General features: G+C 47.1%; 2 protein-coding genes across 2 annotated transcripts in view; both read right to left on the bottom strand.

The window, feature by feature from the left end:
- Positions 1-2,478: 2,478 nt before the first annotated feature.
- LOC132389841 (uncharacterized) lies at positions 2,479-32,037 on the bottom strand. The gene is made up of 6 exons (XM_059962405.1): positions 31,954-32,037; positions 30,223-30,342; positions 28,136-28,255; positions 10,618-10,737; positions 4,075-4,191; positions 2,479-2,768 (listed from the first exon to the last, which is right to left on the bottom strand). Exons 1-6 carry the CDS (start codon positions 32,018-32,020, stop codon positions 2,479-2,481), a joined length of 834 nt encoding a protein of 277 aa, XP_059818388.1. The 5' UTR covers positions 32,021-32,037.
- A 36,311-nt stretch (positions 32,038-68,348) lies between these two features.
- The window catches only part of LOC132389842 (C-type lectin domain family 12 member A-like), a 9,275-nt gene continuing 5,534 nt past the window's right edge, over positions 68,349-72,089 (bottom strand). The window contains exons 3-5 of the mRNA XM_059962406.1: positions 70,129-70,271; positions 69,508-69,572; positions 68,349-68,550 (exon numbers count right to left, since the gene is read on the bottom strand). Of these exons, the coding sequence (XP_059818389.1) occupies positions 68,349-68,550; positions 69,508-69,572; positions 70,129-70,271 (410 nt within the window). The remainder of the gene's footprint in view (positions 68,551-69,507; positions 69,573-70,128; positions 70,272-72,089) is intronic.

A 72,089-nucleotide genomic window follows, 5' to 3' on the forward strand; every position in this document is an offset into this window, starting at 1 on the left:
ACACTGTCCCATCTCAAACAACAGGGGTTACACATAGAGTGAAGTTCACTCCACACGGTCCCATCTCACACTCCCGGGGTCAGACACAAGAGTAAATCTCCCTCTACACTTTCACATCAGACACTCCCGGGGTCAAGACACAGAGTGAATCTCCCTCCACTCCGTCCCATCACACACTCCCGGGGTCAGACCAGAGTCAATCCCCCTCCTCACCGTCCAAACACACACTCCCGGGGTTAGACACAGAAAGAATCTCACTTCACACATTCCCATCACACACTCCCGGGGTCAGACAAAGTGTATCGCCCATCTCACCTTCCTATCACACACTCCCGGGATCAGACACAGAGTGAATCCGCCTCCACAATGACCCATCACGCACTCCCGGGGTCAGACACAGAGTCAATCCCCCTCCTCACCGTCCCATCACACATTCCCGGGGTTAGACACAGATTGAATCTCCCGCCATACCTTCCCATCTCACATTCCGCGGGTCAGACACACAGTGAACATCCCACCTCACAGTCCCATCGCACACTCCCGGGGTCAGAAACGGAGTGAATCTCCCACCACACTGTCCCATCACACAACTCCCGGGCTCAGACACGGATTGAATCTCCATCCGCACCGTCCCATCACACACTCCCGGGGTCAGACACAGAGTGAATCTCCCTCCACACCGTCCCATCACACACTCCCGGGGTCAGACACAGAGTGAATCTCCCTCCACACCGTCCCATCTCACAAAGTCTCGTCACGCACTGCCTGTGAATCTCTTCCTCAATGGCCTCATCACGCATTCCAGCATTCAGACGTGTCGTGAAATTTCCTGCACGCCGTCCAGTCACACTCCTCCGGTGGAAGTTTCTCCGTGTTTCTCCATAGAACCATAAAACTATAGAACACAACAGCGTAGTACAGGCACTTCAGCCCTCCATGTTGTGCTGACCCATATAACCCTTAAAAATGTATTAAACCAACACTACCCAATAACCCTCCATTTTTCTTTCATCCATGTGCCTGTCAAAGAGGCTCTTAAATACCCCTAATGTTTTAGCCTCCACCACCATCCCTGGCAGGTCATTGCAGGCAATCACAACTCTCTGTGTAAAAAAGAAAATTACCCCTGGTATCTCCCCTAATCTTTCCTTCCTTAATTTTGTATCAATGCCTCTGGTGTTTCTTCTATTGGTTCCCTGGGAAACAGGTACAGACCACCGATCCTATCTATGCCTCTTATAGTCTTCTAGACGTCTATCAAATCCCCTCTCATTCTTCTACGCTCCAAAGAGAAAAGTCCCAGCTCTGCTAACCTTGTTTCATATGACTTGTTCTCCAATCAGGCAACATCCTGGTGAATCTCCTCTGCACCCTGTCCACAGCTTCCACATCTTTCCTATAATGAGGTGCCCAGAATTGAACACAATACTCTAAGTGCGGTCTCACCGGAGATTTGTAGAGCTGTAACATGACCTCTCTACTCTTGAACTCAATCCCCCTCTTAATGAAGTCTAGCATCCCATAGGTCTTCTTAATTACCCTATCAACCTGTGCAGCGACCTTGATGGATGTATGGAATTGAACCCCAAGTTCCCTTTGTTCACCCACACTGTTAAGTAACTGACCATTAATTCTGTACTCAGTCTTCTGGCTTGTCCTTCCAAAATACATCACCTCGCACTTGTCCGGATTGAACTCCATCTGCCATTTTTATGCCCAACTCTGCAGCCTGTCTATATCTTCTTGCAACCTTCGACAACATACAGCTCCATCCAAAGCTCCTCCAATCTTCGTGTCATCCACGAAGTTACTCAACCATCTTTCCACCTCTACTTTCAGGTCATTTATAAAATTCACGAACAGCAGGGGTCCAAGGACAGATCCCTGCGACACTCCACTAATTACCGACCTCCAGGAAGAATACTTTCCTTTCACAACTACACTCTGCTTTCTTCCTTTAAGTCATTGTTTTTTTATCCAAACACCTTCCACAACGTCTCATCAGACACTCTCGGGATCAGAAACTGTGTGAAACCTCTTCTGCAACGTCCCATAATTCACTCCCAGATTCAGGCACAGAGTGAAGCCCCAGCTGCACCGTCCCGTCACACACTCCTATATTTAGACTGAAACTCTCTCTCTCCACGGTGCTACAACACACTTCAGAAGTTAGACATGAGGTGAATCTCTCTGGGCACTGTCCCAACATACAATCCCTCTGTCAGACACAGAGTGAAGCTGGATCCATACTGTCCTATCAGAGATTCACGGAGTCAGACATAGAATAAAATTGTAATGCTACGTCTCACAATCCCGTGGTCAGACCCAGAGTGAATGCACCTCTACAACATCCCGCCACACTCTCCTGGGTTCAGTGACAGAATACAACTTCTTCCAGACAGACGCGTCATCCACTCCCGATGTCAAGCACAGAGTGACGGTTCCTCTCTCCATGCCTGTCCTGTGATGAGGAGCGGCTTAAAGAGGGGATGATGCCTCAACTTTTCTGCTGGTCAACAATTCACAGATTTGAGCCTTGGTTTCGTTGACAGATCTGTACTTCGTTTCCATCTCAGTGAACTGGTGACGGAGATAGCTGTGCATTCGTTTAAGATCGGATAGATTAGAGTTGAGCGCAGAGAGATTTTTCAGACAGGTTCTCCGGGAGAAATTCAGGTGGGAATTCTCGGATATCTTGGATTGAAGGGTTGAGTTTAACTCCTGGTAATTTCTGTCGGATGTGATCTCAGACTGACGAATCTGTGACACTGCGAGAGATGGTAAAGGATGTTTAGCCTTTACAGTGACACGTGAGTCAGCGTCACGCTACCGAACGGGTCACAGAGAGTGTTGTGTCAGTGTCACGGTGAAGGGTGTCACAGTGAAGGATGTGCTGATGGCACAGTGAGAGGAGTCGGCACCATTTTGAGGGTCGTGTCTGTGGCACGCTGAGGGGTATATCAATGTCCCGGTGAAGATTGTGTTGATTTTCCAATGGGGGTCTGCGTCACTATCATGGGGAACATATCCGAGTTGCTCTGATGAAAGTGTCGGTGACACTGTGATAGGTGTTTAGGGGCACTGTCGAGAGTTGAGGCGGTTCATAATGAAGTGTTTCTCGATGTCACTGCGAGAGAAATCTCAGAGTGACGGGCGTGGGGGTGTCACGGTGGTTATAGTACTTGTGACATGGTTTGGGGTGCGCTGGTCGCACAGAGAGGGGTGTATCTGTTTCACGGTGAGTGGCATGTCATGTCTACGGTAGGTGTGACAGTGTCACGCCAAGGTGTCACTGAGGTTTCGCTGTGAATTTCGGAGCCGGTATCACGCTCAGGTGTCTGCCTGTGTCAGGGTGAGGTGAAGGTAATTGCGTCAGTGAGCGGTGCATCTGTGTTATGTTGAGGGGCGCAATCGTCTCGGTAAGGGGTGTTCCAGTGACGTGTGAGTCTTTGTCACGGTGCGGAGCTGGACGGGTCAGGGGGAGATGCGTGTTGGTGTCACAGTGACTGGTGTCTCAGTGTCACTGTTCAGGGCTTGTCGGTGTCACTGTGGTGCTGTACAATAACAATTTATTTACTTTTGGAGCCATTTCGGCTCACCTTGTGTCGAGAGCCTGTCAACAATCACGATAATGGCGGAAGTAACTAGACAGAGTTGGCAGATCCTGCAGTTCGATCTATTTCCGATGCTCTCTTTCAGTGTATGTATTCAGCCGTGTCCCCCACTGGGACTCCTTTCCACCCACCAGCCGCGGTCTCTCCTTCCACCACGATCACCGACTCCCTCTCTCAATCTCAGTTACATTGAGCCTCATCGCTGAGAGTCCAATCCCTTGACTTCCCCGGACTGACAAGTGTCTCTCTGATTCCAGAGATTTTGACACGTCTCCCGAATGTCATCGATTAACTTGGAACTGTGGGTGTTTATCTGAGCCCTCAGGGGAGGCTTATCCAGAATATGGGAATACATGGGATGCACGGGGAATTGGCTGTCTGGATTCAGAGTTTTACAGTCATGTTTTATTCCACACTGTTAGTTTACGGTCTGACTCCAGCCGGAGTCCGTTTGACTCACCATGGATCGACAGCCCGACCACTGTCACGAAGAGAACGAACGTAACTAGGCAGAGCAGGCAGATCTTACGATCCGGTCTATTTCCGATGTTCTCCTTCGGCTGATGTTTATGCGGACCTGAGGAGATGCCATTCAGGGAAACAGAACGAGAATTCAGGGGATGGTGTGGGGAGCGATGGTCGGGAAAATGTGATCAAATGGGGGACAGAAAACGAGAAGAGAAAGGAACTAGGAAATGGCCGCGTGCGAAGAGGAAGCGATGTTCGGTGTGAATGGGGAGTGGGATGTGTGAGAGAGACAGAGAAAAAGTGGGGAAGAGAGAGGGAATGACGAGAGAAAAAAAGTGGGAGAGAGGGGTTGGAGCGAGACAGAGGGGTGAGAAAGAGTGGGAAGAGAGAGTGTCACAGGTTTCTTATTCTCCGTAGCTGTATCATTGTTCGCCCGCTTTGTTCCTTTTTCAAGATTATGACTGTCTTGAGGGGATGAACATGTTGTGGGGATTTTCGTGGACTCCATTGTGTTTCTTTGTTTTGTGGCTGCTGCCAAGGAGAAGTGGAGTGCGGGCACGTGATGGTTAGCGCAGCGCTTTGCGGTAACAGCGACCCGGGTTCAATTCCCGCCGCGGCCTGCAAGGAGTTTCCAATACTCCTCATGAGCCAGTGGATTTCCTCCGGGCGATCTGGGTTCCTCCCACAGCACAAAGACAGACCGGTTTTTCGGTTAATTGGTTACTGAAAATATATCTGTCATTAAAAAGGAAAAAAAAAATCGGAGTATTGTTGGGCAATGCGGCCTGAATGGCTGGAAGAGCCGGTTCTGAACTGTTTCTCTATAATAAAAAAAAATAGAAAAAAAGATAAAAGATGGTGGGAAATGGTATACATATACAACCGGAACATCCACTGTTTGTGATGGGTATGACTGTCCTGTATGAAAATAGACAGGGAAAGCTGTAAAATCTCAGACGACACAACGATTGGTGATGTTGTGGACAGTGTGGAAGATTACCAATAGATTCGGTGGAGTATGGATCAGTTGTAGATCTGGGTGGAAAATGGCAAACGGAGTTTAGCTCAGTTAATTGTGAGGTTTTTTACTTTGGGGCGATAGATGTGAAGGGACAGGAGACAGTTAGCGACGGAACGCTTAACTGTCGACTAGGAAATGGATCTCGGGTTGATCACGCGATTCAATGGAGAGATAAAGAGTTAACTGCAGACGGGCCTTTGACAAAGTCTCTCTCATGGGAGATCCATTCACAAGGATTTGTTGACTGGGATTCACAATGTATTTTGAATTGAGTTTCCGTACTGGCCTGTCCACAGAACACAGAGGCCGACGGACGTCCCTGACTGGTGGTGTTACCCAGGGTTCCGCACTGGGAACTCTGCTGTCTCCGGCCAAGACCTGTGAGAACCTGAACATTCAACAAGACCTTGTGTGTTTATAACATCCTGCATCGTAGACCAGACAGTACAGCACAGGAACAGGCCCTTCGGCCGGCAATGCTGTCCGGGATGCATTCTCTCAGGTGTTACACATTTCACATTTGGGAATGATACCCTCTGTAACTCTTATGATCTTGTGCCATCGCTGAGCATTTCGCAAACCAAGGTGCAACATTTTAAGTTTGTCCGGGTTAAACACCATCTGCCATTCCTCCATCCCATATCAGAAACTGATCCAAGTCCCGCGGAATTCTTCGCAGGTCCTCTAAACGAACACAACACCCATCAACGTATCATCTACAAGCATACCAAACCACCCATCTACATTCCCATCCAGATCGTTTATATATTACTATCTGATTATCTAATTGACTGCAATTTACATATAATCATATAACAATTCCAGCAGGGAAACAGGCCAACTCGGCCCTTCTAGTCCGTGCCGAACGCTTACTCCCACCAAATCCTACCGGCCTGCACTCAGCCTATATCGCTCCAGTCCTTTCCTGTCCATATACCTGTCCATTTTTATTAAATGACAATATCGAACGTGCCTCCACCACGTATACTGGAAGCTCGTTCCACACGGCTACCAAACTCTATGTGAAGAGGTCCACCCTAAAATTTTTAGACATTAACTCTCAACTCATGCTCTCTTGTGGAAGTCTCCCCTAATCTTAATTTAAAAAAAAATCTATCCACGTCAACTCTGTCTATCCCCCTGATAATTTTAAATACATCTATCAAGTTCATTCTCAACCTTCTACGCTCAATTGAATAAAACCCGAAGTTGTTCAAACTTTCTTTGTAAATTGGGTGCTGAAACCCAGGTATCATTCTCGTGAATCTCATTTGTACTCTCTCTATATTGTTGACATCTTTCCTATAGTTCGTTGACCAGAGCTGTACACAATACTGGAAAAATGGTCTCACCAATGCCTTGTACAATTTTAACATTACATCGCAACTCCTATACTCAGTGGTCTGATTTATAAAGGCCAGCATACAAAAAGCATTCTTCACCAACCTATCCACATGAGATTCCACTTTCAAGGAAATATGCACCATTATTCCGAGATAACTACATTCTACTGCATTCCTCTATGACTTACCACTTATCGTGTATGTCCTATTTTGATTATTCCTACCAAAATGTAGCACCTCACACTCAGCAGCATTAAACTCCATCCGCCACCGTTCAGCCCACTCTTCCGACTGACATAATTCTCTCTGAAAGCTTTGAAAACCTCCTTCGATATCCACAACATCACCTGCCTTAGAATCATCTGCATACTTACTGAACCAAATTACCAACCCACCATCTAGATCATTAATGTATATGACGAACAACATTGGACCCAGTACAGATGCCTGACTCACACTACTGGTCACCGGCCTCCAACCTGACAAACAGTTATCCACCACTACTCTGTGACATCTCCCATTCAGCCACTGTTGAATCCATTTTACGACTTCAATATTAATACCTAACGATTAAACCTTCCCAACTAACTTTCCGTGCGGAACCATGACAGGGCCTTACTGAAGTCCATCTAGACAACTTCCACTGCTTTACCCTTGTCAACTTTCCTAGTAACATTTCCAAAAAAATTCAATATGATTTGTCAAACATGAACTTCCACGCACAAATCCATGTTGACTGTTGGTTTTCAGAGCCTGTCTATCCTGATAATTAGAAGTAATCCACATATACATCACAGACAGGACAGATCCAACCCACAGCCACAGATAAGGTCACTTCATTGTAGAACAAGGTTACTCAGTCACAGAACGCAGAATAAAGTATCAAAATTACAGAGAAATTGCAATGCCGTCAGGCTATAAGGTTTAAAAGCCACGAAGATCTAGATTTGAGGTCAAGAGTACATCTTATCGTATTTGGGGTCCGTTCAGTAGTCTGATTACTGTAGTGTAGAAGCTGTCCTTGAGCGCCATGATACATGATTTCCCATTTTCCCTCCGATGGGAGGGTGCAGAGGACAGAATGTACCGGTGACCTTTGATGACTCTGGGTGCTTAATCGGAGCAGCAGTGTGTGTAGAAAGAGTTCATGGAGGGGTGTCCGGTTTCGGAGCTGGGCTCAGCTCTTTGCACGACGCTCTGCAGTTTCTTGCGGTCATGGGCGGGGCAGTTTTTATATTTTTAGTGAGGAACCAGGACGTTTCATGAGAACAGGGTAGTAGACATGGTGAACAGGGAAGAAAATAAAACTGTATTTTTTTTTTCACTTGGTAGACTACTCTGTGTAATGGTGTGGGGACCCAGAGGGGTTTGAAGGATTGAGATGATCGGATTGATAGACATAATGCACGCTTGACATGTCCCGTATCAAGATCCCAGATGGCAGATCACTCTTGAAAATGAGAGAGAGAGAGGAATGCAGAGAAAGACCGAGAAGGAATGGAGTGGTGAGACTGGGCTGTAGAGTGAAAGATAGGGAGAGTAAAAGAGATTAGGGGGATGTTGGCTTGTGACCCAAATAGATTTCTGGGGCGGATTTGACTGTGAAGGACAGACCAGGAATTGGTAGCAGATGTACCATTCAGAGGCTTGAACAAAGCTGTCAACAAGGTCTCAGATGGTAGATTGGTCTGGACATGGCGTGGAATCCAAGGAGTTCTTGTTTGACTAATTTTATTGCGGAGGACTGATCAGGTAGATGTGCTGGATTTAATGCACATAGATTTTTTAAAAAGCCCCAGATGGTATACCGTTCTAGGAGATTGCGTGCCGGTCCGGGAGGGATGGCTGATTACGTATACGATTGACTCGGCGATAGGAGACAAGGTTTAGGGTAGCAGTTCATTTCTCAGACCAGAGGCCCGTCACTAGCGGTGTTCACGGATGGTCGGTGGTGGGACCAGTGATCTTTGTCAACTATATCAGCCATTAAAAGCAGATTATAAAATACACGGTAGGTAGACTAGCATATGGCATTAACGTTGCTGGCGTTTTAAGCAGTGAAGGTAGTTATCTCTTATAGTGGGATCTCGATTAGCCCGGGATGTGGCCGAACAGCAGCATTTGCAATTTAGTTTGAGCTATGGTATTTCAGGAAGACAAACAACAGCGTAGAACTTGTGTCAAGGAAGGTTTCCTGCCACAATATGTGGCACAAGCCGAGAAGAGGAGAGTCTGTACTTGATTTGGTATTCGGAAATGAACCTGGTCAGGTGTGAGATCTCTCAGTGGGAGAGCAGCTTGGAGATAGTGATCATAATTCTATCTCTTTTACAATATCATTGGAGATAGATAGGAAAAGTCAGGTTGGAAAACCGTTTAATTGGAGTAAGGGGAATTATAAGGCTATCAGGCAGAAAACTGGAAGCTTAAACTGGAAACAGATGTTCTCAGGGAAAAGTATGGAAGAAATGATGTTATTTGTGTGGATTTCTGTATAAGTACGTTCCAATGAGACAATGAAGTTATGGTAGGGTACAGGAACTGTAGTGTACAAAGGCTGTAATAATTCAAGTCAAGAAGAAAAAAAAATTACAAAAAGTTTAGAGAGGTTGGTAATGTTAGAGATCAACCAAGATATGTGTGAAGTGGTTGCGGTTCATTTTGGTAGGTCAGATATAATGGCAGAATATAGTATTAATGGTAACACTCTTAGCAGTGTGGAGGATCAGAAGGATCTGGGGGTCCGAATCCATAGGTCGCTCAAAGCAACGGGGCAGGTTGACTCTTTGGTTATCGTGGAATTCAGTTAAGGAACCGAAAGGTAATGTTGCAGCTAAAAGGACCCTGGTCAGACCCTACTTGGAGTACTGTGTTCAGTTGTGGTCGCCTCACTACAGGAAGGATGTGGAAGCTATAGAAATGATACAGAAGAGATTTACAATGATGTTGCCTGGATTAGGGAGCATGCCTTATAAGAATAAGTTGAGTGAAATGGGCCTTTTCTCCTTGGAGTGACGGAGGATTGGAGGTGACCTGATAGAGGTGTACAAGATGATGAGAGGCATTGTTATTGTGGATAGTCAGATGCTTTTCCCCGGGGCTGAAATGGCTGCCACAAGAGGACACAGGATTAAGCTGCTGGTGATTAGGTACAGAGGAGATGTCAGGGTAAGCTTTTTACTCAAAGAGTGGTAAGTGCGTGAGATGGGCTGCCGGCACCGGTGGTGGATGCGGATACGATAGGGTATTTCAAGAGAGTTTAAGATAGGTACATGGAGCTTAGCAAACTGGAGGGTTATGTGCAAGCCTAGTGATTTCTAAAGTAGGGACATTTTCAGCAGAACTTTGTGTGTGGAAGGGCATATATTTTTTTCTATGTGCTATGTTCTAACCTACACGGTCAACGTGAGGAGCCTTCGGAAATATTACAGAGCAGAGGGACCCAGGGCTAGAGATACTAGGTTCTCTGAAAGTGAAGTCACGGGTAGACGGGGACCCTGGGGGTGTGTTGTAGAGCAGAGCGACCCAGTGGTACAGGGACACGGTTCACTGAATGTGGAGTCACAGGTAGACAGGGAACCAGGGGAATGTTGTAGAACTGGGGGATCTAGGGGTACATATACACGGTTCCTGGAAAGTGCAGTCATAGGTAGACAGGGCGTTGAAGAAAATGTCTGTCGTACCGCCCTTCATCAGATGGTTAGATGAATACATATGTAGGGAGGTCACGCTGGAACTGTACAAAACGTCAGTGAAACCACCCTTGGAGTAAAGTGTTCCCTTGCTGTCGTCCTCCTTTAGATAAGATGCCAGTGAGCTGGAGACAGTGCACAGGAGATTTGCGAAGACATTGCAGGGACTTGAGTGACTGAATTACGGAGACTTTCTACCTCGGAGCACAGAGCTGACCTTACGGAGTTGTGTAAAACCACATGTGGCATAGTCAAGGTGAATAAACATAATCATTTTTCTCTAGGCTTGGATAATCGGGGACCAAACGTGATAGCATTAAGTTGGGGAAGAGTGACAACTTTTGATTTTACCCGGACAGTGGTCCGTCTGTGGAAAGATCTGCCAGAGGAACTGATCGAAGCAGATACATAAAACTTGAACACTTGTGCGCAAAGCTCGTGACCACTTTTACAGTGTCGTCATTATTGTGAACTCTGACCTGCCTGTGCAGTCACTGACATTCCGGCGGGTCCCGAGGCAATGGGAGGATCTTCATACTCTTCCACGAGATATTCGTCTTCCGGAAGTTTCAGAAATGAGTAGGTGGAGTTCAGCCCGTCTAAGAGAGAATGAGAGAGAGAGAGAGAGAGAGAGAGAGAGAGAGAGAGAGAGAGAGAGAGAGAGAGAGAGAGAGATTAAAGGAGGAAATGTACTTTGCTATCGGCGGCGGCAACAGCACTTCCTGAAGCGGAATTTCTCGAAGCTCTGCGAAGGTTATTTAAAAAAGGGGGATTCCAGAGCGGGAGGCAATTGAACGTGGCCTGTAAGTGGCTGTAACTGGAGTACCAATCATGAGTTGGATAGCCGGGAATGTTCAGCCACAAGAGGGAGACACTGCCTCGCGGAGCGGTCAACAAAGGAGCGGTTATCAAAGGAGTGATCTGAGACAAAGCGATAGGGCTTTGGTTAATTCTGGCTTCGGCGATAACGGGTCGAGGATAGGTAAGCTACCTGTGAGGAATAGAACAGACCGTGTGTCTGTGATGCCGGTATTCTATACTGCGTGTCAGATGTGGGAAGTACGGGGGATTCCCAGCCTCCCGGACGGTCACATCCGCGCAACGTGCGTCAAGCTGCTTCTCCTGTAGGGTAGGGTAAGGTACAGAAACCGTGGTGTACAAATGTTGTAATAAATCTATTCAAGAAGGAAAGAAAAGCTTACAAAAGTTTCAGAGACCTAAGTAAATGTTAGAGCTCTAGAAAATTATAAGGTTAACGGGAAGGAAATTAAAATGGAAATGAGGGGAAATGGAATAGGCCATAAGAAGTTATTGGCGGACAGGATTAAGGAAACCCCCAGGCATTACAACAAGTATGTGAAGAGCATGAGGATAAGATGTAAAAGACTAGGATCTATCAAGAGAGACAGTGGGAAAGGTGGTACGGAAACGGAGGAAATAGCAGACGCACTTAATCAGTACTTTTCTTTAGTATTCACTGAGAAAAAAGATCTTTGTGATAGTAGTGATGACTAGCAGCAGACTGAAAAGCTTGAGCATGTCGATATTAAGAAAGAGGATGTGCTGGAGCTTTTGTAAAACATCAAGTTGGATATGGCGCCGGGATCGGAAGAGATATACCCCAGGCTACTGTGGGAGGCGAGGGAGGAGATCGGTGACCCTCTGGCGATGATCTCTAGATCATCAATGTGGACAGGAAAGTTTCCCGATGATTTGAGGGTTGCGGATGCTGTTCCTTTACTTAGGAAAGTGAGTAGAAATAGGCCAGGAAATTGTTGACCAGCGAATATTACCTCAGTGGTGTGTAGGTTGATGGAGAAGATCCTGAGAGACTGGATTTATGAACATTTGGAAGCGGTATAATATGGTTAGGTGTAGTCAACATGGTTTTTGCAAGGGCTGGTCGTTCCTTACGAGCCTGACTGAAATTTTGAGGATATAACTAAACGCATTGTCTTTGGATTCAGCAAGGCATTTAACAAGGTACTCCATGCAAGGCTTACTGAGAAAGTAAGGAGGCGTGTTAAGCAAGGGGAGTTTACTCTGTGAATCTAGAAAAGGCAAAGAGTGGTTGTAGACAGCTCACATTCTGCATTGGTCGGTCACCAGTTGAGTGCCTCAGAGAGCTGTCCTCGGTTTCTTACTCTGCGTGATTTTTATAAATGACCTGGATGAGGAAGGGGAGGAACGGGTTGGTAATTTTTCTAATGCAGGCTATTCTTGAGAACGAGGGCATGAACCCAGATGTATTGGTCCAGGTAGGGACCAACGATGTAGGTAAGGTGAGTGAGGGGGTCCTGCTTAGAGAGTTCAGGGAGTTAGGAGTGAAGCTGAAGGGCAGGACCTCCAGGGTGACAATCTCGGGATTGTTACCTGTGCCACGTGCGAGTGAGGCGAAGAATAGAATGATTATACACATTAATACGAGGCTGACAGCATGGTGCAGGAAGGAAGGGTTCAGGTTTCTGGATAATTGGTCTTTGTTCCAGGGACATTGGGATCGGTTTCGAAGGGACGGTCTACATCTGAACTGGAGGGGTACTAACATTCTTGCAGGAATGTTTGCCAGTGCTGCTCCGTGGGGGGGGGGGGGGGTTAAAATAGATGTGCAGGGGGCAGAGATCCAGATTACGAGAGAAGATGATATGATGAAGGATAAGGGACAGGTGGGGAATACACGTTTCCCAAATATTAATTGTGTAAAGGAGAAAGGTGAGACAGATCATGTGTTGGAAAAGTTACATCCACAGAGGGTTGGTCAGAAGGAGCATGGGGTTAAATGTGTAGAAGGTTTGGGTGATATTGAGAAGGTCATCAAAATTTAAGGTGCAATTAGCCCGATGGAAGTTCAAGGAGCTGGGTTAGGTACAATAGACAGTGTTTTAAGCAAAGAGAGTAGGAATGGGCTAAGAATTCTATACTTGAATGCGCGTAGTGTCAGAAATAAGACAGATGAGCTTGAAGCTCAGATGAAAATGGGGAGCTACGATATTGATGGAATAACGGATACATGGCTGCAAGGCGATCAGGCCTGGGAATTGAGTGTACCAGGGTATAAGTGCTATCGAAGAGACAGAAATATGGGAAGAGGGGGTGGGGTGGCCCTGTTGGTGAGAAATGAGATTCAGTCATTAGCAAGAGGTGACTTGGGAACAGGGGAAGTAGAGTCTGTGTGGATTGAGCTGAGGAACAGTTAGGGTAAAAAAGACCCTCATGGGTGTTGTGTACAGGTCCCCAAACAGTAGCGTGGATATTGGGTACAAGTTGATTAGGGAGTTAACATTGGCATGTGCTAAAGGTACTGCAGTCGTTATGGGAGATTTCAACATGCAGGTGAACTGGGAGAATCAGGTAGATGCTGGACCCCAGGATAGGGAGTTCGTGGAGTGTCTAAGGGATGTATTTTTGGAACAGCCTGTGCTTGAGCCAACCAGGAACGAGGCTATTTTGGAATTGGTGATGTGTAATGAACAGGAATTGATAAGTGATCTTGAAGTAAAGGAACCATTAGGAAGAAGTGATCATAACATGATAAGATTTTATCTACAATTTGAGAGGGATAAGGGCAGATCAGAGGTGTCATTGTTGCAATTAAATAAAGGAGACTTCGGAGCCATGAGGGAAGAGCTGGCCAAAGTTAAATGGGCGGATGCCCTGGCAGGAAAGACAGTGGATCAGCAGTGGCAGATATTCTTGGGGATAATACAAAAGATGCAAAAGAAGTTCATTCCAATGAGAAGGAAGCATTTAAAGAGGGGGAAGGGGCCACAGTGGTTGAAAAAGGAAGTCAGAGATTGTATAGCGTTAAAAAAAATATGACAGGGCTAAGATGAGTGGGAATACAGATGATTGGGAAAGTTTTAAGGAACAGCAGATCTTAACTAAAAAAGCAATACGGAGAGAAAAAATCAGGTATGAGCTCAGTCTAGCCAGGAATATAAAAGCGGATTGCAAAAGCTTTTTTAGCTATGTGAAGAGAAAGAAGATAGTTAAGAACAATGTTGGCCCCTTGAAGAATGAATTGGGAGAAATTGTTATGGGAAACAGGGAAATGGCAACAGAATTTAATGCGTACTTTAGATCTGTCTTCACCAGGGAGGACACAAGCAATCTCCCAGATGTATGGATGGGCCAGGGTCATAATATATCAGAGGCATTGAGACAGATTGACATTAGGAAAGAAACTGTGATGAGTAGACAGGTAGGTCTGAAGGCTAATAAATCCCCGGGTCCAGATGGTCTGCCTCCGAGGGTTCTAAAAGAGGTGGCTCAGGAAATTGCGGATGCATTGGTAATCATTTTCCAATGTTCCTTAAATTCAGGATCAGTTCCTGAAGATTGGAGAGTGGCTAATGTTATCCCACTTTTCAAGAAGGGAGGGAAGGAGAAAACGGAGAACTATCGCCCTGTTAGCCTAACGTCAGTCGTGGGGAAGATGCTTGAGTCCATTATTAAGGACGAAATAGTGGCACATCCTGATGGCAGTAAAAGGATTAGGGCGAGCCAGCATGGATTTACAAAGGGCAAATCATGCTTGACTAATCTGTTGGAGTTTTTTAAGGGTGTAACAAGGATGTTAGACGAGGGTAAGCCAGTGGATGTTGTGTACCTAGATTTTCAGAAGGCATTCGATAAGGTGCCACATAGGAGACTGGTGAGTAAAATCAGAGCTCATGGCATTGGGGACAGGGTTTCAACATGGATAGAAAACTGGTTGTTAGATAGAAAGCAAAGGGTAGCAGTGAATGGGTGTTTCTCGGACAGGCAGGAGGTGACTAGTTGGGTATCACAGGATCTGTATTGGGACCACTGCTCTTTACGATTTATGTCAACGATTTAAATGTGGGCATTGAAAACTCTATCAGCAAGTTTGCTGACGATACTAAACTGGGTGGCAGTGTGACATGCGAAGAGGACGTTAGGAGAATACAGGGAGACTTGGATAGGCTGGGTGATTGGGCAGATACTTGGCAGATGTCATTCAATGTGAATAAATGTGAAATTATCCACTTTGGAAGCAGGAGCAAGAGGGCAGATTATTGTCTGAACGGTGTTGAGTTAGGTAAGGGAGAAACGCTAAGAGACCTTGGAGTCCTAGTTCATCAGTCAATGAAGGTGAATGAGCAAGTGCAACAGGCAGTGAAGAGGGCAAATGGAATGTTGGCCTTTGATACAAGGGGAATTGAGTACAAGAGCAAGGATGTTCTTTTGCATTTGAACAGGGCCCTGGTGAGACCACACCTGGAATATTGTGTACAGTTATGGTCTCCAGGTTTAAGGAAGGACATTCTGGCAATTGATGAAGTGCAGCGTTGATTCCTGGGATGGCAGGGCTGTCTTACGCAGAGAGATTGGAGAGATTGGGCTTGTACACACTGGAATTGAGGAGATTGAGAGGGGATCTGATTGAAACGTTTAAGATAATTAAACGATTTGATAGGATTGAGGCAGGAAATATGTTCCAGATGTTGGGAGAGTCCAGTACCAGAAGGCATGGATTGAGAATAAGAGGTCAGTTATTTAAAACAGAGTTGAGGAAGAACTTCTTCTCCCAGAGAGTTGTGGAGGTGTGGAATGAACTGCCTCGGAAGACGGTGGAGGTCAATTCTCTGGATGCTTTCAAGTAGAGTTAGATATATAAATGATGGATAGGCGAATCAAGGGATATGGGGACAAGGCAGGGACTGGGTATTGATAGTGAATGATCAGCCATGATCTCAGAATGGCGGTGCAGACTCGAGGGGCCGAATGGTCTACTTCTGCACATATTGTCTATTATCTATTGTCTATTGTAATGCCACAACGGTTGGAAATGTTGTGGATAGGGTGGAGGGATGTCAATGGTTACAGCGGGACAATGATAGGATGCATAACTGGGCTGAGGAGTGGCGGATGGAGTTCAACCCACATAAGTGTGAAGTGGTTTATTTTGGTAGGTCAAATATGATGGCAGAATACAGTATTAATGGCAACACTCTTTGCAGTTCGGAAGATCAGAGGGATCTTGGGGTCCGATGCCATAGGACGCTCAAAGCAGCTGCGCAGGTTGACTCTGTGGTTAAGAAGACGATTATAACTCATCAACCGTGAGATAGAGTTTGGAAGCTGAAAGGTAAATTTGCAGTTCCTTCCTATCACCCTTACAATCTTCTAGATCTCTAACATCATCAAGCCCTCTGAAACTTTCGTAAGCTTTCTCTTTCGTGTTCATTAGATTTATTACAGCCTCTGTACACCACGGTTCCTTTACCCTACCATAACCTCCCTGTCTCATTCGAACGTACTTGTACAGAACTGCACACAAATATCCCAGAGACATTTGCCACGTCTTGCGTACTTTTCCCCGAGAACATACGTTTCCAATTTAAACATTTATTTTCCTGCCTGATTGCATCATAATTCTCATTACTCAAATTAAAAGTTTTTCTAACTTGTCTGTTCCTCTCTCTCTCCAATGCTATTGACACGGAGATAGAATTGTGATCATTATCTCCAAAATACTCTCCCACTGAGAGATCTGACATCTGAACTGGTTCATTACTCAGTACCAAATCAATTACAGCCTCTCTTATGTTAGGCTTATATGCATGTTGTTTCAAGAAACCTTCCTGAACACACCTAACAAACTCGGCCCCATCTAATCCCCTTGCTATAGGGAGATGCCAATCGATATTTGCAAAATTATAATCTCCCATCATGAAATCTCTGTTATTATTAAACCTTTCCAGCGTGTGTTTCCCTATCTGTTCTTCGATATTCCTGTTACCATTGAGCACCCTATAAAAACACCCAGTAAAGTTATTGACCCCTTCCTGTTCCAAACCTCCAACCACAGAGACTCCGTGGAAAATCCCTCCATTGTATTCACCTTTTCTTCAACTGCGACACTATCTCTGATCAAGATTGCCACGCCCGTACCTCTTTTGCCGTCCTGCCCTTATTGAAACATCTAAAACCCGGCACCTAAAGAAACCATTCTTGTCCCTGTTCCCTCCAAGTTTCTGTAATGGCCACCGCATCATATCTCCACGTCCTGATCCACGCTCTAAGATCCGCTTTGTTAATATCTTTCCAGGGTCAGCAGGAAGTGTCGACGGAGTTCATGGAGGGGAGGCTGGTTTCAGAGATGTGGTGTGCTGTGTCCACAATGCTGTGCAGTATTTTGGTTGTGGAAGCAGGGCGGTTCATGAGTACAGGATGTTAGATGTGATATGCCGGGAAATCAATGAGGCGTTTAATGCTTCCACTTTACAGGCTATTCTGTGGAATGGTGTGGGTCACAGGGAGATCTGTCTGACTGATTTGTGCAGATTGGTAGGCATAATGAACGTTCAATTAAACAGGTCTCAGATTGTATATCGATCTGGAAGACGGAAGACAGGGGTGTAGGGAGAGACGGAGAAGTAATGGAGCAGATATAAAGGAAGGGAGGGGGACTATAGGGGGCTTGGAAGATAGAAGAGCGCGGGAGATGCCAGATGGTGTGAGACACCGGGAGTGTAATCGGGCCTCTTTAATCTGGAAAGAAAGACCAGGCACCGACAGCAGATGCAGCATACACAGACTAACAGGGCTGTGAACAATGTCCTAGAAGGCACACCACTCTAGAAGATGGTGTGCGACGCAGTGAGGGCTGACCAACTGGATATACAACATGTGCCTGGAGGCGGAGGAGGTTGGGAAAGTCCTTGCTTCAGTATTCGCAAGTGAAAAGGATCTTTATCAGAGTGAGGTCGAAATAGAGCAGCCCTGTGTGCCAGGCAACGTGGAGATTCAGTAAGAAGTGCTGGATCTTCTTAAAAACATCAAGGCTGATAAACCCCCCCCCCCCCCCGGGCCGGATATGTTACACCACAGGTTGTTGTGGAAATTGAAAGAAGAGGTCGCTGGAGAAGTACAGTCTACTCATGGATAGCCAACATGGCTTTGTGACAGGAAGATCGTACCTCACGATCCTGATTGAGTTTTTTGGAGAGGTAACAAAATAAATTGATGAGGTAGGGCAGTGGATGTGGTTTACATGGACTTCAGCAAGGTATTTGACAAGGTCGCTTCGCAAGACTCATCCAGGAAGGCATGAGTCACGGAATAACTGGAACATTTGTTGCTTGGCTTAAAAGGAAGACAGCAGAGTATAGTTGTGGAAGGAAAGTATCCTGACTGGAGGTCAGTGAGTACTGGAGTGCCACAGGGATCTGTTCTGGAATCCCTGCTGTTTGTGATTTTTATAAATGTCCTGGATGGAGAGGCGGAAGGATGGGTGAGTAAGTTTGCGGATAACACGAAGATTGGAGGATCGGTGGATAAAACTGCAGGTTGTCGAAGGTTACAAGAGGATATAGACAGGCTGCAGAGTTGGACAGAAAAGTGGCAGATGGAATTCAATCCGGGCAATTATGAGGTAATGCATTTTGGCTGACAAACCAGAAGACTGAGTACAGGATTAATGTTCAGTTACTTAGGAGTGTGGATGAACAAAGGGTCCTTGAGGTTCAAATCCATACATCCCTCAAGGTCGCTGCGCAGGTAGATGGGGTAGTTAAGAAAGTCGATGGGATGCTCGGCTTCATTAACAGTGGGATTCATTTCAAGAGTAGAGAGGTCAAGTTGCAAATCTATAAATCTCTGGTGTGACCGCACTTAGAGTATAATGTTCAATTCTGATCACCTCATTATAGGAATAGGCTGGAAGCTATGGAGAGGATGCGCAGGAGATTTACCAGGGTGTTGCCTGGTTTGGAGAACAAGTCATATGAAGCAAGGTTAGCAGAGCTGGGGCATTTCTCTTTGGAGCTTAGAAGAATGAGAGGGGACTTGATAGAGGTCTACAAGATTATGAGAGGCATAGATCGGATGGATAGTCACTTTCTGTTTCCCAGGGCACCAATAGCAAACAGCAAAGGGCATATGTACAAAATTAAGGGAGGGAAGATGAGGGGAGACATCAGGTGTAAGTTTTTTTACACAGACGGTTGTGAGAGACTGGAATGACTTGCCAGGAATGGTAGTGGAGTCTAAAACATTAGGGGTATTTAAAAGCCTCTTGGATAGGGGCATGGATGAAAGAAAAATAGTTATGGGGTATTGTGGGTTTAGTGCTTTTTTAAGGATTATATTTATCGGTAGAACATGAAGGGCTGAAGGGCTTGTACTGTGCCGTAATGTTCTATTTGTTGAAGGGACATAACTTTAGGGTTGAAGATCAGACAGACAGACAAACTATATTGATCCCGAGGGAAACAGGCCCTTCAGCCCTTCACTTCCTACCGACCTATATAATCCTTACAAAATGCTAAACCCACACTAACCGATGATTTTGCACGCTGTCATTCCGTCATTAGTGGTGTTAACTAGCATTTCAGGGGTGGGACCAGAGATCTTTGTCAACTGTTTTGACCATTTGTAGCAGATTATTCAAGACTCGGCTGGTGAGCTTGCGGACGATTCTAACGTCGGTGGCGTTGTTAAAAGTGAAGATATTTCAGGGAAATATCACTCAGTTGGGGAAGTAGGCTAAGCAGTGGCAAATGCAGTTTAATTCGGACAAAGGCGAGCTGGTAATTTAAAGGACAGGACCACTACACGTCCCAGTGAGTCGAGACATAGGGAAACCATACAGATTAGCACTTGGCTCAAGAGTTGGTATAGAACGGATGGATTAAAAATTTGACATCATTGTGATTTTTCCAAGGAAGTTGGGATGTGTACAGAAGAGACGGAAGACCGTTTACACCTAAACTGGAGGGGAACTGATACTCCAGCGGGAAGGATTTCCAGAACAGTGCATGAAGCTTTTGGGGAGAGTGGTTAAACTCGAGTTGCAGGGGGGATGGGATTCCAGCGCAGAGTTCCAGGGTAGATAGTAAAGTCCTTATGGGGTCTGAAGTTGTAAAGACCTCAGAAAATAGCTCGAATCAAAAGGCTGAGCATGTTGCGACCAGTGTCCTGAGCAGCGTATATGTGACTCCAGGAAGGTTTAAAGAAAGGCCGTTGTGAACAATGCATTATGATATTGGAGACATTTGTTTCAGAATTACTTGTAGGAAGAGCAAGCAGGACTGCGCGATATTTCGGGTTTCTCTATGTTTAGACGTGAAAAAGGAGGAGCCATTTTGATTTTTTCTTGTCCTCATCGGAGTTAAGAGAGGCGGGACAGCGCAGGCGTGTAACGTCGGGCAGCGAAACGGGAAGGTTTAAAAAGGACACAGCCTTAACCAGCAAGCAGTGTCGTGAGGGCAGTTGGTGAGCTGGAAGCAGATTGAAGGCTTAAGGGCTTTGGCTCAGCGGGTTTAGGTGGAAAAGGGTGAGGCAAGGTGGGTTTAGGTTTCAGTTTTTCCTGTTATTTGAGGAAAGGGGAAGTATGAGTGTCAGGGCAGTGTGTTGGTCTAGCCTCCGAGCCTCTCAACCTCCACATCTGCGCCAGGTGCGCCGAACTGCAGCTCCTGAGGGACCGAATTAGGGAACTGGAGCTGCGGCTCGATGACAACCGTCTGGTCAGGGAGAGTGAGGAGTTGGATAGAGAGGAGATACAGGCAGGTGGGCACACCGGGACCACGGAAGCCAGGCAGGTGGGTCACGGTTAGGAAGGGGAAGAGTAAAGTACCAGAGATTTCCTCAGTGACTGTACCCCTTGACAGAAAGTACTCTTTTTGAGTACTGTTGGGGGGAGACGGCCTACCTGGAGGAAGCAACAGTGGCCGTGCTTCCGGCACACACTCCAGTCCTGTAGCTTAGAAAGGTACGGAAAGGAAGAGGAAGGCGGCAGTAATAGGGAACTCGATAGTTAGGGGATCAGATAGGCGATTCTATGGACGCGATCACGAGACCCGGATGGTAGTTTGCCTCCCTTTTCCCAGAGTTCGGGATGTTTCTGAACGCGTCCAATATATCCTGAGGTGGGAAGGTGAGTAGCCAGAGGTCGTGGCTAACGCATTAGAGCAGGGGGCAGGGATTGAAGTTTGGGGCAGGTGTTACACTTGAATCGAAGGGGGACCAATATCCTGGCGGGGTGATTTGCTATGGCTACTGGGGAGACTTTAAACTAGAATGGTTGGGGGGTGGGAATCAATTTAAAGAGACTGGTGAAGAGGTGGTTAGTTCACAAATAGAGAAGGCTAGTAGACAGTGTGTGAGGGAGGATAGGCAGGTGATAGGGAAGGGGAGCGCTCAGAACGAAGATGTAGGGGAGAAGGAAGAAAAATGTAATAAAGTTGATCGCATTGTTAGGGATAAACAGAGATGAAGAGGTGGAGTGTTTCTTAAATGCATCTAGTTTAATGCTATGAGTATTGTAACGAATGTAAATGAGCTTAGAGCATGGATTGATACCTGGGAATATGATGTTGTAGCTATTAATGAAACATGGTTGCAGGAGGTGTGTGATTGCAAACTAAATATTCCTGGATTTCTTTGCTTCAGGTGTGATAGAATCGGAAGGACAAGAGGAGGAGATTGCTTGTCCGATACAATATTAGTGCAGTGCTTTGTCAGGATAGATTAGAGGGCTCATCTAGGGAGGAAATTTGGGTTGAATTGAGGAATGGGAAAGGTGTAGTGTCACTTATAGGGGTGTATTATAGACCACTTAATGGGGAGCGTGAACTAGAGGAGCAAATTTGTAAGAAGATAGCAGATATTTGTAGTAAGCACAAGTTTGTGATTCTGCGAGATTTTAATTTTCCTCAGATAGACTGGGAACCCAATTTAGTAAAAGGGCAGGGTGGTTTGGCGTTTGTAAAATGTGTGTTGGACAGCTTTTTTTACAGCAATACATAGAGGTACCGACTGAAGAAGGGGCAGTGTTGGATTTCCTGTTATGGAATAAGATAGGTCAGGTGACGGACGTAAGTGTTGGGGAGCACTTCGGGTACAGAGATCACATTACCATTAGTTTCAATATAATTATGGAGAAGGATAGGACTGGACCCACGGTTGAGATTTTTGATTGGAGAATGGCTAAATTTGAGGAGAAGCGAAAGGACTTAGGAGGAGTGGATTGGGACAATTCGTTTTATCGGAAGGATGTAATAGAGAAATGGAGGCCAGTTAAAGGTGAAATTTTGAGGGTACAAAATCTTTATGTTCCTGTTAGTTTGAAAGGAAAGGTTGAAAGTTTGAGATCGCCATGGTTTTCAAGTGATATTGAAAAATTGTTTCGAAAAAAGAGGGAAATCCAGAATAAATATAAGCAGCATTGTGTAAATGAGGTGCTCGAGGAATACAAAGAATGTAAAAAGGATCTTAAGAAAGAAATTAAAAACGCTAAAGAAGATACGAGGTTTCTTTCACACGTAAGGTACAAGTAAATCCGAAGGGTTTCCACAGTTATGTTAATAGCAAAAGGACAGTGAGGGATAAAATTGGTCCCTTAGAGAATCAGAGTGTACTGCTATGTGTGGAGCGGAAAGAGAAAGGGGGGATTTTGAACAATTGATTTTCTTTGGTATTCACTAAGGAGTAGGATATTGAATTGTGTAATGTAAGGAAACAGGTAGGGAAGTGATAGGAACTATGACGATTAAAGAGGATAAAGTACTGGCACTTTTAAGGAATATGAAAGTGGATAAATCGCCGGTTCCTGAAAGGATGTTTCCTAGGACCTTGAGGAAAGTTAGTGTAGAAATAACAGGGGCTCTGACAGAAATATTTCAAATGTCATGAGAAACGGGGATTGTGCCGGAGGACTGGCGTATTGCTCATGTGGTTCCATTGTTTAAAAAGGGTTCTCAGAGTAAATTTAGCAATTATGGGCCTGTCAGTTTGATGTCAGTAGTGGGTAAATTAATGGAAAGTATTCTTAGAGACGGTATGTATAATTATCTGGATAGAAAGGGTCTGATTAGAAACAGTCGGAATGAATTTGTGCGTGGAATGTCATGTTTCACAAATCTTATTGAATTTTTTGAAGAAGTTACGGAGAAGGTTGACGGGGGTAAATCGGTGGATGTTGTCTATATGGACTTCAGTAAGTCTTTTGACAAGTTTCCACATGGAAGGTTAGTTAGGAAGGTTCAATCGTTAGGTATTAATTTTGGAGTAGTAAAATGGATTCAACAGTGCCTGGATGGGAGATGCCAGAGAGTAGTAGTGGATAACTGTTTGTCAGGTTGGAGGCCGGTGACTAGTGGTGTGCGTCAGGGATCTCTATTGTGTCCAAAGTTGTCTGTCATATAAGTTAATGATCTGGATGATGGGGTTGTAAATTGTATTAGTAATTATGCAGATGATGCTAAGATGGCGTTGTGGATATTGAAGAAGATTTTCAAAGCTTGCAGGGAGATTTATGCCAGTTAGAAGAGTGGGCTAAATGATGGCAGATGGAGTTTAATGCTGATGAATGTGTGGTGCTACATTTTGTTAGGAATAATCCAAATAGGACTTACACCGTAAATGGAAGGACATTGAAGAATGCAGTAGAACAGTGTGATCTAGGAATAATTGTGCAGAGTTCTCTGAAGGTGGAATCTCATGTGGATAGGGTGGAGAAGACAGTTTTTGGTATGCTGGCCATCATAAATCAGAGCATTGAGTATTGGAGGTGAGATGTAATGTAAAAATTGTTAAAGGCCTTGGGTGAATTTGGAGTATTGTGTGCAGTTCTATTCACCGAATTATAGGAAAGATATCAACAAAATAGCGAAAGTACAGAGAAGATTTACTAGAATGTTACCTGTGTTTCAGCACCCAGGTTACAGGGAAAAGTTGAACAAGTTAAGTCTTTATTCTCTGGAGCGTAGAAGGTTGGGGGGGACTTGATAGACGTATTTAAAATAACGAGGGAGATAGATCGAGTTGACGTGGATAAGCATTTTCAATTGAGAATAGGGGAGAATCAAGCAAGGGGACATGATTTGAAAGTTAGGGGGCAAAAGTTTAAGGGTAACGCGAGGTGAAATTTCTTTACTCATATAGTGGTAGCTACGTGGAATGAGCTTCCAGTGGAAGTGGTGGATGCAGGTTCCGTATTGTCATTTAAAGTAAAATTGGATAGGTATATGGACAGAAAGGAATGGAGGGTTATAAGCTGAGTGCGGGCGACTGGGACACGTTGAGAGTAAGCGTCGGCACGGACTAGAAGCGCCGAGATGGCCTGTTTTCCTGCTATAATTTTTATATGGTTATATGTTTAATCGAGAAACAGAGCACACTTGTCTAAGATGATATCAGAAAGAGATTTGACAGGGGACCGAGTGACGACTTTGTTTTTACCCGTGCTGGAAGGAGCTGGCAGAGTAAGTGATCGGTGCAGATGCTTTAGGACCTGAATACTTGGGCATATGACAAAAGACAATAGGTGCAGAATTAGACAATTCGGCCCCTCGAGTCTGCACCGCCATTCTGAGATCATGGCTGATCATTCACTATCAAAACCCAGTCCCTGCCTTGTCCCCATATCCCTTGGTTCCCTTATCCATCAGATATCTATCTAGCTCCTTCTTGAAAGCATCCAGAGAATTGGTCTCCACCGTCTTCCGAGGCAGTGCATTCCACACCTCCACAACTCTCTGGGAGAAGAAGTTCTTCCTCAACTCTGTTTTAAATAACTGACCTCTTATTCTCAATCCATGCCCTCTGGTACTGGACTCTCCCAACATCTGGAACATGTTTCCTGCCTCAATCCTATCAAATCCTTTAATTTTCTAAAACGTTTCAATCAGATCCCCTCTCAATCTCCTCAATTCCAGTGTGTACAAGCCCAATCTCTCCAATCTCTCTGCGTAAGACAGCCCTGCCATCCCAGGAATCAACCTAGTGAATCTGCGCTGCACTCACTCAATTGCCAGAATGTCCTTCCTCAAACCTGGAGACCAAAACTGTACAAAATATTCCAGGTGTGGTCTCACCAGGGCCCTGTACAAATGCAATAGGACATCCTTGCACTTGTACTCAATTCCCGTGGTTATAAAGGCCAACATTCCATTTGCCCTCTTCACTGCCTGTTGCACTTGCTCATTCACCTTCATTAACTGGTGAACTCCTAGGTCTCTTTGCATTTCTCCCTTACCTAACTCTACACCGTTCAGACAATACTCTGCCCTCTTGTTCCTGCTTCCAAAATGGATAACTTCACATTTATTCACATTGAATGACATCTGCCAAGTATCCGCCCAATCACCCAGCCTATCCAAGTCTCCCTGTATTCTCCTAACGTCCTCTTCGCATGTCACACTGCCACCCAGTTTAGTATCTTCAGCAAACTTGTTGATATAGTTTGCAATGCCCTCATCTAAATTGTTGGCATAAATCGTAAAAAGCTGTGGTCCCAATAAAGAGCCCAGTGCTACCCCACTAGTCACCTGCAGCCAGTCCGAGAAACACACATTCACTGCTACCCTTTGGTTTCTATCTGCCAACCAGTTTTCTATCCATGTTGAAACCCTGTCCCCAATGCCATGAGCTCTGATTGTACTCACCAATCTCCTATGTGGCACCTTATCGAATGTCTTCTGAAAATCTAGGTACACAACATCCACTGGCTTACCCTCGTCTACCATCCTTGTTACACCCTCAAAAAACAGCAAAAGATTATTCAAGTCTGATTTGCCCTTGGTAAATCCATGCTGGCTCGGCCTAATCCTATTTCTGCCATCAAGATATGCCACTATTTCGTCCTTAATAATGGACTCAAGCATCTTCCCCACAACTGACGTTCGGCTAACACGGCGATAGTTCTCCGTTTTCTCCTTCCCTCCCTTCTTGAAAAGTGGGATAACATTAGCCACTCTCCAATCTTCAGGAACTGATCCTGAATCTAAGGAACATTGGAAAATGATTACCAATGCATCCGCAATTTCCTGAGCCACCTCTTTTCGAACCCTCGGATGCAGACCATCCGGACCCGGGGATTTATTAGCCTTCAGTCCTACCAGTCTACTCATCACAGTTTCTTTCCTAATGTCAATCTGTTACATTTCCTCTGTTACCCTATGTCCCTGGCCCATCCAAACTTCTGGGAGATTGCTTGCGTCTTCCCTCGTGAAGACAGATGTAAAGTACATTAAATTCTGTTGCCATTTCCCTGTTTCCCATGACAATTTCTCCCAATTCATTCTTCAAGGGGCCAACATTGTTCTTAACTATCTTCTTCTTTCTCTTCAGATAGCTAAAAAAGCTTTTGCTATCCCCTTTTATATTCCTGGCTAGCCTGAGCTCATACCTGATTTTTTCTCTCCGTATTGCTTTTTTAGTTAAGATCTGCTGTTCCTTAAAACTTTCCCAATCATCTGTATTCCCACTCATCTTAGCAATGTCATACTTCTTTTTCTTTAATGTTATACATTCTCTGACTTCCTTTGTCAACCACTGTGGCGCCTTCCCCCTCTTTGAATCCTTCCTTCTCATTGGAATGAACTGCTTTTGCAACTTTTGTATTATGCCTAAGAATATCTGCCACTGCCGATCCACTGTCTTTCCTGCAAGAATGTTAGTACCCATCCGGTTCAGTTGTAGACCGTCCCTTCGAAACAGTTCCCAATGTCCCTGGAACAAAGACCAATTATCCAAAAACCTGAACCCTTCCTTCCTGCACCATGCTCTCAGCCTCGTATTGATGTGCATAACCATACTATTCTTCGCCTCACTCGCACGTGGCACAAGTAGCAATCCGGAGATTGTCACCCTGGATGTCCTGCCTTTCAGCTTCACTCCTAACTCCCTGAACTCTCTAAGCAGTCACGTGACACCTTCAGAATGACGTAATTACTGTGAACTATGACCATTTAACTTTGGCCAGCTCTTCCCTCATGGCTCCGTAGTCTCCTTTATTTAATTGCAACACTGACACCTCTGATCTGTCCTTATCCCTCTCAAATTGTAGATAAAAACATCATGTTATGATCACTTCTTCCTAATGGTTCCTTTACTTCAAGATCACTTATCAATTCCAGTTCATTACGCATCACCAATTCCAAAATAGCCTCGTTCCTGGTTGGCTCAAGCACAAGCTGTTCCAAAAATACATCCATTAGACACTCCACATACTCCCTATCCTGGGGTCCAGCACCTACCTGATTCTCCCAGTTCACCTGCATGTTGAAATCTCCCATAACGACTGCATTACCTTTTGCACATGCCAATGTTAACTCCCTAATCAACTTGTACCCAATATCCACGCTACTGTTTGGGGGCCTGTACACAACACCCATTATGGTCTTTTTAATCCTTACTGTTCCTCAGCTCAATCCACACAGACTCTACTTCCCCTGTTCCCATGTCACCTCTTGCTAAGGACTGAATCTCATTCCTCACCAACAGGGTCACCCCACCCCCTCTTCCCATATTTATGACTCTACGATAGCACATATACCCTGGTACACTCAATTCCCAGGCCTGAACCCCTTGCAGCCATGTCTCCGTTATCCCAACAATATTGTAGTTCCCCATTTTCATCTGAGCTTCAAGCTCATCTGTCTTATTTCTGACACTACGCGCATTCAAGAATAGATTTCTTAGCCCATTCCTCCGCTCTTTGCTTAAAACACTGTCTACTGTACCTAACCCAGCTCCTTGAACTTCCATCGGGCTAATTGCACCCTGAATTTTGATGACCTTTTCAAGGTCACCCAAACCTTCTACACATTTAACCCCATGCTCCTTCTGACCAACCCTCTGGATCTGGATCCCTGCCCCCTGCACATCTAGTTTAAACCCCCCCCCCACCCCCCCCCCCCCCCCGAGCAGCACTTGCAAACACTCCTGCAAGAATGTTAGTACTCCTCCGGTTCAGTTGGTGACCGTCCCTTCGAAACAGTTCCCAAAGTCCCTGGAACAAAGACCAATTATCCAAAAACCTGAACCCTTCCTTCCTGCACCATGCTCTCAGCCTCGTATTGATGTGCATAACAATTCTATTCTTCGCCTCACTCGCACGTGGCACAGGTAGCAATCCCGAGATTGTCACCCTGGATGTCCTGCCTTTCGGCTTCACTCCTAACTCCCTGAACTCTCTAAGCAGGCACGTGACCCCTTCATAATGACGTAATTACTGTGAACTCTGACCTGCGTGTGTAGTCACTGTTATTTCGGTGGGTCCCGAGGCGATGGGAGGATATTCATTCTCATCGATGAGACGTTCTTCTTTCCGAAGACTCAGCACTGAGTAGGTGGCGCTGAAACCGTCTGAAAGAGAAAACGAAGGAATGAGAGAGAGAGATAGAGACAGTGAGAGAGAGAGAGAGAGAGAGAGAGAGAGAGAGAGAGAGAGAGAGAGAGAGAGAGAGAGAGAGAGAGAGAGACAGACAGAGAGAGCGAGAGAGAGAGAAAGAGTGAGAGAGAGAGAGAGAGAGAGAGAGAGAGGTCGTTTTAGAATGGGGCGAGTGAGAACAGAAAGATTAAACAGAGAGAGGGGGAGAGTATTATGTGAGGTTGAGAGAGCACTGAGAGGACGTGAGGGAGAGAGTGAGTTGAGAGAAAAACACGGGGAAACCGAGGAGGAGAGAAAGGGTGGAATGAGTGGATGGAGAGGGAAAGAGGGTGAGAAATAAGAGCAATGGGTGGGGAATGGAGAGAATGGGAAGATGGGAAAGGGGAAGAATTAGGACGGGGGAGACGGATAGAGAAGAGGGAGAGAGGACAGTGCAGGGGGAGTGAGAAGTGTGAAAGCGATAGCGAAAGAGTGAGTGGGACAGGGGTAGTGGGAGGAGGAGAGAGGGAGCGAGAGAGAATTGCAGACAGAGAGGGAGAAGACAGAGGATTATGTTTGTACTATATTTCTCCTCGTTCTATTATTGTATGAAACCTTCTTTTCTAACACATTGGATATATGTCGACCTTGCGGCTAGGGCATTTCTAGGCCGTCTCTGTAGGCGGTTAGATGGTCGGCACAACATTGTGGGTCGAAGGGTCTGTAATGTGCTGTAGATTTCTCTATTCTATGACCTGGTGATATCTATCCTCCCATTGGTTTGGTGCAGAAGAAGAACGGGTGGGGGGGTGAGTGAAGGTAGAATTTAATGATGCTGGCTGCTTTCCCGTGGCAGCAGGGAGTGCAATCAGAGTTCATGGAGGGGAGGCTGGTTTCGGAGTTGTGCTCAGCTGCGTCCGCAGAGCTCTGCAGCTTCTCAGGGTCACGGGCGGAGCAGTTTCTATATTACGAATGAGGAACCAGAACAGTTTATGAGAACAGGGAAGTAGACGAGAATGTGTGGGGAACTCAATGATGAATTCACGTTTCCACTTTGGAGGTCACTCTGTATAATGGTGTGGGGACCGGGGGATTTGACTGGCTGATTTTTCGAATTGTTAGGCATACTGCACACTGACTTTAAAACAAGGTCCCTGGAAGTCGATAACTCCAGAAGCTGGAAGAGAGGGTTGGCAGAGGCAGAGAAGGAACACTGAGCACTGATGGAGGGATGGAGAGGGGAAGATAGAGCGGCTGGAAGTTAGTGTGAGACCCAGGGTCAGTTGTCGGGCTGGTTTCACCGGGTAAGACAGATCAGGCACGCAGAGTAAATGGAGCGGTGACAGACTATAACACGGCGATTAACAAGGCCGAGATGGTTGTCTATTCTGGAGGAAGATATGAAAATCAGTGATCTGTTTGACTAATTTGAATTCAGCAGGACTGATCAGGACGGGATGGTAGATATTATGTTGCAAATGGTATGCCGCTCTAGAAAAACATTACACCATAAGACCACGAGAGTCTGCAGGCCACGTACAGGACGTCGGTAAGGCAGCACAAGGGGTACGTTAATCAGCTTTGATCGTCCTGCTCTATGAAAGATGCAACAGAACAGGAAAGAGAGCTATCTGAGCGAGATGTTGCCGGGCCTCCACGGACTGAGTTACTCATAGGGCAGGGATGACCTTTCAAGGGTTTCTGAAGCCACGAGGGGAACAGACAGAGTGATATTTTTTTTCCGCGAAGTGGGGAATCCTGGACCAGAGCGCGCATGACTAATGTGAGGGGGGAAAGATATTTAATTGGCGAGTCTATTGACAGCATTTTGTTACCGAGATGCTGGTCAGTCTATGGAACGAGCTGACTGTGAAGCGGTCGAGGCGGAAGCATTAGAAACTTGGGTACTTGGGCACATGACGCGCCACTTCTCCAGAATGACGTCATTGTCGAGAACTCTGACCTGTCTGTGCAGTGACTGGCAGATCGCCGGGTCCCGAGGCTACGGGAGGATCCTCATCCTCATCGATGATTGGTTCGCCTTTCCCAATGTTCAGCTGTGAGTAGGTGGAGGTCAGACCGTCTGGGAGAAAATGCGAGAGAATGTGAGAGAGAGTGTTCGAGAATGGGTGGTGGCGGGAGAGGGGAAGACGGAGTACGGAAAGAAGAGGTAACAGAGGGGGAGAGAGGGATGGGAGACAGCAAGAGAAGTGAAGGAGAACAGAAGGAGAGAGGGACTAAATTGGATCGATGGGATGGTTGAAACATGCTTGATGGAAGTGGAAGAGACTGAGGGAGTGATTGAGAGGGGAAGTGTGCAAAGTTGAGAGTGAATGCGAGACCGGGGAGTGTCACAGAGTGGAGGGGATTGTGAAAGTGGAAAAAAATGAGAGGGAAGAGAAAATGTGGATGGGGATAGAGATGTTGAGAGATGGCTAGAGAGCGGGGAGAACGGGCGAGCGAGAGTGGTGAGGGGGGAGAGAGAGAGGAGGGGCAGTGATGGAGAGAAAATGGAGAGAGGGGAAATCAGAGGGTGAGATGAGGAACAAAAACGACAGAGGACGAGGGAGGGGGAGTGGATGAGGTGGCAAAAGGTAGAGGGAATACAGGAAGAAAAGGACGGTGTGGGAGAGAGAAAAAACGAGAGAAGGAGCTCAGGGAAAGGTTTGACTTTAAGTTCCAAGTACGATACATTAGGTTCACGGGGGAGAAAATCAATGAGTATCTGAAACTGTCTGAGGCTCACGGAACACCGTCCCATCACACACTCACGGTATCACACACACAGTGAATTTCCTTCCACACCGCGCCAGGGTCATACACAGGGTCGGACTGCCGGGGTCAGAGACAGTATTCTTCACCAGACAGTGTCGTATCGCACAGTCCAAGGCCAGAAACGAACTCCATACTCTGCGATCGCACACAACCGGGGTCAGGAACAGACTGAACTCCTCTCTACACTGTCCCATCACACACTCACGGGGTCAGAAACAGAGTGAAGCTACCCCCACACCGTCCCTCACACACTTCCTGTGTCAGAAACAAGGTGAATCTCCCTCCACACTGTCCCATCACACACTCCCGGGGTCAGACACAGGGTGAAGCTACCCCCACATCGCCCCTCACACACACCCGGGGTCAGACACAGAGTGAATCTCCATCCACACCGTCCCATCACACACTCCCAGGGTCTGACACAGTGTGAATTCCCCTCCACACCATTCCATCACACACTCCCGGGGTCTGACACAGAGGGAATCTCCCCCCACACCGTCCCATCACACACTCCCGGGGTCAGACACAGAGTGAATCTCTCCCCACACCGTCCCACCAGACACTCCCGGGGTCTGACACAGAGTTAATCTCCCTCCACGCTGTCCCATCACACACTCCCGGGGTCAGACACAGAGCGAATCTCCCCCACACCGTCCCATCACACACTCCCGCGGTCAGACACAGAGTGAAACTCCCTCCACACTGTCCCACCATACACTCCCGGGGTCAGGAACAGACTGAACGCCTCTCCGCAACGTCCCATGACACACCCTCGGGGTCAGACACTGAGAAATGCTCCCTCTACATTGTTGCCTCATACGGCTCTCCTTACATGGTCAGATGTAGAGTGAAGCTCCTTCCACACTCGTGGAGAGACATAGATTTAAACTACCTCCTTCTGGCTCTCTGCTCCACTCACCTCGAGAAGGTGACCCTGGGTACGTGCTTGTGAACTTCACGTTCATGTAAGTCTCGCTGCCGTCCATCCTGTGAGGATTCTCTGCCTCTCTGTCAGAAGGGGAAGTGACCGTTGTCAGAGGAAGCTCATGTTGACAAGGGAGTCAGATCGACACCAACAAGCAGCAGTTGAACAGCTGCTAAAGAGAGGAACCGAGAGCAGCGAGTGGGAAGGCGGCATGTGTGGTTGGAGAGGGTATGAGTGTGTGCGAGAGGGTTGTCGACTGAGACAAGAATAGTGAGAGTGCAGAGAAATGGTTGGAGGGAGAGAGTGGGGAGACTGGGGGTCTGCAGTGAGAGAGAGGGAACTGTGTGTCCGTGGTCTGAGTGGGTAGAGGAATGAGAGAAGAGTGTTGGGAGTGAGGTGAGAGGGAGGGAAATTACGAGTGACGGAGATAGAGAAACCCGACTGGACGGGCTGGAGGGTTAGAAAGATAGAGGGGTAGGAGATTAGGAGAGAGACAGAGAGAGAGAGAGAGAGAGAGAGAGAGAGAGAGAGAGAGAGAGAGAGAGAGAGAGAGAGAGAGAGAGAGAGAGAGAGAGAGAGAGAGAGAGAGAGGGGATGCTGCCTTGTTTACGGGTCAGACGCCCCCACTGCTCCTGCTCACCGTCGGGGCTTCAGACGATCTGTCCGCGTGAGTCCACGACCTCAGGACAAACACACAAACCCCACCGATGTGAACCAGCCCTCTTCCTTCGAGTCAATAAACTGCTCTCCTCCAAACTCATTCTCTCCATAGGGTTTCCTCGACTTCTCCAAATCCTGTAATCTCAACCCCCTTTCAGTGACGTCCTTTCCCCGTCCCCCCTTCTTCCTCCCACTGCAAAGCATCGGGTCAGAGACATACAAAAAACCCCGAAGGACAAATACACTTCGAAACCACTGAACGCCGAAGTGCTGGGTAACATAGAAAAACAACATAGAGAATCTGCAGCGCAAAACAGGCCCATAATGCTCTGCCGGACATGCACCTGCTTTAGTAATTATGCTGACTGTCCACACGACCGATCTGTGTATTCTGAGCTTTGGAGAGGCTCAGAACCTGTGAAGGGGGCAGCTGTGGAGGGCTCTAGTGGATATAGTTCGTCACGTTGATGCGGAGGGCATGTGTCACGGGGATCACAGGTCTTTCCGACGGGAAGTGTATAATGGAGACGGAGAGTGTTGTGTCAGTGCTCGGATGCAGGGCATTTCCGTGTTTGGTTCTCACGATGAAGGAAGTGTCGGTGTCACGGCGAGATTTGTGTTTCAGTCACGGTGGGGTGTGCGGCCGTGTCACCATGAGTGGTTTTCCAGTGTCGCATTGAGTACACTGGCGCACTGTCCCATTCAACTGTACCCCGGCCTTCTACACCAAAGTCCATCTCTCCTTGAAAGCTTCCCACTACTCACAGGATAATCCGGACCCTTTTACACTGGGCTCCAAAATACCAAGTAAACCTTTCCCAGAACGCAGCATGCCCAAATCCACACTTTCCACACCCTTTCTGATCCCTAAATGATTTGCCTGTTCTCCTTCTCCCTCGGTGAACTTGAAGAATCTAATCCCAAGGTCTGGTCCTACTCTTTTCCATAATTGCCTTGAGACTGACGTATTTATGATCATCAGATAGAAAGAGTGCCCCTGCACAAAGTTCTGACACCTGCCTTGTCGCACTCAGTAGTAAGATAGCAAGTATTGCTCCCTCTCTTTAGACATTTACGAACTGATTTAGGAAAGTTTCCTGAACACATTGACCATCTCTATGCCAATCTTCCTTTTCCAGTATGTGACTCAGTCTCCGTGGAAAGCTGAAATCACTTATTCCCACAATCTTATATTTCCTGTAACAGTCTGCGATCTTTCGGCAGATTTATTCATCCCAATCTTACGGACTGCTGGCTGGTCTATAACGTAGCATCTCGTACATGGTTGTATATTTCTTGTTCCTCATTTCCACTCATAATGCCTCTCTCTTGTCTCTTGCCTGTTCTGCCTGTGCACTGCGGTGACATTTTCTCTGGCCAGTAATGTCACCCCTCCTCCTTTAATTCCTTCTGCTTTCTCATGTCTAAAATAGGGATTCCCGGCATATGGTACAGTCCTGCTTGCTCCTCCCGCGACCAAGTCTCAGCAATGGCTACAATATCATTACTCAATGTGTTGATACGTGCCCTGAGCTCACTTTGAAACATCCAGCATTGAAATGTACTGAGCTCCGAGCACCAGTCGTATCAAGTTCAACCTTCCGATTTCTGCTGTGTTTTGAGGACTTAACAAAGTCTGTCTCCACATGTCTCTTATTTCCTACTCCCTATCACTGATTGGAGTCTGTTTCAACGCCGGAATCCACTGATTTATGAGACAGAGACAGAGCGAAGCTCCCTCTATATAATCCTATCACATACAACTGGAATAATTGAGTGACGCTTCCTCACGGTCCATCACACACTTCCCGGGTCAGAGTGAAGCTCCCTCCATGCATTGCCATCTCAAATCCCCGGTGTCAGGCACAGTGTGAAGCTGCCTCCACACCGTCCCAAAACAAACTCCATTGGATATTAAACCAGAGAAGCTCCCCAAATATTAATCCATCACATTCCCGGGCTCAAACATGTGAAGTATCTTCAGGACCATTGGAAGCACACTCTACTGGAGTCAGAAACAGTGCGAAGCTCACTCTCCCCCCGGTCTCTCCACTCACTTCGGCGTTCCAGTGCTCTCGAACTGTGTGTGACTCTCGGAGAAGGTGTGTGAATGTGTGACTGGATGGTGTGCTGAGGGTAAAGGAAAGAAGGGGAGCAGAGTGGAGGCAAGGAGATTACAGACACTGATTCAAGTGGTGTTGGAACCACACGGCCGGCCTGTGCATGTATCGTTGTGGAGACGCTCAGGACCTGGAAAGAGATCCGGTGGAAGGCGGAAAGTGTAGCAACAGACGTCTTCTCTCCCTCATAGTCCCGACAATTTCCTGTGAACGCTGTAAGGGAGACGAATGAGTCGGCGACAGAGATGGGGTAGATTTAGGGACTGCGGATGTAACGGAGACTTGGGGGTTACCCCAGGAAATTAGGGAATAACGGAGGCGGGACGTGTGCAGCGGAGGGAATGAGTCACGGAGACGTGGTACCCTGTAAGGGAGGGACGGCTGACTGAAAGTGCATTGGTGGTTTGTACGAAGTGTGTAACAGAGACAGGGAGTAGTGCCGAAGAAGGATAGGTTGATGAAGACGGGGCCCCTTCTCGTAATCCCTCCGTCTCTGCCGCATCTGCTTTTCATTCCAGGACGAAGGAGATGCTTTCCTTTTTTAAAAAAACGGGCTTCCCTTCCTCCACCATCAACTCTGCTCTCAACCGCATCTCTCCCATTTCTCGCACATCTGCCCTTACCCCCATCCGACCACCACCCCACTCTGAATAGGGTTCCCGTTATACTCACCTACCACCCCACCTGGCTCCGGTCCAACTTTTAATATCCGTAACTTCCGCCAGCTCCAACGGGATCCCACAACCAAGCACATCTTTCCCTCCCACCTATTCCTGTTTTCCGCAGGTATCTCTCCCTACGCGAGTCCCTTTCACATGTGTCGCCTCTCGCATCCCTTCTCACGGATCACCCTCCAGTAAATTATGCTTGTAAGCGGAACAAGTGCTACACCTTCCCTTACATTTCCTCCCTCACCACCATTCAGGGCCCCAGACAGTCCTTCCAGGTGAGGCGACACTTCACCTGTGAGTCGGCTGGTGTGGTATACTGCGTCCGGTGCTCCCGGTGTGGCCTTTTATATATTGGTGAGACCCGGCCCAGGCTGGGAGACAGTTTCGCTGAACACCTACGCTCGGTCCGGCAGAAAAAGCAGGATCTCCCAGTGGGCACATATTTTAATTCCACGTCCCATTCCCTGTCTGATATGTCTATCCATGGCCTCCTCTACTGTCAAGATGAAGTCATAATCAGGTTGGAGGAACAACTCCTTATATGCTGTCAGGGTAGCATCCAACCTGATGTCATGAACATTGATTCCTCTAACTTCCGTTAATTCCCGTCCTCCCCTTCCTACCCCATCCCTGATTTATTTATTGCCCCTCCATTCTTTTCTCTCTCTGCCCATCACTCTTTGCCTGTATTCCATCTCCCACTGTTGCTCCGCCCCTCCCCCTTTCCTCCTCCATAGGCCTCCCGTCTCCTGATCCTTTCCCTTCTCCAGCTTTGTATCACTTTCGCCCATCACCTTTCCACCTCTTTGCTTCACGCACCGCCTCCATGTCTTTTCCTGTCATTTCGGATACCCCTCTTCCCCTGCTACTTTCAAATTTCCTGCTATCTTTTTCTTTCAGTTAGTCCTGACGAAGGGTCTCGGCCCGAAACATCCACAGTGCTTCTCTGTATAGATTCTGCCTGTCCTGCTCCGTTCCACCAGCATTTTGTGTGTGTTGCTTCAATTACCATCATCTGTAGATTTCGTCGTGTTGGGGTTTAAGTGATGGGGTGGTTCCCGCGGACGGGGAGGGGCGTAGTGAACGTTGGGGGTGACCCAAACGGAGAATATCTGCAGCGCATGGACTGTGTCATGGAGTGGGGGCAGCTCGTAAGGGATGGACAGGTGACGGAGACGGGAGTGGTGTAGTGGAGGGATTGGGTGACCGGGGAGAATATTGTAGGAGAGGGAGTGTTTGACGGATTCGGGGAGAGGCTTTGTAGAGGGAGGCAGCTATGCACACAGCGAGGAAGTTTCCTCGTTGCAGTGCAGTGTCTGTTAGTGTGTGGGAGTCACGATGATGGTTGTGTCGGTTCCACAGAAAAACTGTCGGTGTGAGTTTCTCCCACAGCCTATGTCGTCTGTGAATTGGTCGTTCCCTCTACCCTAACACACTGCTCTTCCCATCTGATGAGTTCAAATCACTCTGGACTTTCTACAGAGCAGAGAACGTAAATCACACAACAGAGAAGAACCTTTGGTCCAATAATTGTGATATACCAATTAAACTGAATTTCTTCTACCGACACAACATCCTTCTGCTTCCATTCCCTGCACACCCATGTGTCTGTTAAAGAACCACTTAAACGTCTCTATGGATTTCCCTCCACCACCAGCACGTTCCAATCACCCGCTAATCACTGTGACAAGAAAAACTTGCCAAATCCATCTCCTTTGAACGTTCTCCCTCTCACCTTAACGCGGATCCTCTGGCATTAGAGATTTCCAACCTGGGGGTAAAAGATACAAGCTATCTGGTCTATTTGCGTCTCGTTTTATAAACCTCAAAAACAACTAAACTTAACTCGAGGTTAGACCTATCCTTTTCCATAATAACCTTTTCTGTAATATCATTACCATCACTAGAGGGAAAGTGGTCCCATTACACTATCTTCTATCCCCTGGCGTGTCCTATTCGATAGAATGAGATCAAGTGTTGCACTCTCTCATTGGGACTTTCTAAGTACTGATTAAGGAAACTTATTTGAAAACATTTGACAAGCCATCACAGTGCTCGTTTCGCAATGTGAGGCTCACAGTCAATACCAAGAATGTTAAACCATCCCGATGTCACAACCTGAGGTCTCTTACAACAGACTCCGAACGCTCCACAGGTTTGTTCCTCTAAATCCGCAGACTGTTCGGTGGTCGATAATGTAGCCCCTGAACGAGTTCAGAGCTTTCTTATTCCTCACTTACATCTTTAAATCCACCACTCAGCCAAGATTTATATACATTAGCGCGGCTGAAGCAGCGGTAAACTGGAAAGCTGAGCTAACAGACCTGCCCCTCCTGCAACCATGTCTTACTAATGGCTAAACTGTCGTGCTTCCGATCGTTGGCCCCTACCCTGAGCTCATCTGCGTTTCATAAAATAGTTCCTGCAGTGAAACATACGCAGCTCAGAACATGAGTCCCAGCAGGCTCAATATATTGCTTGCTGACTTTGTCTGTGGTCTTAACAACTCTGTCCCAACAATGACTCAACTATCTGTTCAAACATTCTGATAATCATCCCCTGCAACTCTAACTTAAACAGTGCAACGACCCCTTTTTTATGGCAAGCCTTCCCTCTGGGATATTAGTTCCACTCCGGTTCAGGTGCCAACTGAGAGAGTTGCCCAGGTTGCGGAGAAAACGAAGGAGATGCACAACGAGGGACGTTGTGTGGAGGCCGACAGACAGGACACAGTGCTGCCCTCCAGTGTTCCGCTCGGCAGAAGACAAGAGCTGTTGTTCTAGTTGGTAGATTTCGGTGGCTTTTTCAGTGCCTAAGACCTCAAGCTGCTTATATTTACGGCCGCGCGCGCGCGACAGGTGTGCGCGTGTACATAAAGCGTGAGAGTATTTCACTGATATCCTACATATGCTTGCTGTCTTTCTATTTCATACATATTATGTGTGATTTGTACCTTGTGTGACCATTGGTATTGTATTTTGCAGTTTGGCCATGACGGTCATGTGTAATGGAATTGCAAATAAACTTGCATTGAATTGAATTGAAATGAAATAAAAATGTCTCGTCTGTAGAGGTCGCACTTTCCGAGGGAAGAGAGCCCAGTGATTCACATATCCGAAGACCTCGTTCCAACCCTAACATCTTAACCACATTCTAAACTGAATGTTCTTTCTAATTTTTGCCACACCTGCACACACCGACTCCTTTTTCCTATCTACATACCGGCGACGATAACGACAACATACCATCGGGGAATCTCGTTCTCGTCCGCAGTGACATTTTTCCGTTCCCCTAACAAAGACAACCCTAGCGATACAGCTCGCAATATTTCACCCCCTTCCTTGCTTAGCCACAGCAACATATTCAGTGCCAGATCTCTGACCGGTGAGACTTTCCCCGGCTTGATCATTTGCATCTCTCTCCTCCCATCCAGAAGTATCCAAAGCGGTCTACCTGTTATTGAGCGGGTTGGCCAGAAGGGTTCTCTGCATTGGCTCTGATTGTTTAACCCCTTTCACCTTCCTGTCTGTCACCCAGTTTCAAGTATCCGAAACATTGGGTGTAAATACATCTCTATATGTCCTCCCAATCACCCCCTCGGCTTCCCGAATGATCCCGAGTTCATCCAGTTCAAATTCCAACTCTGTAATGCAGAGGGTTAGAAGCTGTAACTCGATTACCTTCTTACAGGTGAAGTTGTCGGGAAGTCTTGAGGTTTCTCTGCCTTTCCACATCTCGCAAAGAAGTATTCAACTCTCCTGCCAGATATTGCTACTGCTCTGACTTTTTAATTATAAAGAAAGAAATAATAATTAAACTGAAAACAAATCAAACAGCAGTTCTGTCACCCAAAATCTCCTCCTTGAATATTCAAAGTGATAAACACTCTGACTTCCACACAAATTAAATTCCCGACAAAACTCCAATATTCCGAAGCTCCTTCCTTATCACCAATCCCCAGAACTCCGTCGTTCCAGTAGTCTTGAATTGTGTGCCGGCTCAGAGAATGGGTATTTGTTTCTGTTCAAAGAGTGTGCAGGGGACAGGAGAGAATTGCAAGAGGGGGTGGCTTTGGTGGGAGAACGGATGTGGTGGTGAGATCTCAGTTACTGACAAACGATTGGCCTGTTCACAGAGAACATTGCAGAGGCTCAGAAACGAGAGATCCATATCCGGTGGAAGGGGGCAGGGTGGTGTAACAACAGACGTCACCTATCCCCCTTCCTCCCAATAATTCCAAATGAACAGAGAGAAAGGATGACGTGTAGAGGAGGGAGAGAGTTAATGGAACAGTGGGGGATCTGCAGGGAATGGTGCCGTTCAGGGAGACGGGGAGAGGATTTCGGGAAGGAGGAAATAACGGAGACGGCACGGAGTGTAGGAGATGGAGGGGTGATGGAGACAGGGTGTGCAGAAAAAAAGATGGCGGTGGCGGAAACGGGGAGGGCCGTCGGTGAAGTCGTGGATGATGGTGACGAGAATAGTGGTCTGGGAAGAAAAGTTGATGACGAACAGGAGACTGAAAACTCAATGAACCAGGAACACCTTCTTCCCCTCCGCCAGCATATTCTTGAACGCATCAGCACCACCTCCGCTTTTTTGCGGCATTTATTAGATTTATACATTTGACATTAATTTTACATATTTGCGCCCTACTGATCCTTCAAAAGAACAAATCTCAGGTGGTCTAAGTCACAGATAATAAAAGAGACCGTGAATCCGGTAGAAAAGATGCGATACAGGTGGACAGGACATTTGACAAGCTGGCCTTCATCAGTCAGGACACTGAGTCCGGGAGTCGGAGGTCACGTTGCAGTTGCAGATGACGTCGGTCAGGCCGCACTTAGAGTATGGAGTTCAGTTCTGCTTGCCTTGCTCTAAGAGAAATCTCAAAGTACTGGAAAGATTGCAGAGGGAGATTTCCGAGGATGCTGCCGGGACAGGAGGGACTGAGTTATGGAGCGAGGTTTGGAAATCTGACTTTTTTCCGCTGACCTTACAGAGGTGTACACAACCACGAGGGACACATATCAAGCGAATGCGTGCACTCCATTCCCCAGAACTGGGGTATCGAGAACATTAACGCACATGATTGAGGTGACAGTCTCTGAAGACAAAAGCGGGGAGCGAGTTGGTTTAGATAAAATGGAGAAAGTGAATGGGGAGAGTGTAGAAACCGAGCAGAGAATCGCGGGAGGGACGGGGAAAAGAAGGGCGAATTGGGGAAGAAGGAGTCAAGAAAGCGAAATAGGGATGAAACGGAGGAGAAAAATCGAAAAAGCCAAATAGGGGTGAAACAGAGGAGGTGGGAGCGTCGAGGGATGAGACAGAGACTTTTTAGGGACGAGGTTAAAGAGAGGGCAAGATGGTGAGTAAGATTGTGAGAGAAGGAAATAGGAGAATAGGGTAAGGGTGAGGGGCAGCGGCGCGGAATGGGTAGTGTGAGTGGTTAAGGGAAATGTGGAGAAAGAGGGTTTTATCATTACATTCAAGTCGGTCTCATTAGTTGTTGACAGAGATTCTGGATCTTTTCATAAATATCCGGGCACAAAGGTGCAGACTTCTCACAGATGAAGCGCAGACGAACATCATGGCAATGTTTAATCTCAGTGTACTATGTACATATACCACACTCGGGGACTCCACCGCTCATCCGGTACAGGACATTCGAAGCCACTTTCCTATCAAAGAGGGGTAAACAATTTCAACGCACCTCTAGCAATCAGTCTCCAAAATATCTGATACCCTCCCTCGACATTTACCTGTGGCACCCCAACGTCCCACAACCCCACTTTCCCAGCACAGCCCTGTATCTTTCTCCTGAATACTCCTACTGACCCACTCTCTCCCTGTAAACCTGTGTCAGTCACCAGAGTAATCCCTTCCCTCACTCTCTCCCTGCAGATCGGTGTCAGAGTCCAGAATAATAACAGTACCCAACATTCTCCTCACAGGCCCGTGTCAGTCCTCAAAATATCTCACAGCGCCAGTGTCTACCAAGGCCCCATGTCAGTCGTCAAAATGCTCCCACATTTTACTGTCTCCCCACAGGCCTGTGTTTTCTGCCTAAGTACTCACACTCACCACTCCCACCCCACAGATCAGTGTCAGTCCAAACTTCACCCACTGCCTGAATCTATCCCAACAGCACCGTGACGGTCCCTGAAATAATCCCACTGCCCAACCCTCTTCTTGGAGACCTGTGTCAATCACCAAAATATCTCCCGCTTCCCATGCTCTCCCCACGGACGTGTCTCAGTCCCCAGAGTACTCCCACTGAGCCATTCTCTCCCCACAGATTTGTGTCTGTCCCGAAAGTACACCCCTCATTCATTCTCTCCCCATAGACATGTGTCAGGCCCCAAAGTTCTCCCACTGCCTCACTCTCTCCCACAACCTGGGTCAGTTCGCAAAAGAGCTTCGACTTCGCACTCTCTTCCCAGAGCTCATGTCAGTTCCCACATTTGGAGAAGGAAGTCTGCGGATCTGAACGGGAGTGCAGCGGGAGCCATTTTGATTTTATTTTCTTCTCGCCGGAGTTAAGAGAAGCGGGACTGCGCAGACGTGTGACGTTGGACAGGAAAGGGGGAGAAGATTAAAAAGGAACTTAGCCGTATTCAGCGGGCAGCGTCGTTTTGCGGGCAGCGCTGTGAGCCGGGAGCAGAGTGACGGCTTAAGGGCTTTGCTCCAACGAGCTTCGACGGAAACGGGCGAGACAAGGTAGGTTTAGCTTTTAATGTTTCCTGCTATTTGAGGAAAGTGGAAATGATGAGTGTGAATGCGGTTTGTTGTTCTCGGTGTCGGATGTGGGAGGTCCTGAATTCTCCCAGCCTCCCGGATGTGTACACTGTGCCAGGTGCGCAGAGCTGCAGCTCCCAAGGGACCGCGTTATGGAACTGGAGCTGCTGCTCGATTACCTTCGTCTGTTCAGGGAGAGGGAGATGATGATAGAGATGAGTTACAGGCAGGGCGTCCCATCAGCGCCACGGGAGGCAGCCAGGTGGGTCACAGTTAGAATAGGGAACGGAAAGAGTCCCGTAATAGAGAGTACCCCAGTAGCTGTACCCGTTGACAATATGCACTCCTGTTTGAGTACTGTTGGGGGGGTCAACCTACCTAGGGGAAACGACAGTGACCGCGCCACCGGCACAAAGTCTGGCTCTGTAGCTGAGAAGGGTGGGGAAAGGAAGAAGAAGGCAGCAGTAATAGGGGACAGTAGTTAGGGGGTCAGATAGGCGATTTTGTTGACGCAGTCAGGAAACCCGGATGGCAGTTTGACTCCCTGGTGCCAGGGTCCGGGATGTTTCTGATCGTGACCAGGATATCCTGAAGAGGGAGTGTGAGGAGCCAAAGAACGTGGTACATATAGGTACCAATGACATAGGTAGGGAAAGGGAAGTGGTCTTGAAAGGAGATTATAGGGATTTAGGAAGGGGATTGAGATGAAGGACTTCAAATGTAGTAATTTCGGGATTCCCGCCTATACCACGTGACAGTGAGAATAGGAATGGAATGAGGTGGAGGGTAAAAGCGTTGTTGAAGGATTGGAACAGGGGACAGTGATTCAAGTTTCTGGATCACTGAGACCTATTTTGAGGCAGGCGTGACCTGTACAAAAAGGAAAGGGTACACTTGAATCCTCGGCCGGCTAATATCCTGGCCGGGAGATTCGTTAAGGCTCCTGGGAAGACGTTAAACTGGGCTGGCTGGGGGTAGGATTCAATTTGAAGAGACGAGGAGAGAGGAGGGTAGTTCAGAAATAGAGGAAGCTTGTAGACAGTGTGTGAGGAAGGATGGGCAGTTGATAGATAAGGGGTGCACTCAGACCGAAGATGTAGGGAAGTAGGAAAAAAAAGATAATACAGTTGTTGGCATCTTTAGGGATAAACAGAGCGGAAGAGCTGGAGAGTTTCTTAAATGCATCTATTTTAATGCTAGAAGCATTGTAAGAAAGGTAGATGAGCTTAGAGCATGGATTAATTCCTGGAAATTTGACGTTGTTGCAATTACTGAAACATTGTTGAGGAGGGGTGTGATTGGCAACTAAATATTCGGAGATTTCGTTGCTTCTGGTGTGAATGAATTGGAGGCGCAAGATTAGGAGGTGTGGCATTGGTTGTCAGAGAAAATTTTACAGCGGTGCTTAGGCAGGAAGTATTAGAGGGTTCGTCTAGGGAGGCTATCTGGGTGGAACTGAAGAATGGGAAAGGTGTAGTAACAATTATAGACCACTAATAAGGTGCGAGAATTGGAGAAACAAATTTGTAAGGAAATAGCAGATATTTGTAGTAAGCACAAGTTTGTGATTTTGGGAGATTTTAATTATCTACACATAGACTGGGAAGCCGAATCTTTTAAAGGGCTGGATGGTATGGAGTGTGTAAAATGTATACATGATAGATTTTGCAGCAATACATGGAGATACCAAGTAGAGAACGGGCAGTGTTGGATCTGCTGTTAGGGAATGAGATGGGTCAGGTGACGGAGGGATGATTTGGGGATCACTTCGGGTCCAGTGATCACAATACCGTTAGTTTCAATATAATTATGTAGAAAGATAGGACTGAACCCGGAGATGAGATTTTTGATTGGAGAAAATCTCTCTTTGAGGAGATGCGAATGGATTTAGAAAGAGTGGATTGGGACAATTTCCTTTATATGAAGTATGTAATAGAGAAATGCAGGTCATTTAAAGGTGAACATTTGAGGGTATAGAATCTTCATGTTCCTGTTAGGTTGAAAAGAAATGTTAACATTTGAGAGAGCCATGTTTTTTTAGCAATATTGGAAACTTGGTTCGGAAAAAAAAAAAGAGCCGAGCGGGATCTGCAACAAATATAGGCAGCAGGGAGTAAATGATGTGCTAGAGGAATATAAAGAATGTAAAAAGAATCTTAAAAAAGAAATTAGTGAGCTAAAAGAAGATATGCGGTTGCTTTGGCAAGTGAGGTGAAAATAAATCCAATGTGTTTCTACAGTCAATTTAATAAGAAAAGGATAGTGAGGGATAAAATTGGTCCGTTAGAAAATCAGAGTGGACAGCTATGTGTGGAGCCAAAAGAGATGTGGGAGATTTTGAAAAAAATATTTTCATCGGTATTCACTAAGGGATTGTGAACTGTATAAGGCAAACAAGTCGGGTAGTTATGGAAGCTATGATGATTAAAGAAGAGGAAGTACTGGAGTTTTTCAAGCATAAAGTAGTGGATACGTCTTCGGGTCCTGAAAAGATATCCCTAGGACTCTGAGGGAAGTTAGTGTAGAAATAACAGGGGCTCTGACAGAAATATTTCAAAGGTCATTAGAAACGGGGATGGTGCCGGAGGATTGGCACAATGCTCATGTGGTTCCATTGTTTAAAAAGGAATCAATTATAGGCATGTCAGTTTGACGTCATTGGTGGGTAAATTAATGGGAAGTATTCTTAGAGATGATATATAATTATCTGTATAGACAGGGTGTGAACAGGCGCAGTCAACAAGGATTTATGCGTTGAAGGTCTTAATGAGCTTTTTGAAGAGGTTACTAGGAAAGTTGACGAAGTTAAAACAGTGGATATTGTCTATGTAGACTTCAGTAAGGCCTTTGACAAGGTTCCGCACAGAAGGTTAGTTAGGCAGGATCAATCGTTTGGTTTTAATATTGAAGCAGTAAAATAGATTCAACAGTGGCTGGATGGGAGATGCCAGAGAGTAGTGGAGGATAACTGTTTGTCAGATTGGAGGCCGGTGACTAGTGGTGTAACTCAGGGATCTGTACTGGGTCCAATATTGTTTGTCATATCCATTAATGATCTGGATGATGGGGTGGTAAATTGGATTAGTAAGTATGCAGATGATACTAAGATAGGTGCTGTTGTAGATAATGAATTAGGTTTTCAAAGCTTGCAGAGAGATTTAGGCCAGTTAGAAGAGTGGGCTGAGTGATGGCAGATGGAGTTCAAAACATATGTGTGAGGTATTACATTTTGGTAGCACTCATCAAAGTAGGACATAGATGGTGAATTGTAGGGCATTGTGGAATGCTGTAGAACAGAGTGATGTTGGAATTATGGTGCATAGTTCCTGAAGGTGGAATTTCATTTGGACAGGATGGTGAAAAAGCTTTTTGTATACTGACCTTTGTAAATCAGAGCAATGTGTATAAGAGTTGGGATGTAAAGTCAAAATTGTACAAGGCATTGGTGAGGCCAAATTTGGAGTTTTGTTTACATTTCTGTCACTGAATTGCAGGAAAGTTGTCAACAAATTAGAGAGAGTACAGAGGAGATTTACTGGAACGTTTCCTCGGTTTCAGCACGTCAGTTACAGAGAAAGGTTGAACAAGTCTTTATTCTTTAGAGCGTAGAAGGTGAGAGGGTTATTGATAGAGGTATTTAAAATTAGAGTTGACGTAGATAGGCTTTTTCCCTTGAGATTAGGGAGATTCGAACAAGAGGACGTGAGTTGGGAGTTAATAGGCAAAAGTTTCGGGGCTACACGAGGGGAACTTCTTTACTCAGAGAGTGGTAGCTGTGTGGAACGAGCTTAAAATAGAAGTAGTAGAGGCATGTTTGATTTTGTCATTTAACAAATAAAAAATAGGTTTTTGTACAGGAATTGAATGGAGTGTTATCGGCTGAGTGCAGGTAAGTGGCGCTAGGTGAGAGTGAGCTTTCGACATGGTCTAGAAGGGCCAGAATGGCCTGTTTCCGTGCTGTAATTTTTACATGGTTATATAGTTATATTGGATTTGCTGCACCATCTCTACCAACAACCCGTGTCGATCCCCAAAAAAATCCAATTTCCCATTCTCTCACCGCAGAACTTTCTCTGTTTCCAAAATGCCCCGACTGCCCACACTTTCCCCACAGCCCATGACTGTCCGCAAACTCATACCAATGTCCACACCATTTAGCCACCATCTGACCACAAACTAATCCCACTGCACACAACCTTCCCGCAGCCTGTGCCAGTCCCCAAAATAAATCCACTGCCCACTCGCCTCTCGCAGCCTGAATCAATCCGACGACCCACTTTCCTCTCAGAAACTTGCAAGATCCCAAATCTCACCCATCTTTGCATTTTCCAATCCAGTATGAACCGCCTTGGTCGCGTACAGAATTGAAAACGAATTTCTGTGGAAATAAATCGCTATAATTAACGATTGAATTCGAGCTAAATTTAAGGAGTGTTCCTTTATGTCTGACCCCAGGAGAATTTGCAGGGATCGTGTTGTCGGAGCTTAATTCCGTGCCTCACCGCAGAAGAATGAGATAGGACGGTGTGGAGGAAGATTCACTCTGTGTCTGACCCGGGGAGTGTGTGATGGGACTGTATGGAGGGAGATTCACTCTGTGTCTGACCCCGGGAGTGTGTGATGGGACTGTATGGAGGGAGATTCACTCTGTGTCTGACCCCGGGATTGTGTGATGGGACTGTATGGAGGGAGCTCTCTGTGTTCGACCACGGGAATGTGCGATCAAACGGTGCGGAGGGAGCTTCACTCTGGTGTGGATATATCTTCCGTCGATCTGACACGTACCGCTTCTTCTGCTGAATTTATTTCAAGAAGTGTAGAATAAGAGTTCGAACAATACTGCTTCGCTTCATCGTAGGAAGTGTTAACCGTGGATATAAAATAAGACAGGTTTTCATTTCTGATCCAGTCCGGGTAACACCCTTCTTCTGGAAATGAGAAACAAGGAACAGTGAATCTCCGTGCGTACCGTCCATTGCATCCGACGGAAGACAGACATAGAAAAGGGATCCCTACACACCGGCCAGTCACACACCCCCGGAGTCAGACACAGAGTGAACCTCCCACCACACCGTCCCATCACACAACCCCGCAGTCAAACACAGAGTGAAGGTCCCTCCATACCGTCCCATCACACACTCCCGGGGTCAGACACAGAGTGATGTTCCCTCCATACCGTCCCATCACACACTCCCGGAGTCAGACACAGAGTGAATCTCCCTCTGCAACGTTTGATTACACATTCCCGGGTTCAGAGACAGACAGTGAACCTCCCAGCATACCGTCCCATCACTCCTTCCCGAGATCAGAGTCGCAATGAAACTACCTCGGCACCGTCCCAACACAGGCGAAAAAGGAAGTGAAAGTGAAAGGCAGTGAAAGCCCCTGCAGACCATTCAATCACACACTTCCTGATTGGGCAGAAGAAATTTGGGTTCCATCCACAATATCAGGTCTCATTCTCTCGGAGACAGTCGAAGATTGAAGCATTTGTCTCACGGTCTCATTATACTGTCCCAGTGTCAGACACAGAGTGATGCTCCTACCATACTGTCCCATCACACACGGCCGTGTCAGCCTCAGACTGAAGCTTTCTCTCCACCAGACTATCACACCCTCCTTGGGTCAAACATGGAGTGAAGCTCACTGCATGCTCTCCCATCACGCAGTCCTGCCGATAAACACAGAGATAACCTCGCTGAAAACACCTACGCTGGATACTCCCGTGGTCAAGCACAGTATGATGCTGATTCTACGCGGAGACATCAAATAACACAGGGATCAGAAAACGAGAGAAGCTCCCTCCACACCTTCCCATCACACACACCCGACCCAACACTGTGTAAATCTTCCTCATTACGAACTCCCTACATCACACACCTCCTGTCTCTCTCAACCGTCCCATCACGCTCATCTATGCTCACACACAAAGCGATGTTCCGCCCACGCACTCCAATGGCACACTGACGGGTTCAGACTCCCTCCACAACATCCAATCTCACAATCCGGTGTCACATCGTATGAACGTCCCCCTGCACTATCCCCTCACACAGTCCCTGATTAAGACACAGAGTGAAGCTCCATCCACACTCTCCCATCACACACTCCCGATTTCAGACACATAGTGATGGTTCCTCTATTCCATCCCAACCCTCCCTCTGGGATTTAGACACAGAGTGAAGACTCCGCTACACTGTCTCGTCGCACACTCCCGGATTCAGAGTGAACCCTTCTCTCCACGGTGCCATAACACACTTCAAGGGTCAGACATTGGGTGAATCTCTCTGGGCACTGTCCAGTCACACAATCCCGCTATCAGTCACAGAGTGAAGCTGGATCCATGCTGTCCCATCAGACATTCCCGGAGTGAGACATAGAGTGAAGCTGTAATGTTATGTCTCACAATCCCGTGTTCAGACACAGAATGTATCCACATCCACAACGTCCCATCACACTCTCCTGGATTCAGTGAAAGAGGGAAACTCCCTCCATGCAGTCCCAACACACTCGCAGGGTCAAACACAGAGTGAATCATCCTCCATACCATCTCTTCACACACTGCTGATGTCAAGCACGGGGTGACGGTTCCTCTCTCCATGCCTGCCTTGTGATGAGGAGCGGGTGAAAGAGGGAGATATTGCCTCACCTCTTCTGCTGGCCAACAATTCACAGATTTGAGCCTTGGTTTTGTTGACAGAGCTGTACTTCGTTTCCATCTCATTGGACTGGTGACGGACATCGTTGTGCACTCGGTTAAGATCGGATAGGTCAGAGTTGGATTCAACGGTTGAGTTTAACTCATGACAGTTTCGGTCGCATGTGACCTTAGACTGACGAATCTGTGATACTGAGAGAGAAGGTGAAGGATGTTTAGCGTTTGCAGTGACACGTGAGTCAGCGTTACGCTACCGAACGGGTCGCAGGGAACGTTGTGTCAGTGTCATGGTGATAAGTGTCACAGAGAAGGTGGTGAAATTGGCACAGAGAGATGCGTCTTCTGTGTCAAGCTGAGGTATTGTTGATGTTACACTGTGGGTCTACCTCAGTATCGTGTGTGTCACGACTACTGCCATGTCAGTGTCGCGGTCTGGAGTGTATCTGTGTCTCGGTGAATGTCGTGACCGTGCTACTGTAACAGCATTGTTGATGGGATGGTGAATGGCGTGTCGGTGTCAGCATGAGTCTTGATTCTATTACGACAAAGAGCGTATTTTTTTTTGTCACGGTTTGGTACAGCCTATTTCAGGCTCTTCGGCCCACAATTTTGTGCCGGCCCCTTCAACGCAGCCTCCCATGTAACCCACCACCTTAAACTCCTCCATATATCAGTCTAGTATGCTATTAAATATTAAAATTCACTCGTGTATCTGCCTCCACCACTGACTAAGGAAGAGCATTCCTCGCACCAACCACTCTCTGAGTAAAATAACTTCCTCCAATATCCCCCTTGAACCTTACCACCCCTTACCTTAAACCCTTGTCCTCTTGTATTGAGCAGTGGTGCCCTGGGGCAGAGGAGCTGGCTGTCCACTCTATTTCTCTTAATGTCTTATATACATCTATCATGTCTCTTCTCATCGTCCTTCTCTCCAAAGAGTAAAACCCTAGCTCCCTTAATCTCTGATCATAATTCATACTCTCTAAACCAGGCAACATACTGATAAGTCTCCTCTGTACCCTTTCTAATGCTTCTTACATTGAGGAGATCAGAACTGGACTCTGTACTCCAGGTGTGGTCTAACCAGAGCTTTATGGAACTGCTTTATTACATCGCGACTCTTAAACTCTATCCCTCGACTTATGAAAGCTAACAACAATAAGCGTTCTTAACTACACTATCTACCTTATTGATACAGAACTGACTTGCCCACAAAAGGCAAAGAGTTGGTGTGTACGGGTCATATTCTGCATGGGGTTCGTTGACCAGTGCGGTGCCTGAGGGATTTGTTCTGGGACCCTTACTGTTCGTGATCTTTATAAATGACCTGGATAAGGAAGTGGACGAATGGGTTCATAGGTTTGATGATGACACAAAGGTTGGTGGTGTGTGGATAGTGTAGAGGGCTATCACACGTTACAGCGGGACATTGATTGGATGTAAAACTGGTCTGAGAAGTAGCAGATGGTGTTCAACCCAGACACTTGTGAAGTGGTTCTGTTTGGTAGCTCAATAATCTGACAGTACTACTGGTAATACTGTTGGCACTGTGCTGGATCAGAGAGACTTTGGGGTCCGAGTCCAGTTTGACTCTGTGGTTAATAAGGCGTATGGTATATTAACCTTCATCAATCGTGGAATACAAATTAGAGCCAAGAGGTAAGTTGGCAGCTATATATGACCCTGACCAGGCCCCACCTGGAGTACTGTTCTCAGTTCCGGTCGCCTCACTACGGGAAGGATGTGGAAGCCATAGAAAGGGTGCAGAGAAAATTTACAGGGATGTTGCCTGGATTGGGGAGCATGCCTTATGATAATATGTCAAGTGAACTCGGCTTTTTCTCCTTGGAGTGACAGAGGGTGAGAGGTGACATGACAGAGGTGGAAAACATGCTGAGAGGCATTAATCTTGTGGATAGTCATGGGCTTTTCTCTCCCAGGGCTGGAATGGCTGCCACAAGAGGACACAGGTTGTCGGAGTTGGAAAGTAGGTAAAGATGAGATGTCAGGGGTCTGCTTTTTACTTAGAGAGTGGTGAGTGCGCGGAAGTGGCGACTGGCAGCCGTGGTTGAGGCGGATACAATAGGTTATTTTAAGAGACATTTAGATGGGTACATGGAGCTTATTGAAGGGCTATAGGTAGGCCTATTAATTTCTAAGGCAGGGGCATGTTCGGCTGACACCTGTGGGCCGAACAGCCTGTATTGTGCTGTAAGTATTCTATGATTCTATGAAAACTACGCAACACAGAACATGGGTCCCAGCAACATAACATCCAGGACTCTTGTTCTCTCCACAGAGACTCAGTTTGTTAACCTAATTACCGATTCCCCTGTCAGGACAGCTCGTCTCTGCTCTCCCGCACATTCCCTTCTGAGCCACGGAACATTAAACAGAGCCACCAAACTGCTGTCAGCAACTACCACCACACAAACACACACACACACACACACACACACACACTAAGGGGGGGGGGGGTGGGCAGAGGCCGGAATGGGAATATATTGCTGGTGATATAGCGGACACTAGAGGGAGTGGTATCGACGCAGAGCTGTGGAAATATTCAGAACCCAGAGGTCAATATCCGGTGGAAAGGAGGAGGTGTGACAACTGGCACCAATATTCCCCTTCCTCATCACACATCCCTCTGATCACAGAGAGAGAGTGGTGCTGTGGAGTGCGGTGCAGATATACTGGGGGGCGTAGTGGATGTATGGGAAGACGGTAATGGAGAGGGGTATAGGGGAGGACGGGATGACGCATGCGAATAAGTGTATGGGGGAGGGAATTCGGTTCGGAGACATGGAGGTTTTTAAGGGAGGGAAGAGTGAAGGGGACGGGAGGGGTCCCTCTATTCACATGGTGTATTCCCCAGCCTTGTACCGCAAAATCCATCTCTCCTTAAACACTTCCCACTATTCTTCTTCTCCCAGGGAGTTGTAGGGGTCTGGAATGCACTGCCTCAGCAGGTAGTGGAGGCCAATACTCTGGATGCTTTCAAGAAAGAACTAGGTAAGGATCTTATGGAGAGGGGAATCAAGGGATATGGGGACAAGGCAGGAACCTGGTATTGATAGGAATTGATCAGCCATGATCTCAAAATGGCGGTGCAGGTTCGAAGGGCTTAATGGTCTACTTCTGCACCTATTGTCTATTCACAGTATAGGTCTTTCCCGGCTACTACGACGTGAGCGCCGCTGGTGCTCTAAGTTACCAAGAGCCTATTTGCCAGAAAACATCTTCTCCAAATCCACACATTCCAGATACTTTCTGATCCAAGGTAAACTTCTCCTTGTTCCAATTTAGAATCTAAACCATAGGAACGTCCTATGGTTTCCGATAATTATTTGAAACTAATGACTTTCTGATCAGTAGATACAATGTGTACCCTGGCATAAAACTCTGACACCTGCCTTGTCTCATGCCGCAGTAGCAGATCAGGTATTTCTCAGGTATGTGTTGGGGATAGTGTGGCGGGCTGTCAGACGTTACAGCGGGACATCCATATGATGCCAAACTGGGCTGAGAAGTGACAAATGAAGTTCATCAGAGATAAGTATAAGGTGGTTCATTTTGGTCGGTCAAATATGATGACGGAATAAAGTCTTAATGGTCAGACACTGGCAGTATGGAGGATGAGAGAGATCTTGGGGTCCGAGTCCATAGGAAGCTCAAAGCAACTGCGCAGGGTGACTCTGTGTGTAAGAAGGCATACGCTGTGTTGACCTTCATCAATCCTGCGATTGAATTTAGGAGCAGAGAGGTAATGTTGCAGCCTTATGGGTCCCTGGTCAGACCCCACTTGGATGACTGTGCTCAGTTCTGGTCGCCTCACTATAGGAAGTATACAGGAAGTTTACTGGACTGGTGAACATGTCTTATGAAAACAGATTGAGGGAACATGACCTTTTCTCCTTGCAGGGACGGATGATGAGAGGTGAACTGATAGAGGTGTATAAGTTGATGAGAGGCATTGATAGTGTGGATAATCAGAAGCTTTTTCCCAGGGCTGAATTGGTTGCCAGAAGAGGACACAAGGTGAAGGTGCTGGGGACTAGTTACACAGAAAATGTCAGGGGTAAGTGTTATAAGCAGAGAGTGGTGAGTGTGTGGAATGGGCTGCCAGCAACGGTAGTGGAGACGGATACAAAAGGCTCTTTTACGAGACTTTTGTACAGGTACATGGAGCTTAGAAAAATAGAGGGTATGTGTAAGTCTAGGAATTTCTAAGGCAGGGACATGTTGAGCGCAACTTTGTGGGCCGAAGGGCCTGCATTGTGCTGTAGTTTTCTATGTTTCTATATTTCCACCCACAAAGCCCACAGGGGATGTAGAGTCAGTATGAATAGAACTGAAAAATTCTAAGAGTGGAAACACCCTAATACAAGTTATCTACAGGCCCCCAAACTGTAGTCTGGATGCAGGGTGTAAGTTGAACGAAGAGTTAAAATTGGCATGTCGCAAACATACTGATACAGCTGTCATGGTGGATTTCAACATGCAGGTAGAGAGGGAGAATCAGAATGGTACTGGACCCCAAGAAAGGAAGTCTGTGGAGTGCATCCGAGATGGATTCTTAGAACGGATGTACTGGAGCCGACCACGGAGATGGCAAATCTAGATTTAGTGTTGTGCAATTAACCAGATTTGATCAGGGACCTCGAGGTAAAGGAGACATTAGGAGGTAATGACCATGATATGATATGTTTTAACCTACAATTTGAGAAGGAGAAGGGAAAATCGGATGTGTCAGTATTACAGATGAACAAAGTGAACTAAGCAGCTATGAGGGAGGATCTGGCCAAAGTTCAATGGAACAATACCCTAGCAGGGAAAACACTGGAACAACAATGGCAGGTATTTCTGAGAATAATGCAGAAGGTGCAGGATCGGTTCATTTAATAGAGAAATAAAGATCCGAAGGGGAGTAAGGAGTGTCCGTCGCTGACGAGGGAAGCAAAGACAGTATAAAAATAAAAAAAGAAGAAGTATACCATAGCAAAGATGAGCGGGAAGCCGGAGGACTGGGAAGCTTTTAAAGAGCAAAAGAAAATAACAAACGAAGACAATGCGCGGAGAAAAAAAAGAGGTACGAAGGGAAATTAGCAAAGGATATGAAGCTTCTTTGTGTACGGTAAAAGACAAGAAAAACAGTTAAGACCAAAATTGGGCCATTGAAGACAGAAACGGGTGAATTCGTTATGGGGAACAAGGAAATGGCAGATGAGTTGAACAGGTACTTTGGATCTGTCTTCACTAGGGAAGACTCAAACAATCTCCCAGATGTAAGGGAGACCAAATAAACTACGGTAATGGATGAAATGAAGGAAATTTATATTAGGCAAGAAACGGAGTTTAATAGACTGTTGGGTATGAAGGCAGATAAGTCCCCAAGACCTGATGGTCTTCAGACCAGGGTACTTCAGGAGGTGGTTCTAGAAATCGTGGACGCATTGGTAATCATTTCCCAATGTTCTATAGATTCAGTATCGGTTCCTGCGGATTGGTGGCTAAAGTTGTCCGACTTTTCAGGAAAGGAGGGAGTGAGAAAACAGGGAATTATAGCCATGTTAACCTGACGTCAGTGGTGGGAACGATGCTGCAGTCACGTATAAAATAGGAAATTACAACACACTTGGATAGCAGTAGAAGGATCAACCCGAGTCAACATGCATTTGCGAAGGGAAAATCATGCTTGTCTAATCTTCTGGTGTTTTTTTGAGGATTTAACTATGAAAATGGACAAGGGAAAGCCAGAGGATGTAATGTAACTGGACTTTCAGAAAACCTTTGATAAAGTCCCACATAGGAGGTAATTTGGCAAAAATAAAGCACATGGTATTGGGGGGCAGAGTACTGACATGGATTGAAAATTGGCTGGCTGACACGAAACAAAGAGTAGCGATTAATGGGTCGCTTTCGGAATTTCAGGCTGTGACCTGTGTGATACCGCAATGTTCGGTGCTGGGACCGCAACTGTTTACGATATACATTAATGATTTAGATAAAGGGATTGAAAGTAACATGAGCAAATTTGCCGATGACACAAAGCTGGGTGGTTGTGTGAAAAGTCAGGAGGATGTTATGAGAATGGGGTGACATGGACAGGCTAGGTGAGTGGGCGAATGTATGGCAGATGCAGTTTAAATGTGGATAAATGTGAGGTTATCCACTTAGGTGGCAAGAACAGGAAGGCTGATCTAAATGGAGTCAAGTTAGGAAAGGGGGAAGTACAACGAGATCTAGGTGTTCTTGTACATCAGACAATGAAAGCAGGCATGCAGGTACAGCAGGCAATGAAGAAAGTTAATGACATGCTGGCCTTTATAACAAGATAAATTATGTATAGGAGTAAAGAGGTCCTTCTGCAGATGTACAGAGCCCTGGTGAGACCACATCTGGAGTATTGTGTGCAGTTTTGGTCTCCAAAGTTGAGGAAGGACATTCTTGCTATTGAGGGAGTGCAGTGTAGATACACAAGATTAATTCCCGGAATGGCGGGACTGTCATATGTTGAAAGATTGGAGCGACTGGGCGTGTGTGCACTGGAATTTAGAATGACGAGAGGGGATCTGATTGAAATATACAAGCTTTTTGGACAGGCTGGAGGCAGGAAGCATGTGCCCGCTGATGGGTGAGTCCAGAACTAGAGGCCACAGTTTAAGAACAGGGGTATGCCATTTGGAACAGAGATGTGGAAAAACTTTTTCGCCTAGAGAGTGGTGGATTTGTGGAATGCTCTGCCCCAGAAGGCAATGGAGGCAAAGTTTCTTGATGCTTTCAAGAGAGGTTAGAACACTTACAGATAGCTGGGTCAAGGCATATGGGGAGAGAGCGTTAACGGGGTACTGATTGTGTATGATCAGCCATGATCACAGTATGTGGTGGTGCTAGCGAGAAGGGCCGAATGGCCTACTCCTGCACCTGCTGTCTATTGTCTATATGTGTAAACCGTCTTCCATCTCTTCAGTAGACATCCCACGTTCCTTGGAATAAACACAATGAATTCAGAAGCCCTCCCACCTGCACCGTAGCTTGAGCCACGTGCTAAACTGTATGGTCTTCCTGTGTCTGAGAACACTGGGACGGGTGGTGGTCCTGTCCTTTAAGTTAATAGCTAAATCCCTGAACTCTCTGTGCAGAAACACATTCTCATACATACCGATTTCGTTGGTACATATATGGACCAAGACGTCGGGCTGTTCACTCACCCACTTCAGAATCATAGAATATTTCTGCAATAGCAGTTGAGCCTCTTTCTATTGCACTTAAGATAACTACATTATTTCAAGCTGTTAGGAAAGGGGTCACAGAACATTCCCATTGAAATCCGCTCAATTCACAACTGACCCTGTCGGGTTATCCACCCTCAAAATGTTTAATCAATTTCGCTGCAACTATGCGTTCACATCAGTTCAGTTTTGGGTCCCATTCATGGAAACGATCTATTTCTTCCCTCCACACTCAATTCAGTTTTTAGACAATGGGGTTTGAACGGCCTTATGCGCTTTAAGGATTTGTGCACTGTAAACATATTCAATAGTTTTGATAACCTGTGCAGTAAATATGGCCTTCCGCATAATCATTTTTTTCAATACCTGCTTATTCTCCACTTTGTCAAGGAAAACAATCCCTCTTTTCCTGATGTACCACCTGCTATGTTGTGGGACAAACTCACTCTTCGCTTTAATTATGAAGGTCTGATCTCTGTACTATACTCTCAGCTGATGTCTTTGGGAGTTCAAGAACTAAACAAAACGAAGACCAGCTGGCAGGATGACCTTGGTGTGGATCTGGCTGAGGAATATTGGGCAAAAGCACTGAATAGGGTTCATTCCTCGTCATCATATGCTATACTCGGACTCATACAATTTAAAGTTTTACATGGTTCACTTCAGTAAAGCCAGGCGTGCTGACATATATCCTGGAACAGACGCTGGCTGTGACATGTGTTCCTTGTCTCCGGCTGGTTTAGTGCATGCATGATGGCTACTGGGCACAGGTTTTTTTTTAATTATCTGTGAGTTTTGGGCGGTGACACTGAGACCTTGCCCGCTTATAGCGGTATTTGTTGAGGCAGATGACGTTTTGGGTTTAAATGCAAACCAGTCGGATATCATTTCACTTACATCGCTTTTGGCCCGTAGGAGAATCTTGCTGGTCTGGATATCTGCCACTCCCCCATCTGCTGCTGCTGGGTTAGAAGTCGTAATGTTTTTTTTCTGAAATTATAAAAGATTAAGTTCACTCTGAGGGCGTCAGTGAGAAAGTTCTATTCGAAATGGGGGTCATATTTTGTGAGTCTTAAGGAATTACCTACTAGTTGAGAGCATTTGATTGTACTTGGGAAGTTGCTTCCCTTTTAACACGCATATGGTTTACCTCACAGGGTGGTTGATGAATTGTAATATGAGTGTATTCTGGATCATCCGAGAAGTTGTAGATGTGTGTGGGACTTCGTCTTGAAGTAGTGTGGGGGTATGGCTGTGAAATGTCCGTACTTGTATCTGTGAAGTGTTGCATTAGTACATACATTACTAAGATGTTACCTGGGTTACAGCAATTAAGTTACAGAGAAAGGCTGAACAAGTTAGGCCTCTATTCATTGGAGCGTAGAAGGTTGAGGGGGGATTTGATCGAGGTATTTAAAATTTTGAGAGGGATAGATAGAGTTGACGTGAACAGGCTGTTTCCATTGAGAGTAGGGGAGATTCAAACTAGAGGACATGATTTGAGAGTTAGGGGGCAGAAGTTTACGGGAAACACGAGGGGGTATTTCTTTACTCAAAGAGTGATAGCTGTGTGGAATGAGCTTCCTGTAGAAGTAGTAGAGGCCAGTTCAGTTGTGTCATTTAAGGTAAAATTGGATAGGTATATGGACAGGAAAGGAGTGGAGGGTTATGGGCTGAGTGCGGGTAGGTGGGACTAGGTGAGATTAAGGGTTCGGCACGGACTAGGAGGGCCAAGATGGCCTGTTTCCGTGCTGTGATTGTGATTGTTATATGGTTATTAGCTGTCACTGTATGTTCGGGGAGGGCGGGTGAGGGGAGGATTTTTTAGGGTTAAGATACAAAAGCAAAATGGAGGAAATTGTATTCCATTATTATTCTGTACGGTGACCTTTCTTCAATAAAAAATATTACAAATAAAAGAGAATCATAGAGAAGCAATGGTGTGCTGCGAATAGAGGAAGGAAGGTGCGGAGAGTGGGGCCACAGAAAGGGTGTTCAGTTTGCAGCCGTTAGAGCAAAACGTGTCAGGCACCGTTTTCCTGCTCCCTATCTCTGAATGGAGTCTGTTTAAACGCCGAAATCCACAGACCCATGGCCAGGAATCACAGACAGAGTGAGAATCCTTCCATAAAATCCGATCACACACTCCTGGAAACATACACTGAGTAACGCTCCCTCCCCAACGATCCATCACACACCCCCGGGATCATACACAGAGTGCAACTCCCTCCATATTGTATCAACACACAGTCCGGGATTACACACAGAGTGAGGCTTCGTCCACACCGACCAAACGCACAGTTCCTGGGTCGGATAATCAGCGAAGCTCACTAAATATTATCCCATCACACTCCCGGGGTCAGACATGTACCTCCCACACCGTCGCAGCACACCCTACCGGAGTCAGCAAAAGTACGAAACCCTCTCCCTCCTCCGGTCTCCCCGCTCACCAATACCCAGCCTTTCTGCTTTCCAGTAGTCTTGAATGTTCTGTGTTTCTCGGAGATGGTTGTGTGTGTGTCTCTGAGCGGACTGTGTGCTGCCGTTAGAGGAAGGAAGGGGAGGAGAGAGGAGGCCAGGGAAAGGGTGGTGAGTTTGCAAACACTGATGTAAGTGGTGTGGAACACGTGACCGGCCTGTACATGCAGAATTGTGGAGAGATTCAGATCCTGGTGATCGATATCCGGTGGAACGGGGGGAGGTATAATACAGAGAGAGAGAAATAAAACTAAATGTATCAGAGATGGGGTAAGAAGTGGAGGGACATTTGCGAAAGTTAGAGAAGTCAATGTTCATGCCATCAATTTGGAAGCCGCTATATACCGGCTGGGTAGCTCCAAACTGATGTGATGTGCATTGAATTCTCTCACTTCCGTTAATGCCCCGTCCTCCCATTCTTACCCCATCCCTGATATATTTAGTTGTTTCTGATTTTCTCTCTCTCTGCCCATAACTTGTTGCCTGTTCTCCATCTTCCTCTGGTGCTCCCCTCTCTCTTTCTTTCTCCCTAGACTTCCCGTCCCGTGATCCTTTCCCTTCTCTAGATCTGTAATCTGTATCACATTCGCCAATCACCTTTCCAGCTCTTAGCTGCATCCCAAACCCTCTGGCCTTCTCCTGTCATTTCGGATTTCTTCTTCCCCTCCCCCCCCCCACTACTTTCAAATCTCTTCCTATCTTTCCATTCAGTTAGTCCTGACGAAGGATCTCGGCCCGAAACGTTGACAGTCCTTCTCCTTCTTGACGCTGCCTGGCCTGCTGTGTTCCACCAGCACTTTGTGTGTGTTGTGCAGGAGAGGATGTGGGGCACGAAACGGGTTTGCTTGTAGGCGAGGGATGGGTGACGGAGACGGGAGTGCAGTAACGCAATCTGTGTGACGGTGACTGGGAATCATGTAGGAGGATGGCGACGGAGATGGGGTGTGGTTTTGGAGAGGGAGGGTGTTATGCATACGGGGAAGACTCTATTCGAGTTACAGTGCAGGGCCTGACTCTGTGTTGGTATCGTTGAGTGGTGAGATCCTGCTATGTTGCAGAGCCTGTCAGTGTGTCAGTGTCATGATGAGGGGCGTGTTCATATTAGATGTGGGTTGTGGCAGTGACACCGAAACACTTTCATAGTCCCTTTGAAGAACATCTCCGTGTCACAGTGAGAGTTGTGTGTCTCGTTCATAGCTTATGCAAATGGTACTGTCCCTCCTGCAATCAAGTCTCACTACTATCTGCCGTGTCAGGCTTAGAGGCGTTGACCCTTGACCTGAGCGCATCTGCCCATCAAATAATATTTCCTGCATTGAAACGTACGCAGCTCAGAACATGAGTCCCAGCAGGCTCAAACTTTTGCGTCTTGAATGTTTCAGAAGTCTTAGCAACTTCTGTCCCAACAACCACTCAACTAACTGTAATGGCGTTCTTATTTTCATGTCCCTTCAACTCTAGTTTATACTACCATTCTCCCTTCTAGTGGCAAACCTTACCACTGGGATATTATTTCGATTCCAGTCCTGGTGTAAATTGAGTGAGTTGCTTATGAGAGAGGAAATGAAGGAGCTGAGCAAGGAGAAGGCGGTGTGGCGCGTCCTCCAGGCAGGAGTCTGTGCTGCCCCCCCTAGTGTTCGCTCGGCAGAAGACAACCTCTGCTCTGAACAATTGTAGATTACCGTGGCATTCAAAGTGCCCAGGGGCCTCAAGCTGCATAAATGTGTGTGTGTGTGTGTGTGTGTGTGTGTGTGTGTGTGTGTGCGTGTGTGTGTGTGTGTGTACATAATACGTGAATATATTGACTGATATGCTTGCTATCTTGATATGTTATACATATTATGTACGCTCCAACCATAAATCTGTAGCCACATTTTAAACTGAATGTATTTTTTTTTCTAATTTTGTTAACACCTGCACACCGGCTCCCTTTTCCTACGTATATAGTGGAGCCGGTAACGACCACATACCATCGAGTAATCTCAGTACCGCTTTTCAGTTCCCGTAACAAAGACAATCCCATCGATACAGCTCGTCAGATTTCACCCCCCTCCCTGCTGAGCCACAGAGCCATAGTCACTGCCAGAGACCTGACCGGAGAGACTTTCCCCTGCTTGGTCATTTGCACCTCTCTCCTCCCATCCAGAAGCAACCAAACTCTGGTCTACCTGTTTTTCAGCGGGTTGGCCTCAAGGGGTCTCTGCACGGGTTCTGCCTGTTTAACCCGTCATCCAGTATTCAGTACCCTACACGGGGGGGGGGGGGGGGTGGTATGTAAATGCCTTTCTATATGCCCTCCCTATATCACCCCGGCAGCTTCCCGAAAGATCCCGTTCATCCAGTTCCAACGCTGTTCCCCAGAGTGTCACAGCAGGATGTGTGTGGGTGTCACGATATGGGGTCGGTTAGCGTCCGGTCGGGGTTGTGACCATGTCATGGTGAGGGGTGAGTAGGTGTCACAGTGACAGCTGTGTGACTCGCTCACTGCCTCTGCTGTCTGTGAAGTGGTTGTTCTCTGTGTTTCGCAATCTATCGTCAAAGTCCTTGATCTACACCATCCCCTTATCAGCCCACTCGATGAGTTGAAATCTCTCTTTTTGCCCCTCTTGCAGAGCAGTGAACGTACATCACTGAACAGAATGGACCCTTCGGCCTACAATGTTGTGATATGCCAATTGAGCTAAATCACGTCTGACTGCACAACAACCATCTCCCTGTATTCCCTATACATTAACGTCCCCGTCAAAAAATGCACATAACCCCCCTCCGAGTTTGTCAATGTATCTCTTGTCACCAATAAAAACTCGCCTCCGCTTTCAATACATCCGGCTTCTTCACGACTAATACAACCGCAACCGGGAACGTGGAGCTGACGCTCCTGCCCGCTTTGCAACGGCGCCTCACTAAAGTGTAGAGTGTCATAATTCCAGCCGTTGACCCCTGCCCTGAGCTGATCGGCCTTTAGTACAGTACTTCCTGCATTGAAACGTACGCAGCTCAGAACATGAGTCTCAGCAGGCTTAACGCTTTGCTTCGTGACTTTGTCGGAGGCCTTAACATCTGTCCCAACAACCACTCAGCTATCTGCAATGGCATTCTTGTTTACTTGTCCCTGCAACTCTATTATGTTTCACCACTCTCCCTTTTTAATGTCAAACCTTATCAATGGTTTATTAGTTCCAATTAAGTTCGGGTGTAAAGTGAGAGGGTTGCTCATGGGAGACTAAATGAAGAAGCTGCGCAAGATGGAGGCGGCAAGGCGCTGTCACCAGGCAGGAGTCTGTGCTGCCCCCTAGTGTTCGCACGGCAGAAGACAATCTCTTTCTGAACAATGTCAATTGCCGTGTATTCGAAGTGCCCAGGAGATTCAAGATGCATAAATGTGTGTGTGTGTGTGTGCGCGCGCGCGCGCGCGCGTGCACACAACACGTGAATGTGTTTTACTGATATCCTACATAAGCTTGCTACCTTTCCATTTTATACATAATGTGTGTGCTTTGTGCCATGTGGGACTGTTGGTTTTGCAATTAGCAGTCAAGTCCTGGATGTATTCATTGTGATGACTTTACAATGAAACATAAATTGAAATTAATTGAAATATAATGAAACCGTTGCGTCTGTAGAGTTCGCACATTCAGTGGAAGAGAATCTAGTGATACACATATCTGAAGTTCTCATTCCAACCATGATGTTAAACTGAAAGTTATTTTTTAATTTCGGCCACACCTACAGAAACGAGTCCCTCTTCGCTCCTATATACCTGTGTCTATAACATAGGCAACATGGAAACATAGAAAAATCTGCAGCACAATCCAGGCCGTTAGGCCCACAAATCGGTGCCGAACATGTCCCTATCTTAGAAGGAACTAGGGTTTACCCATAGACCTCTATTTTTCCAAGCTCCATGCAGCCAGCCTGGAGTATCTCAAAAGAACCTATCGTATCCGCCCCCACCACCGCCGCCGGCAGCCCATTCCACGCACTCACCACTCTACGTAAAAAAAAACTTACCCTTACAGCTCCTCTGCACATACTTCCTAGCACTATAAATCAATGCACTTTTCTGCCAGCCATTTCATCCTTGGCGAAAGGGGTCTGACTGTCCACACGATAAATGCCTGTCATCATCTTGTACACATCTATCTGACAATTGCTCATCCTTCGTCGCTCCAAGAAGAAAAGATCGAGTTCATTCAACCTCATAAGGCATGCTCCCCAATTCCAGCAAGAACCTTGTATTTTGGGGACCACATACCATCGAGGAATCTGGTTCTCGTCCACAGTTCCGCTTTTCCGTTCCCCTAAGAAAGACAACACAATCGATACAGCTCTTCAGATTTCACCCGCCTCCTTGCTGAACCACTGATCCATACTCAGTGCCAGAGACCTGACCGGTGAGACTGACCCCTGCTTGGTCATTTGCACCTCTCCCCTCCATTCCAGAAGTATCTAAAGTGGTCTACCTATTATTGTCCTGGTTGGCCATAAGAGGCCTCTGCACTGTTTCTGGCTGTTTAACCCCTTTCACGTTCCTGTCTGCCACCCAGATTCCTGTATCCTCCACCTTGAATGTAAATACCTTTCTATGTATCTTCGCTATCATCGCTCAACTTCCCGAATAATCCCGAGTTCATCCAGTTCCAGTTCGAACTCTGTTACGCACAGTGATAGACGGGTCAGCTGGATGACCTTCTAACAGGAGAAGTTGTCAGGGACTCTGGAGGTTCCATGCCTTCCCACAGCCCTTAAGGCAAGCAGTCAACTCTCCTGCAGTAATGCTTACTGCTCCTTCTAACTGTAATTATAAACGGAACAATCTATAAACTGAAAACAAATCTACCAACAGTTTTGCGCCTTCTATCATCCGAGACTCTCCTCCTTACAGCGTCAAATTGGATAAGCCCTCTAACTCGAACAATGTCCGCTGCGATTGCCCACAACTTTACTACGAGCTAAGCACCTTCTGCTCCGGTTCATTACAACGATACAGAGATTCAAACAATGATGGAAATTCACCCCACACCGTCACATCATCCGGGGTCAGGCACATATTGAAGCTCTCTCGTCCCGGTCCCGTTACACACTCCGGGGATCAGAAGCTGCTTTACTCTCACCACCTCCAGCACTGTGCCGTTCGAGTAGTCCTTCATTGTGTGTCTGTCTCGGAGACTGTGCGTGTGTTCGTGTACAGATGGTGAGAAGTGAAGAGCAGAGAAGTGGAAGAGGTTGAGGGGGAGGGAGTAGGGACGTGGTGTTGAGATAGTGGTCACTGATCGAGATCGACTTCCGGAGGATGGTGTTGTGAGTGGTAACACCAGACGTCACCACTCCCCTTTCGTTCCCTGAATTCCAGATGAACGGGGTCGGGGGGTAGAGGATCGAGAATGTCGATGGAACCGTGGAGAGTGTAGGGGACGGAGCGGGTCAGGGAGACGGGGATAGGAGATGGGGAAGGAAGATATGACGGAGAGAGCAAGGAATGCGGGAGTCGGAGGATTGATGGAGTCGGGGTGTGTAAAAGAAGATTGCGGTGATGGAAGTGAAGGTAGGGGAAATCAACATCGGGTGGAGGATGTTGTAGTGTGGTGATGTAACATCATAAATCACGGCTCCCTCTTCCCCACAATTCCACATTAACACAGAAAGGGAGCGGGGTAGAGGAGGGAGCCGGGTGACGGAAACGTGGAAGGTTGCAGTGGACGCAGCGTTTCAGAGAGACGGGGAGAGGAGTTGGAAGGGGGAGATGACAGAGACGGCGTGAGGTGCAGGAGACAAAGTAGTAATGGAGTCGAGGTGTCAAGAAGGGAAGCTATGACGACAACCGGGGAGTGTGTGACGTAGAGGATGTTTTGTCTGACTTTGATGAGGTTGATCGTCGGGGAACAAGGGATTGACGACGAGGGGAGTCGTAGCGGAGGAAGGGGCTGACGGAGACAGGGTAGGGTGCAGGCACTACTGGTAGTGACAGAGACTGGCGGTGTGTACAAGAGCGAGGGGATCATGGAGATGGGCATGGCTGATTGGGAGGGACAGAGTGACTGGAAACGAGAGTGGGGAAGAGCGAGGGACTGACAGACCTCTTCTGCAACCTCTATTTTCTCGGCCGATGGAAGAATAATCCTTCTGGTGGGTGAACCCTCTCAAGGCATCGGGTTCCGAATGTGTTTCTAGTGGGTACTGAAAACCTTTGCCACCAACAGGTTGGACTATTCAAGAGTCGTTGGTGAGGAAGCTAATAAAAGGTTTGCATTCATTTCCCGGGCAAGGATTCAATTTTAAGGCTCTGGTTTAGACTCATTTGGAGGGTGCTTCCTTGTCACTTTCACTTTAAGACTCGGACTGGCAATTTCTGCCTGTCACAATCCGTCCTGGAATGTCTGTAATTAAATGGATTGTGCTGAGCACTCAGTGCTCAACCGTAGGAAATCCATTTCTCGCACTGTGGGTTGTGATTGACACTTCGGATGTAGTTACTGCCGTCGTTTAATTTAGTCTAAGTCTGAGTTAATTCCAGACCTTACTCTGCACTTGGGTTGACACCATCCATAACTCCCTGGCCACGGAAGCTATTGTGACGTCAGGAGTTTGTGACGATTTGGTCTCTCATTGAACACGAGTAAATTTCTATGGATGTCCGCTGGGAGGCGCTCTGTCCGGTCGCATAACCGCCTGGTGTGGAGACGACGACGCCCGGGGTGGCCAGAGACAGCAGAGGGATGTAGACTCAGCCAGTACCGTCAAGGGCAACACCGCTCCCTCCGTCTCGTAGTTGAAACGGTGTTTATCACGATCGCAAGACGAACTCTTCCTGGACGTTTTGCATTCGGTGTATTCGATCTTTCAAGATTTCATCTTGTAGACGACATGAGAGGCCACCTTCCTATCAATCGGGGTTAGGAAATCTCAAAATAAGCAAAAATGTTTTCTGGAAAAATACCCACTGCGGCACTCTCCACGGCCCGTGTCGGTCTCTAAACTAATCTCACTACACCGCGATCTCCACGCAGCCGCACGTCAGTATCCAAACTATTCCGATCACTACACCGATCACTCTCCACGACCCCGCGTCATTATCCAGACAAATCTCGGTGCACCTTTACGGGATCCAGCGGGACACCGAGACGGGTTGTGGCGGTGGGAAGACAGGAGATAACGGAGTGTGTGCAGAGAGGGAGTGTGTCACGAAGACGGGGCAGCTTGTAAGGGAGGGACGAGAGGTGACGGGTATGAGACTGGTGTAAAGTAGGGAGTTTGTGACTGAGAGGGGGAGTTTTGCAGGAGAGCGAAGATAGATGAAGTTGGGGAGAGGATTATGCATACGCAGCGGACTGTGTCCTTGCTAAAGTGAAGATCGTGAGAGTTTGTCAGTATCGTTGGGCGGTGTGTTCATGTTATGCTGCAAGGCATGTCTGTGCGACGGTGTCACGATGAGGGGCGCGTTCATGTCTCGGTGTGAGCTGTGACGGCATCACGGTGAGGGCTGTGTCGGTGTCACAGTGAAGGGGGTGTCTGTGTAGTAGTGAGGGCTGTGTGGCTCGTTTACTGCCGATGTCGAGAGGTCGCTCCCTGAGTTTCTCAATGCAGCGTCATATTCCTTCATCTACCCCGCCCCCTGCGTTTCCCATCCCATCAGTTCAAAACTCTCCCTGACCCTCCTGTAGAGCTGTGAACGTCAATCACCGAACAGAGGAGACCATTCGGCCCGCAATGTACTGATATACCAATTAATCTAAATCCCTTCTACACACACGTCCAACCTCTTCAATTCCCTGTAAATCCACGTGACTGTCAAAGAGCCAGTGAAACGGCTCTATCGATCTTCCCTCACCACCGTCTCTGGTAGCACAGTACAATCACCCACCAGTCCCTGTGTGAATAAAAAATCTTGTCAACCTCACCTCCTCTGAACTTATCCCTCACACCTCAATGCATGAGCTCTTGTACTAGACATTTTTATCCTGGGCGTTATAACACTCGCTCCTTGGTCCATCAGTGTATGTTCTAGTGAGATAATCCTCTGCCAGTTGTCCCCTCCGCCTTCGCCGCTCCAGAGTAAAGAAACCGAAAATTCTCACCACTGCCTACAGATAGTGTCCTCTATACCGGGCAGCATCCCAGTGAATCCCCACTGAATCCTCCTCAAAGACACTGACACTTCCTTTAATGGAGCATCCAGAAATTAATCAGGAATCTCCGAAACGTCAAACCCAGTCTCAACTCTTATCTGCTCCGCCCCTTGGTTACCCGGCACTCTTCCCCATTCACAGTGTGTGGTCCCCAGTCCTCTAAACTGAAGTTCTTCTCTGCTTCCAAACTTCCCACAATTCTCATGAAACTGCGCCTGGGCTCCAACTTAGCAGGTCCATCTTTGTCAGAAAACAACCTGGCCGAATCCGCACTTGCCGGATCATTCCTGACGCCAAACATATTGGCCTTATCTCAATTGATAAACTAAACTGGAGGAGTAGTCAGCATGGCTTTTTAAAGGGCAGGTCGTGCCTTACAAGCCGGATTGGATTTTTTGAGGATGTGATTAAACACATTGATGAAGTATGAGCAGTAGATTTAATGTCTATGGATTTCAGCAAGGCATTTGATAAGGTAACCCGAGCGAGGCTTGCTGAGAAAGTAAGGAGGCGTAGGATCAAAGAGGACATTGCCCACCGAAGGTAAAGCCTGCTTTCAGACGGGTCATATTCTGCATGGTGGTCGGTCACCAGGGGAGTGTCTCGGGGATCTCTTCTGGGGCCCTTACTCTTCGTGATTTTTACAAATGACCTGGATGAGGAAGTGGAGCGACGCGTTAACACGTTTGCTGATGACACAAAGGTTGGAGGTGTTGTGGATAGTGTGGGGGGCTGTCACTGGTAACAGCGGGACACTGGTAAGATGCAAAAGTGTGGAAGAAAATTGCAGACGTTCAAACCAGATAAGTGTGAAATGGTTCATTTTTGTTGATCTTATCCATCAACCTACCAACCGGTAGAAAGGCAGGATGCAGAAGGACAGACAGATTAGTAGAATATTCAACAAATTGGCAAATTAAACAGAATATTGGAAAATGCATGGTCGTGATATTGGTTGTAGAAATGAAAGTGCGGACTATTGCCTAAACGGGAAGAAATTCCAAAACACAGAGCGGCAATGGGACATCTTCTTCCTTTGCGCCATCACATCTTTCAACGCTGGAGAACTAACTCCGCATTTTTGCGGTATTTATTAATATTTGTAAGTTACATTACTATTACGTCTTTGATCCATACTGATGCTTCAGAACAAGAAATTGCAGGCCGTGTTAGTCTCAGATAAAGGGGTCTTTATTCCCTGAAGCGTAGCTGTAACTTTACAGAGTTGCATAAACTCAAGAGGGGCACAGGCATTGGGAATGCGCACAGAATTTTACCCAGAGCTGGGGTATCGAGACCCAGACGGCACAGGATAGAGGTGAGAGTTGGTGGAAAAGAGATAGAGAGAGAGATCAGAGAGACGCAGGTGTTTGAGGGAACTGAGAGCAGAGTGAGAGAGTATGGTATAGAGGGGGAAAGTAAGAGAAATATAAAGAGGTTGGAAGAAGGAGCAGAGAAAGGTCGAGGAAGTAGGGTGAGGAGATGGGGTAGAGAGAGTTAGAGGGAGTGAGAAAGAGCGGGATGGAGAGGGATGGCGAGAAAGAACGGGATAGTTGGAGACTGGGGTTTTCCATGTGTGGTGGGGACAAAGGGGTTACGAAAAGATGAGAATAGAGAAGCAGGTAGGGCAGAGAATGTAGGGAGGATTTTGAGAGGATGGACTGAGTGTGATTGGAGCAGGGATAAGGAAGGGAAAGACTGGGTAATCATTTGATTCCAGTCGGCTCTCCGGGCTGTTGACAGAGAACCTGGATCTTTTCAGGAATATCCGGACAGCAGGGGGCGGACTTCTCGCAGATAAAATGGTGCTTATCATGAAGGCAATAGTCACTCCCTCCACTCGAAGTGCATTCACTGCAGGAGGAACTTCCGGAGGTCACCTTGTACATCAGACCATGGACGGCATTCCTGTCAGTAAATGGTTAAAAAATTTCAACAGAGTCTAAACAGATCCGGCGGAACACGAGACCGTCGCCAAACTAATCCCATTAAATCCGGGCAATCACTACTGCCCTGTGTCGTCCTCAAAATAATTCCAGTGTCCAAATGTCTCCCCACTGCTGTGCGCCAGTCACCAAATTAATCCAACTACACCACCTCCCCCAGAGCCTCCTGCCCGTCGTCCCGCGGTCTCCTCAGTCCTGTGGCAGTCCCAATTCGAATGGAATACACCCACTTTCCCCCGTCAGCTCTATTCCAGTCCCCAAACAAATATTATTCTCCCATCCTCCCATCGGCACAATCTGATCCTGCAACCCTCTGTCGGTCCCCAAATCCATCGCACGGCTCTTCCTCTCCCGACAGTTTATGTTCGTCTCCAAGTTAATCCCATTGCCCCTCACTGCTACCTCAGCCTTGCATCAGTCGGCAATCTGGACCCACTGACCGCCTCTGTGCCCACACTCCCGAATCGGTCTCCAAACTAATCCAGTTTTCCCAATCTCTCCCCCCAGATCAGTGTCAGACCCCAAACTGATCCTGCCGGATAACTCTTTCTCACAGAGCAAGGCCTGTCGGCAAACTAATCCGACTCTGCCTCCTGCTCCCCACAGATCTGAGTCAGACTCCGAACTAATTCCACTGTATCTCCCAATCCCCACAGCCCTGCGTCAGACACCAAAATAATCCCATGGAAATAATCCCCGGGGCCCACAGCAAATCGTCCAAATAATTCGCTGCCCTCTCCTGTGACAGACAGGTATCTTTTCCTAAAATATTCCCCTTGTATCGTTCTCCCCCGACACCAAATCCCACCCGCCACCCTCTTCTCAAAAACCTACTTCAGTCCGTAAACTAATCCCATATTCTCCCCTCACGACAGTGTCATTCCCCAACTCCCACACCACAGATCAGTCCAACTCTCACCCGGTTTCGCATTGTCCAATCCAGTAAGGAAGGTTACGGCGAACGAGAGACCGTGAAACAAAACTCTGTAAAATTAAATCCCTTTGATTAATGCCGAGAATCGAACCCTGTTTACGGGAGAGTGTCATGGGATGGTGTGTAGGGAGAATCACTCTGTGCCTGATCGCGGTGTGTGATGGGACGGTGTGGAGAGAGATTCACTCTGTGTTTCACCCCGGGAGTATGTTACCGGAGGGTATTGTGTGTTTTCACTCAGTGCCTGACCACGCGGGTGTGTGATGATTTCTGTGTTGCTGTGGGATCTTCTCGTGCTGTGAAGGGGCGGTGTGGAGGGAGATTCACTCTGTGTCTGATCCCGGGAGTGTGTGATGGGACGGAGTGAAGAGAGATTCACTCTGTGTCTGATCCCGGGAGTGTGTGATGGGACGGAGTGAAGAGAGATTCACTCTGTGTCTGATCCCGGGAGTGTGTGATGGGACGGTGTGAAGAGAGATTCACTCTGTGTTTCACCCCGGGAGTGTGTTACGGGAGGTTACTGTGGGTTTTCACTCAGTGCCTGACCCCGCGGGTGTGTGATGATTCCTGTGTTACTGTGGGATCTTCTCGTGCTGTGACACATACCGCTTTATCCCTTGAATTGATTTCCAGCAGGCTTGAATCACGGTTTGAACATCCTTGCATTGCTCTTGGGAAAGAAGTTTCAAACGTGGATACGTAATAACACCGGTCTGTATTTGTGACCCAGTCCTTGGAACACGTTTGCTCTGGAACTCAGGAACAAGGAACAGAGAGACACGGTGTGAATCTCTCGTCACACTTTCCCATCACACACACGCGGTGTGTCACACAGAGTGTATTTCTCGCAATGCGGTCTCATCACGCACACCTGAGGTCAAGCACAGAGTGAATCTCCCCTCACACCGTCCAAACGCACATTAACAAGGATCAGGAAAAGTGAAGTTCGCTCCAGACCATCCATCACACACTCACGGGGTCAAGACACAGAGTGAATCTCGTCCCATACTGTCTCATCGTACACGACTGGGGAGAGACACAGAATGAAGTTCCCTCCATAACGTCCCGTCACAGATCCACAGGATCAGACACAGAGTGAAGGTCGCTGCAAACCATCCATCACACACTCACGGGGTCAAGATACAGAGTGAATCTCGTCCCATACTGTCTCATCGTACACGCCTGGGGAGAGACACAGAATGAAGTTCCCTCCAAACCATCCATCACACACTCACGGGGTCAAGATACAGAGTGAATCTCGTCCCATACTGTCTCATCGTACACGACTGGGGAGAGACACAGAATGAGGTTCACTCCATAACGTCCCGTCACAGATTCACAGGATCAGACACAGAGTGAAGTTCTCTCTACATCATCCATCACAGTCTCTCCAGTCAGGCACAGATTGAGGCTACCTCTAACAGTCCTCTGATACACACACGGAGTCAGACACTGAATGATCCTCGCTCTACACCATCCTATCACACACTCAGTGTGTCAGAGGAAAAGCGATGCTCCCTCCACATCGTCCTATCAGAGACCCTGAATCAAACATGTAGTGAATCGCACTCCATTGCGCATCGTCACCCAGCCTCTGGGCCGGATCTAGAATACAGATTCCCCCACACTCTCCATAGACACAGAATGAAACTCTCTCTCTCTCTTCTCTCTCTCTCTCTCTCTCTCTCTCTCTCTCTCTCTCTCTCTCTCTCTCTCTCTCTCTCTCTCTCTCTCTCTCTCTCTCTCTCTCTCTCTCTCTCTCTCTCCACTACTCCATCACACACACATGGGTTCAGACTGCACGCTGGTCAGTGTCAAATCTCACGCTCTTGCGGACAGACAAAGAGTGAAGCTCCCTCCAAACCGTCACACGTTCATGGAGTGAGACACAGAGCTAAGCTACTGTGACTGTGTCCAATCGCACACTCCACGGATCAGACACAGTGTAGCTCCTTCAGCAGCGTCCGATTACGGACACCAGACATGGAGTGAAGCTCTTTCTCACTCTCCCATGACACAGGCGCAGGGTTAAAAACAGTTTTCACCGTCCGCACCATCTCACCACACACTACCGGAAGCAGATACAGAGTGAAATTCCCTCCGCTAACTCCGTGGCCTCATCTCTCATTCCAGCGGTCAGACGTGGAGTGAGGTATCCTGCACACCGTCCTGTCAAACTCTTCCGGAGTCAGATTCTGGGCGTTACTCCCTCCACACTGTCTCATCACACACCACCGGGGTCAGAGAACACTATTTAGATCCCTCCACAAACTCCAAACACACACAGCCTTGGTCAGACACAGTGTGAATCTCTCTCTCCACGGCCATAACACACTCTCCAGCAGTCGGACATAAAAAGAAACTCCCTCAGCACACAGGACAAACGTCAGAGCAAGAGCTTCTCAACACCCCACGCAGCAAAGTGTCAGACACAGAGGGAAGCTGCCTCCACACGGCCCCATTACGCACTCCCGATTCTAACAAAGTGTGAATCTCCCTCCTTACATTCTATTAAACTTCCTGGCGAGTCACAGAGTGCGGCTCTCTCTGAACCGTCCCATCACACC

This window comes from Hypanus sabinus, unplaced genomic scaffold (genome assembly GCF_030144855.1).
Source record: "Hypanus sabinus isolate sHypSab1 unplaced genomic scaffold, sHypSab1.hap1 scaffold_675, whole genome shotgun sequence".
Classification (NCBI taxonomy): Eukaryota; Metazoa; Chordata; class Chondrichthyes; order Myliobatiformes; family Dasyatidae; genus Hypanus; species Hypanus sabinus.

Coding starts and splice junctions, on each gene's coding strand:
- LOC132389841 (XM_059962405.1), bottom strand. CDS start 32,020: ATGGACGGCAGCGAGACTTACATGAACGTGAAGTTCACAAGCACGTAC. Junction 28,256..30,222: donor GCCAGTCACTGCACAGACAG/GTCAGAGTTCTC, acceptor TTTCTCTTTCAG/ACGGTTTCAGCGCCACCTAC. Junction 2,769..4,074: donor GGTCGGGCTGTCGATCCATG/GTGAGTCAAACG, acceptor CATCTCTCGCAG/TGTCACAGATTCGTCAGTCT.